This window comes from Leopardus geoffroyi, chromosome A1 (genome assembly GCF_018350155.1).
Source record: "Leopardus geoffroyi isolate Oge1 chromosome A1, O.geoffroyi_Oge1_pat1.0, whole genome shotgun sequence".
In the NCBI taxonomy this organism is placed as follows: Eukaryota; Metazoa; Chordata; class Mammalia; order Carnivora; family Felidae; genus Leopardus; species Leopardus geoffroyi.
In genome coordinates, this window is record NC_059326.1 from 189383903 (window position 1) to 189455991 (window position 72089).

General features: G+C 40.4%; 1 long non-coding RNA gene across 1 annotated transcript; it reads left to right on the forward strand.

The window, feature by feature from the left end:
• The first annotated feature begins 1067 nt into the window (after window positions 1-1067).
• Window positions 1068-23331, forward strand: LOC123611480. The gene is made up of 4 exons (XR_006718688.1): window positions 1068-1160; window positions 4540-4623; window positions 16206-16334; window positions 23046-23331. It is a non-coding gene; the product is annotated as an uncharacterized LOC123611480 (long non-coding RNA).
• The last annotated feature ends 48758 nt before the right edge of the window (window positions 23332-72089 follow it).

A 72089-nucleotide genomic window follows, 5' to 3' on the forward strand; every position in this document is an offset into this window, starting at 1 on the left:
CAGGGCATACCTCTCCCAAGTGGAATCACGCAGACTGCTCTAGAAACCTCAGTTTCAGCCACTCCCCAAGAATATTGTTTATCTTTTGTGGACTTTATTTTATGTAGTCTCAATGACCAGCCAGCCCATCTTAAACTTATTGGCATTTTCGTGTGATGGGCAGCAGATTAACAAGCAGAAAATTCTATTTCCATGATTACTTTGCTGAGTCAGAGCTAACAGAAGGAAAGAACCAGAGGGTAGGTAAAAAGCTTGTACGGACACAGGAATACGGAGAGGAGAGGGGTCCAGAGAAAGATGTTCCTTTGGGAAGGGAGCACTCTGAGCAGTGAGGGTGACAAAACTGGACACTTACCAAAAATGGCCAGGAAATAGGAGGAGGACTTGGAAGGAAGGATGGGCACCAAAAAGAAAGAAAAAAAGGTACAAAACTAAACTACATTTCTTTTCTTTCCCTCCTGTTCATTGTTTCAGACGTCTGTAAAAAGAGAACACTTAACTTCTGGTTCCATTTAGCAGCAATTTGGACATTGTGCAGGCCCCTGAACATCACGTTTGAGAAATGGGGTCCCCCTCCTTGTCCCAGTTCTACCCTGAGATCCTGAAAAGGGGATGCTATGCCTGCATCCTCTAAGGCAGAAAATCCCAGGACATCTCTCATTTCTTTCCTCGCAGGAGGAGGCGCTGACTTAGCTCCAAGGAGAGGGTTATAAACTGTGGCTCCCATAGACCCTGTTCTTTGTCACTCAGATGGAAGGTTCAGACTAGAGGGTCAAGGGAGGAGAGCCCCGAGTAGGACCTCTGTTTAAAATGAACAAAGGCCTAATTTCAAGATACTTGGGGACCTCTCCTCCAGAAACAAGACAACGCCCAGAGGCTGGCAGTTACTGGAGCAGTCTTGAACTATAGACACTGAATGGAGTTACTCACTGGGGCTCCCGCCCCCATTGAAGTCCTGGGAGCCAATTCCACAGCCCAGCCAAAGGCAAGACTTGGCTGCCTGTGTGATTAATTGCCTTTGTTCCCTCACAAAGAGAGTGTACCCGCAACAATGGGCAGTAGTAGGGGAGTGGAGTGGCCTCAACAGAGAGGCCCCTCTTCCTCCCTCAATTCCAGGGTGTGCCTGAGAGAGAGCTTCTGTGCTTCGCTCCAAAAAAAAGGTATCTTTCCAAGAGGAAATTATAGAGCTCAGAAAGTTAGTCATTAATGTAATGGTCTGAATCTACAATGAGAAAAAGATTGAAGCTGACATGATTTTTATCTTTGATATTATAGCTTCTGAAGTTGAGAAGTAATTACGTATGTTAATATTACATCCATTCGATATTCAGTGAATTTTTTTACAACTCTTTCTTAATTAATCTTCCTTTTCTCCCCCTCTCTGCTCACAGTGCTGGCAAACAGTCCTGAAATTGATCAGGGCTGATGTGAAAAGAATGCAGTGAGGAATCAGAAAGATCTAGGTTTGAATTTAGACGGATGCTTGACTTTAGGCATTTAGTAAATAAATAATACAAATAATAACTAATGCCTTTTGAAAATGCGATGTCATACCAGGCACTATGTAAAGATTTAACACACACATCATTTCACTGAATCCTCACAAAACCTTATGGGAGATGAATTATCCTTATGTCCATTTTAGAGATGAGGAAACTGAGGTTTGTCGGTGTACAGGCTGAGCCCCTGGCTGGAACTGCTTGCACACAGCACACGGCCTCTGAGGATGCCACCATTTCAGCTCTACTTTGGGAGATGGTGGTGAAGGTGAAGGTAGGGTGTGGTGAATTGGGGGTAGAAATAGTAACTGTCACTGCCTCAAATCATACTAATTTCTCCATCACACCCCTTGTGTCTTAACAGGCCAGGGCTACTGCATATCCCAGGCTTCTTCCCTACCTCTAACTCCCCAAGGACCCAGTAACAGAAAGCATCAGAAAAGCAATAACAAATCTCTCTCTGCTTTTCCTTCCTCAGTAGAGGCCAGGAGTCCCAGAGAGCGGGAGAGAATTACAAAAGCAAGGAAGCCGCAGCCACTGCCCTTCAGCTTAAAATACAGACACATCAAAGAGACACCATGTGTAAATCACAAAGAACCAGGCCACTGTCCTCACTGTTTCAATTCTCTGGCAAACCTGGGGCTCTGAGATGCCAATTGCTGTATCTCGCATTCCTGGAGGATCTTTGAGTGTCTGCCCTTTGATATTTAATAATAAGAATAGAGTTATGAAGATGGATTAAGATTACATATATACGTGATTCCCACTATTGGGCTCAGAAGTCATTTAATATCATCTGTTATCTCTATCACTGTCATTGGGTCTGGAAGCTGAGGAGGATTTGGATGAATGGAGAAGGCGAGTTTCAGGGGGACGGAGCAGAGGAAGTAAAGATTTAGAAGCATAAACATTTGCTGTAGGATACCTATGGTAATTGACCAATTCACGGATTTAGTTAATTTATCATTTCATCCAACAAATATTAATTGAGCACCTACTGTACTCCAGACCCTGTGCTAAGCAATGAACAGGGAGATAAAACAATTGAGAGCCCCACACTCAAAAGGCGTAATCATCTTGGGAAGACAGATATTCACTAAATCCAACAGACAAATTAGTATATGATTCTGAATTGTGAGTGATAAGTACTGTGAAGGGATCTCACCTGGGTCTATAAGAAAATAAGGGAACAATCTATAATGGGTGTGCATTCAGGTAGGTCAAGGATGATATTCCCGAGCAGGGGTCTTAGGAGCTGAAGCCTGAAGGAAGAGCAGGAGTCCATGAGGCAATTAATTGGGGGAAGAGTGTTCAAGGCCTAGGGAACACCCTGTGCAAAATTGCTAGGTCAGGAAGGATCGGGCCACTGGAGGATGGGGAAGGGACAGGCAGACCTCTGCTTGACCCTCAGCAGGCTCAGACACCAAACAAAACCTATCACCTTTTCCTTACCTTTCCAAGTTCTGCTTCTCACCCCCAGCACCCATCTGTGTCACTCCCCAAGGCTCTGTGGATTTGGTCTTCTCTCTTCTGAAGACAAGCATCTTAAGAGGCTTGTGGTCTTCCACATACTTAGGAGGCCAGACAGAACACAAACTCCCTAAGACATAACGTTGCTTTCTCTACTCACCTTGGATGTATAATTGTAAACTGCAAAAAGCACTATGCAGCGGGAGTTCCCTTCAGATTTCTGCAGACCCACTGCTGGTCCTCACCCACTGGGCTTGGCACTGGAGAAGGCTTATGTGCATTTGGTATTGATCTTTAGTTGCCAGCACTGACCATTACTGCCTTTTGCTCTCCTTTCTGTGGCTTATTAGAAGAAAGCAGACATGTCCGGTGGACAAAGGAGGCAAATAATGAAAATGTTTCAATACGTTCTCAACTGCCGATACACAGACGATAGTCACTTTCCAGATTATCTATGTATAAACCTGGATTTTCTTTATAAACAATTTGAAGACAATCTCTCTCCCTCTCTCTCTCTTACTTTTTGGAAAATGCTTTAAGGGATTAAATAACTCTAAAATCTTTACAATCAATGGGTAGAGGGTCACTTGAGCAACACGGTCTCTTGTGAAAAGGCTAGAGAGAAGGAGTTGTAACAGGTGATAGAATGGTGAAGGGTGACTGTTTTCCTTTGCAAGAGCTGGGTGAAAAGTGGCGCAACGGGGGTGGGGGGAGCATATGGGGAACCACTAGGGCCACAAACAACTGTCACATCATGACCTTTAACTTTTGACCACGAAAATACCTCCTGAGCATTTCTACTTTTATTGCACAAGAAAAGCTTGAATACACCTAATTTTAAAAGATTTGGGGTGCCTGGGTGGCTCAGTCGGTTAAACATCTGACTTTGGCTCAGGTCATGATGTCGCGGTTCATGGGTTCGAGCCCTGCAAATGGGCCGTGTGCTGAGAGCACAGAGCCTGGAGCCCACTTCAAGTTCTGTGTCTCCCGATCCCTCTGCCCCTCAGCTGCTCACGCTCTGTTTCTTTCTCTCTCTCTCTCTCTCAAAAATAAACATTAAAAAAAATATTTTTAAGATTTGGGTAATCCAGGAGTAGTGACAATAAAATGTGAAATTATCTCTCTTCCTGCTTCCCTCCCATTAAGCTCACTGCTCACCTGGGAGAATCATGGTCAGTCCCTTTGATGCATGTTCACACCTACATATGCACATACACATGTATGTCATGAATACAAACGTCCCTTTCTCAGTTGAAATATCTGGGAGAGTTTACCAAGTACATGGAGATCTATCGCATGCTTTGTAACAGCGACCTGGAATAGAGGTGTCCCCATAGTGCTGAGTAGATTGCTGGGATCAGACCTGGACAGAGATAAGGACAGAGCCAGGGGCAGAAGGCAGGGCTTTGCCAGTGAATGACGAGAATTTGTGATCTTTCCATTTATTTCCGTTTTTATTAGACCAAGCTGTATTAGAACAACATCTCCACTTTAGTATTTGCATACGGTATTGTTTAAACATTTACAACCATGCTACAAAGTAGGGACTGTTATTATTCCCATTTTGTAGATGGTGAAATTGAGGTTCATTTCAGGAATTATGGAACTTGCTGGAAGTCATGCAGCTACTAAGTGATAGAGACATTAGTCTGAGGTAAGTCTTTGTATCTCTGATGTCCATGCCTTAACCATGACACTTGATCCCTACTTTATAATCCTTTCCACATCATGGAGGCTTTTTAAAAAGTGAATTTTCATTTCGGTCCCCAAAGACTATTTCAAGTAGGTGAACCAGGTCTGTCTAGAGCCACAAACCTGACTGGTTTATTCCCTTGCCTGCAAGGCCCACAATCCTATGCATTCTGCAAACTCTGAGAACTCACACAGCTGCCCTTATGGCCCCCTGCCCCTGGTGACTCCGCAGGGAGATGTCCAGCCGGCCAACAAGCACCAGACAGGCAGATTCATTGTTGGGAAAGGTGATCTGAGATGAGGTGGTGGCAGTCAGTGTGTGGATGAGGAGGTAATGCACCCACCAAATGCAGTTATTGGAAACTGCACTCATTAGAATGCTGTAATTGGTTCCCGCAGGGCATTCGAGGTTAGTGACACAGGAGAAAAAGAGGAGGGGCTGCGTGTGTGTGTGTGTGTGTGTGTGTGTGTGTGTGTGTGTGTGTACTGTATGGATTTTGTTTTCTTTTTTACCTTTTCTCCTCCGGGAGGGAATTTCAACCTGCCTGCCTCACGTCAGGCTCTGCGTTTGGCAGATGTGAGGTCTTCTGAGACCGGCAATCACCACCTTGCCCAGTTCTGTGTCCCTCTTTCTCTCATCCACCCTTCATCAGGAGCCTGCCTGTGAGTCTCATCCCACTTTTCTGGCCAGATAAGAAAGCTACTGATTAGCAAATTTACAGAAAGGGGTTGGAACTTGGTATGACACTCCTCACAGACTGAATGAGGCAGATAGGATTTTTCAAAGAACCTCACGTGAAAGGCAAGGCTTAGCCCCAAGTCATATGACCCAAATGGGGGATCTGCAGGTATCAGTGAAATGGCAAGCCATCAGCTAGATAATAGATAACACTTTGTGCCACCCACATATAAAGCTAGACATTGCCATCAGGGTGCCAGAATGTTCCCACTTACTTCTGGGGTGAAGAAAGGAGGGGCGGTATCGTCTCACCCTTAGGGTTGGATTCTTTTTTTGAACAACCATACTATTAGTAGGTCAACACAAAAGGTGATCTCCTGATACTAAATTTAGCACTCCCAGTATGTCCAAACCTGCCTTTCTGAAAAACTTGATAGAGGGGATTATGATTTCTGTACTCAGAAGCCAGGAAATTTCTGAGGAGCTGAAAATGTTCTACCTCTTGATCTGAGTGTGGTTCCATGGTTTTAAGCACAGTACAATTCATCAAGTCATACACTTAAGATCAGTGCATGTTACATTTCTTATATGTCTCAACTTACAAAGTAAAAAATAAATATTAGTCCACTGCCAAAAACATGAGTTCTCAAAATGTTATCTGTACACCAAATTTTCCTGAAACCCTCTCTATTCGCCTACATCCTCTCACTACCTAGCCAAATCCTGGGCTTTTATTAAGGGCCAGGTGAAGATAAGCTTTCTAAAGAAAACCTAACCTTGGTTGCCCAAACCACATTGATTCATGTTTTCTCTTTACGGACCTACTATCAGAACTGGGGACAGGTCCAAGCTTATGGGATCTGAGGTTTACACAATATGGGGATTTCTTTATAAAATAAAAATTACAAACTTATGAATACAAATTAAATTACAAAATTTAATTACAAAAAAGGAGACTAGAGATTTCAGGTCCCTTTTCCCCTGTGAGCTCTTTATACAATTTACCATCAGTGTTCATATAATAAAGCTACCTGCTTGCAACTCAGGTTGAGCTCTGCGTCTAGAACTCTCATCACCTCCTGACCACCCCCGGAATGCATACGGGGCAGGCAAGTGAGAGGAATTCTCGGAAGCCCAGGCTTCATCACTTTGCAGTAAATCTGGTCCAGGTCAGCACGTACCTGTGAACATTTCACTTCAGCCTAGTCTGAGTAGAAACTTTGTTTCCTGCACACATGGTCAGCCTCCCTGGGTGGACTATAAAATCCTTCAGGGCAAAACCACAGTTTCACATTGTTTTCAAGACTCTCACACTGCACACGCCAGTGCCTTTTCTAGGAAGGGCTCGCCATACTGTTGAAATATTTTCTAGGAAGGGCTCGCCATACTGTTGAAATATCGTTTGGGAGAGGGGAAAGGGACTCCCAAAGACAGGTGGTAGTGATAATGGGGAATGATAAGTCATTAGTTGGATTAAGTGGATTCTTTCCATGCTCCCACTATCCAGGTCCTGAATATTCGCCCAGCCCTACACTGAGCCAAACATCTTTTAAAAATTGGCTTGACTGAAAATTAACCTCAGGCCATATGGAAAGTAAGAGATGGTCTGGCTTGGCTCAGACAGGTAAAGTCATTTCTCTAGGTTGCCTGCACTTCTGCACGACATGAAGGATTCTACAGAGGAGAAGAAAGAAAAGAGGAAATAATGGAGAGAGAGAGAGAGAGAAAGAGAGAGAGAGAGAGAGAGAGAGAAGGAAGAGAAAGAGGGAGAAAGAAGATGAGAAAGAAAGGAAGGGTCTTGTAAAAACAAAAAAGTAGGAGATTAATGGAAAAAGAATACTTAATAAAGCTCTCTTGGGCTCACACTGTCTTTTTTTCTTTCTCCCCTTTTTTTTTTTTCTTTTTTGAGGCTGCTGTATTAAATTAAAGTCATACATAGGTTTCAAAGGAAATCACATTTCTGCAGTCTGGTGAACCCACCTGACAATGCACGCTAACAGAATTGTAAATGTAAAGGGTAATGCTTGTCAGTGGCTGACAGTTCTAAATGGCCTTTTAGTTCAGTACGCAGAGCTGTCATAAAAAAACATAAAAATGCATATGCAGACAGCTGAAACTGCTATGCACATCATTATCTGCAAATGGTATAAGTATCCTGAACAAAAGGCCTTCCAGTTTAAGGACATGCATAAGACATTTCTCTGCCTCCAGCTTTAAAACAAAGTGCTGTCAAGAAAACAAGATTCCCAGGGCCAGAACTGAGGTTTTTCTGTCAATCAGTGAGGTGCTACATTTGTACATATTTTTCTGACCCTGCATATGAGAAGAGCATTCTTAACAGATGTGTATTTAACTTCTGGCAGCTACATCTGTTTCTTCTCCATCTTCCTTCTTATTTCTTTATCATTGTTCTAACAGACCGTTGCACGGTGCGTCTTATTGTGTACTTGTTCATCCTACCCCTATCTTTGCTTTTTTCTCTTCATTTCCTCCAGCTCTTCTTTTCTCTAAAGAATTTCTTTCTTTCTTCTTTCCTTTGTAATTTGGGAAAGTCAAGGGAGCTCAACTTTGGGACTGTGGTGATCAAATTGGTGGAGATATTTGTCTTTCCTTCCCCAAGCAATGATACCGTCTGCCCCTTTAAGATCGCAAGTTGCTTGAGGGCAAAGAAAATTTTTATAACATAATCATTCTGAAACCTGGTTGCGTGTCAGAATCACATGAAGAACTTTGCAAACTTCTCATTTCCTGAAACCCCCCAAAGTGATCCTCCGAATCAGAGTCTCTAGGGTTGGGTCCAGGACATTTGTGTTTTTAACAGACATCCTGGCGGTTACCATTTTTCATGCATTCAAACGTGCATCAGACCAATATTTATTGGGCATGTACCCTTGTGGCAGTCAGTGTTCTCAGCACCGGGCATGTCTCTGTGGATGGAAAGACAAACTCCCTGACCCCTAACAGCTTGCATTCTATTCAGCGAGACAGGTCAATAAACAAATACATGTATAACTATGTTTGGTGCAGAGAGAGACAAATATTTGAAGAACATAAAACGGGCAATGGAGCGGAGAGGGGCATGAGCCAGGCTAAACGATTTACATGTGGAGGTCAGCAAGCTCTTCCTGAGGAGATGACAGAGGATCTGGGAACTGTATGGTGAGGAGTCAGCCATGAGAAGATCTGAGGAAGAAGTTGCCTCATCTTATTCTTTCAACAGAATAGAAAATATTACTAAAGTAGCCAAACTGAGACTGACACCTCTGTGCCAAGTGAGATGTAGGCGAATCAAGCCCAAGCCTCACCCCTGTTTCCACATCTATCCAAATCCTGCCCAAACTTTGGGGTCACCCTGAAGTATAAACTTCATCTGAGAGGCATCCATCAGCACATCTGTCCACCCAATGTATGTGGAGGATGTATTCTAATACAGGTCTGTGTAGGACTTTCTATAATAAGTTCCCTAATCAAGCTCAATTTGAACGCCATTATTTCTGAATTCTTAGAACGTGGACCACAAAAACCAATTTCCTATCAGGTTGCATGTATGGGTAAGCCTTTTAAAAAGACTTTACATTTCTCAGGCTAGGGGCCATATTTTACAACTTCACTGTTGCTGGCCCACTGAGTCACTGTTTCTGGCCCGCTCATCTTTCATGAGCTTTTAAGTTTTAAGTCGAAGGCTTAAAATCTCCAGATGAATTTCAAAGAGAGATAGTGACCTTTAATAGTGGTTTTCCCCCAGGAGCGCCTGGACAGCTAAGTCAGTTGAGCGTCCGACTCTTGATTTTGACTCAGGTCGTGATACCGGGGTCATGGGATCCAGCCCTGTGTTGGGCTCTGTGCCTGGCATGAAGCCTTCTTGAGATTCTCTCTCTCTCTCTCTCTCTCTCTCTCTCTCTCTCTCTCTCTCCCCACACCCTCTGACCCTCTCTATCGTTCTCTCTCTCTCTCTCAAATAAATTTTAAAAAATAATGATTTCCCCCCAATGAGCAATGACGACTCCATTGTTGGGCATAAACTGAAATGCAGAACTTGGAAGACAATATGGCCAATTGACTGAAAAGATGGGCCCTGGAGTAAGAGATTCACTAGCTGTGAGAATGGACAAACCACGAAGCCTTGGTTCACTCAACTTAAAAACGGTGATAACAATAAGACTTACATGAGCTAGTTATTGTGAAGGTTAACTGAAATAAGTATGCATGATGCTTAATACACTGTCACATACAGTAGACACTTAATAAATGCTATCAATTATATTTATCATGATTATTACTTTCTATTGCACTATGAGTATACGACACTGCCATGTGACAAACCGAACCAGTCTTCCGACCTCTGAACATTGCTGTTTTCCCTTACCTTGAAAGATCTAGAAAGTACAATCTCTCCCAGAGCCAACATGTCCAGTTACCCTCTGGAGCCCCTCTAAGGAAGGCATCATTTTTTATACTATGCTTTCCTACTATATTTTCTTCTAATAGAACTTAGGTCTTCTAGCTTTTATAAAAAATAATGCTGTCCTGCTCCATCTCCTGGGGTTTACTCTTGCTAAGAGCAATCGCTTTTTATTGAATGTGCAGTTTTGTTGCTATGGAAAATATAGTGATTAATGAGACCCTGTGACCAAGGTTAGTTGGGACAGGCTTGGACTGGTTAGCATCACGTCCTTACTTTCCACAATGCCAAAGTTGGCTACAGTAGGAACTGCATTATCAACCCCATTAGTAACTTTTCAGAGAGGATGTAGTTAATAAAAGGAACTACTGTGTTGTGTACAATTGTAAAAAGATTCAGATGTAACCTAAGAGGTCTCAAGTGGTGGAATATATAGTAAATATAACTTTTAGTTGCAGAAAAGGAAGAAAAATTAACAAAATAAATAGGAATTTGTAGAATTTACCATATAGGTGGTAAATATATTACCACATAATTTTCAAAATTATAACAGTGTGAAGAGATGCTTATATTATACATAATTTGAATTATATATATAAAACATATACATATTTGTGTGTATATATAATTATGTATATTATATATGTGTGTATATATGTGTGTATATATAATTATGTATATATATATATATATATATATATATATATATATGATTTTTAGAGTTAAAAAGGACATCAAGAGTCCTCAGTATAATCTTTGTAGGGAGAAATATATCTCACAGTATTCCCATAGATATTCTGAATTAATTACCTCACTATCTTCAGAAGTAGTCCTATTGGAAAAGTTCTACACTTTAATCTGACACCTATGGGGCACCTGTGTGGCACAGCTGGTTAAGCGTACAACTCTCATCTCACTCAGATCTTGATCTCATGGTGGTGAGTTCAAACCCTGCACTGGACTCTGTGCTGGGCCTAAAGCCTACTTAAAAGAAAACTTTTTAAAAAAGACATCTAAATCCACTTTGTGGTAACTTTCACCCTGGCCTGTTTACAAAAATGAAGAACAACACTATCTCATTTTTTAAATAAAATGTTAGAGTTGAAAAGAGCCTTAGAGATCTCATTACTGAGGCTTCCCATTTTGCAGTTAAGAAAACTGAGTGCTTCTTTTTCTATAGGCTTCCTCTCTGATTCTGTGAGGAGTTATCATTTTCCTTATTGCATGAGCTGAGCTTTAAGCATTTGTGAATTCCAAACATCCAGCCCTCAGTTAGAATCCCAAGCTGGAATTTAGGAGAGAGGTTTGGGATATAGCAATAAAGCTAATAGTCATTGTTATGCTTCTTGGTAGCCAAACTCATGGAAATTAAGGAGATTATCCAAGAAAAAGAGGGAAGGTGAGAAAACAAGAGGGCAGGAAGAAATTCTAAGGTCTTTGCATTTTTATATCATGTGAAAGTTTGTAATGATAATTTAAACCAGGTATAACTGAGACCCCACATAGCCCAGTCTGTTCTGTGTGCAAAAAAATAACCATTTAACTCCAAAAATCTTGAGAAAGAATATAAACTTCTTAACTGTGAGTTTCTTCTTTAAAGGGAGTACCATATAAAATGCTTCTCAAAAGTTTGCACAGTTAATCTCTTCCTTTTCGAAGTGTCTGACTCAGGACGGCTGCTAAAATCTGTCCTCCATTCCAACTTCCTATGTTCTTTCCTTCTCCACAGTTCTTTTTCACCACATTGCAGTTTTCTCCCCAAATAGTTCTTTTCCCAGAGTCTTGCGGCTGCTCTTGAACGTGCCTGCTGAGACTTCTGCTTCCAAGACATATTGGGCCACCTAAGGATGCCTGGATGACTTGGCTGCCCCACAGCACCCATCTTCCCTCACTCTACACAGAGGGAAACCATGGGGACTCTCTTGCCCCTTCCCCCAGACTTGTATTTCTTTTCATTTTCTCATTTATAATTCTTATGAATGGTTTCTGATACATTGATTCTCTATAACATCATATCATTAGTCCTCTAGAGTCTTCTGCATCTGAAAACTTCGTAAGCACGTACTTATGCAACTACTTGTCAACATATTCAGTGAAACCGAATCAATGGTGGAATCAGGTGGCATTCCAACAGAGATCCTTCCCTAGGTGGACTGGGATAATTTTCACTTGAATAGTATTGGAATATACTAAGTGGCTGCACATATTGAGCTTTACAGTTGAGGTAGGTGGAGTGACTAGTCCGACGCCCAAAGTAAGATGGAATTCAAATTCATGGTCATTAATTCAAGGCCACTAATTATTCAGCAAGTTTAAATTTTTTTTTTTTTTTCAGCGTTTATTTATTTTTGGGACAGAGAGAGACAGAGCATGAACGGGGGAGGGGCAGAGAGAGAGGGAGACACAGAATCGGAAACAGGCTCCAGGCTCTGAGCCATCAGCCCAGAGCCTGACGCGGGGCTCGAACTCACGGACTGCGAGATCGTGACCTGGCTGAAGTCGGACGCTTAACCGACTGCGCCACCCAGGCGCCCCTATTCAGCAAGTTTAAAATGTATCAGAATTAATAGCTGGTATGCAGTCCACCAATTTTTGCAAAAGGAAATTCTGACCGAATTTTTACTAAAATTCAGGTCAACGTGATCTCTCAACATGGTAATTTTTTTTTTTTTTTTTTTGAAGGAAATAGGTTAGTCTTGTCCATTTCATTCTTAGTGAACCCATGTTTGCTCTTATAATTCACCACATTCTTTGCTCAGGCTCCAAAGCTCCTCTAATCAACAGCCTGTCCTAGAATCTTGGTCAAGTGTGATTAAAATTACGTTCCTATCTATAGTTCCCAGAATTTGCTGTTTAAAAAATCATTAAAATGTTTATTTGCCTTTAGCATTCTGACATGGATCTCATTCCTCAAACAGCCTCAAAGATTACAAACAGCTTTGCTTAACAACAACACCCACACCCATGTTTATATCCTCCCTTCCCTCGCAGTCTGGGGAGAAATACATTTCCCCTCTCACACAGAAAATTTCAACTTATCTTTCATTTTCCTTTTCACCTGCTGAATTGAAGCAGTTCCCTTACTCTTCCTCTCCATGCCCCAAATGTGAGCCTACAACACAAGTCTTTTCTGTTTATTGAAGAGTTTGCAGCCAGATGGACTCCACCACGGGTCCAGCCCCCCATCCAGTTTTGAAATAGTATGAGATGCAGAGATAAGAATTATGTACAGAATTCTGAGTTCTGGTCTCAGATGGAGTATGAATGTTGTACTTGGGAAACTTATTGAACCACTTTCTGTTGCTATTAATTTCAACACTAGAGCCAAGTCTACCTTCCCACTGAATTCACAAGATGGTTGAGACAACACGAAAAAAAAATGCTAAAGAAAAAAATATAAAATGCCTCTTTGATGCATAAGGTTAAAATAATTCAACCTCAGGGTTCAGGCTTGGGCCTGAGCTGCACCCACCGACCTTGTCCGAACTCTGCCTTGATTTTGGCGTCCCTGCCTTCATTTGGCTCTCCCAGTTATTTCCAACCTCAGTCAGCTCCCACTTTCTCAACCCCAGAGCTTCCCCAATTACTGGTCCCTCATCCCAACACACTGCCCTGTGCATTCTCCGCATGATTACTAATTGGGTAAACGATCCAAACTTGTGAGGACATGGGTCATAATGTGTTCCCTCTCCAGGCAACAAAATAGCAATGCCTGGACCACCGTGTAAGTTATGTTCCTGACAAAACCATGCTTAGCAACGTCAGGGTCTTCTGACAAAGAGGAGATTGGAAGGCAGTGGTATTACAAATACATGTGTTAATATATATATTTTTGAAACACAAAAAGGAAAAGATTCTAGAAGGTGTCTACTTCAGACTACATTTACCTATATTTGTAACCTGCTTTCAATATCTTCTTACTTGTGTGTTTAGGAAATACTGCTGTCAAATTCCAAGGCAGATTCGTCCTCTAGTTTTCTATTACTCAAAATTTAGATTTTCTAAAATTAAGGTCACCAGTTGAAAGCCTGTCTGTTGAATCTGGCCCAAGATATTTTTTTCTCATATGGTATTTAAAATTTTTTCAATTTGAATGCACTTAGAGCTAATTGCCATGGTCTGTACCACTTCCTATGGTTTACCAATGCTGACACTTGTATATTAGCAAAAAGAACATAGGCTACGAATCAGAAACCCTAGGTGCTAGTTCAACTAATGCATACATTCAAAGTGCAATGTTGTTTCAGTTCTCCCATGTGCGAGCATTATGAACTTGGCCTTACCCCTTCTCTCTCGGCCTCAGTTTCTTCTGAGTGATGGAGATAACCATCTTCTTCTCTCCAAGACTGATGTAGAGGTCACATAAAATAATGTATATGAATGCATGTAATATATCGTAAACTATACTATAAATATATAGTGTGTTTAGGTAACAGCTCCTGTCCAGTACAAGCCTCTCCCTCCACACACACTTATTCAGATACCCTGCATCCTTCCACCATCTGCCAACCAAACTTTGTAAGTTGAAGAAATACACAAGGAGACAAAGGGTCATTTACCTTGGTAGTTAATGTCCTATATGGATTCTGTTTATATAGGACTGTCTACAATTTTTCAGTCTAAAAATTACTCTGCACAGTTGCTTAATGGCCCTTTTATCTTCTCTTTAATCACATCTAGGACTTCTCACCATTCCCCCATTAAAGTTCCCATTTGTCTCTTTGATCATCCTCCTGAACCTTATTTGTATGCAGAACTCTACATGACACATACTATGTTTCTGGGCTAGCTGGTAGAACTTAAGGCCAAATATACCAAAGAGCTAAGCAAAAGGTAGAAAAGTCTTATTATTCCAACTACATAAAACATACATGGTGTGCATGTACATCCTTACATGTATGTGCTTGAATACTGAATACATATATTTAGGTAGATGTGTTTAGATGCTCACGGATAGAACAACAGCAAACGTGGCACGTTCATAGTTACGTTGAAAGCACTGTCACTGGAGCCATGGCTCCTAGTCTGCCTTAAGGAGCTTCAAAAATATATATAGATACCTGGACTCGAACATCAGAGATTCTGATGTAATTTGTTAGGGCGGCATCTAAAGACTGGTTCATTTCAGAAAGCTCCTCTCCCCCAGGTGAATCTAGTGAGTAGCCGGTACTGAGAACAGTACAATAGGAACACATCTTGGAGGTGGTCTTGTTTTATATCCAGCTGAATCTTGCCACGTGTTGCTCAATGAAAATTCTCTCTTTTTTAAAATAGACATTTTCCCCTGGCATTATAGGTATTAATAGTCTGCTCCATCTAAAAATTCTGCTCCCAGAAATCAGTCTTAAAGAAATACAACCAGAATGTGTAAAGACAAAGATCCAAGGAGACACTGTAAGTAATAATGAGCGACTGGAAGCAATCCAAATGCTCAACAATATAGGATCAGTTAAACACTGATAATAATAATAATAATAATGAAATGTACAGTCAATATGATGAAACTTTATATGGGACGTAAAAAGAATGGCCAAAGTTTAAAAGTCTACTCACAGAAAAAATACCCAGAATACATTTTTTAAATGAAAAAAAAGCAAGTTGTAGGATAATGTGGATATAAGATACATTTTTGTACCAAACTCTCACCCTTAAATGAGAGGGCTAACACAAATTATAGAATCTGAATATGTGGTTCTTGAATTCATAGAGAAAATCCTACTCAGACAAACATCAAACTATTAATGGCTGCATGTAGGAGTGAGATGAGATGGGTAGGGGGAAGAAGGAGATTTCTACTCTTCACTTTATATTCCCCCTTTATTATTTCAATGCTTATAAACAGACTATTGTGTTTATAATTTTTAAAAGAGAGGAAAATTATTTGCTAGTGACACCCACTCCCTCACACACATTGCCTTCCAAATGTTAATCCGGCTGTTTAACAAAAAAAAAAAAAAAAAAAAGAAAGAAAGAAAGAAAATGATGGACACTATACTGGCTGCATTTCCCCACAGATCAAAAACACCCTGCATCTTTTCCATTCAGCATTCCATTAAAGTGTAACAGAGCCAAGTCTTATGTGTGGGAAAGTGTGTCTTTGTGTGTGTGGATCCCGTTGTAGTTACAATGGCCCCTCCCTTTGGTAACAATTTAACACCCACATGCATCCTCAGGAAGGTCAAAAGGGAAAGGCAAGAATAAAAAAACATGTTTTAGAAATGTTAACTAGCTCCCACTTCCAAAATTCTTTCCCCCACATTAAAAAACGACATCATGCATGTTTCCATGAGTGTCTGGTGGCTTTAATAAAATGAGTGGTGATATCGTCCATAGAAAAAATGGGAAGCTGGCAGCATGCTTTTCATCGGAAATGAGGCACTGTGCTGGGAATAACATTGGATTTTACAACATAAATTTAAAAGTCATCATGCTTAATTCTGTATCCTTTTTATAATTCATACAGGAGTCTTGTGGCCATTTTGAAATGTTAGAGTCCTAGGGAAAGAAAAATCATGGAATTTCCATATTCATGGAAAAACAGGACCTTCTCAGATGACTAAAAGAAATCAAAATTCCATTCACAAAAGAAAAAGTAGGTAATTTCCTGTAATTTTATATTTGAAACTTCAATTTGAATCTTCAGCAGACTTAAGTGGCAAAGCACAGATTCTAGTCATCAGCATGTTTTAAGGTGTTTGAAGCAAGAGACACAAACTTGGGGGATTCACTGACGATATTTCAGCGGTATTTCTGAATGTGCTATGGTACCATGCTTTTTGTTAGCCTGTTTTGATCAATCTCTCTCCCTCTGAAGGAATGAATAAGGAAGTAAAATACAAGACAATTGTTTACAATACACAGCCTAGCTTTGGAATCCTTAGACAAGGTAGATTTTAAGACTAGCTTTACCCTCAAATCCTTTTGTGACATCAAGCATGTTACTAAAACTTTCTATGCCACAGTACTATCCTCCCCTAAAACATAAATGAAAATACCTGCTTTTCTGATAGGGTTGAAAAATGAGAGAATCCACAATAAAGTAGGTTTAAAAGTTAAGGGACTATTAATACAGGCAACATAGTGCAAAAGGAAATGATATAAACAAAGAGGAACTGTGTGAGATAGCTTCCACAAGCTTGTTTTATCATCTGTAAAATGGGATGATTAATTCATAACTAACTCAACAAATATTCAGTGTCCTCACATGCCAGGCACTGTTTTACCTGCTAGGAAGGACAATTGTTCCTTTCTACCTACTCACAGGGATATCAATAAAGCAATGTCCACCCAATACCATGAATTTACGAGATTATTCACATATTTTTCTTTTGTTGGAAAAGAAATTTATTGAGCACGTGCGATGTTAAAAGTAATGAATCAGACAAATCCTGTCTCTGAGAGCTTAAAGTCTACTGTGGTTGCTGAATATACTGAGAGAGTCAGAATTACCTTTAAAAGATAAAATGACACAAGCGATATGAGTGACAACCCAGTGTCCTGAGTGACTCTAGAGAATGTATGGCTCGGGGAGGATTCCCATGGGAGACTGGCTTGGGCTGATTTGATGCTGCTGTACAGGTGCTTCTCAGCCCGCTAGTCCTATATCCTTTCAAGGAGTGTTTACTGAGCCCTTTCTATGTGCCAGACCCTACACCAGACCTACATCGTCATGGTATATATTCTCCAAGAAAACACACATGGTTCTTGCTAACGTGGAATTGAGACTTCAAACAGTTTTTCCCAGTGCTTCCAAGCACAGAATTTTTACCAGGATATCCAAAGTATTACTCCTCAAGATAGGCTAGACACAATAGTGTGCTGATAAACCAGCTTTGAGAGGGAAGAGAGGGAAGAGTCCCTGATTTGTAACATTTGCCAATTCCCATAGTGTAAATACTCCCACTGTGGATGATTTTAAGCTACTAATGGTTTGACAAAAGGCTTGAAAAATTCCTGAATACCTAATCATTGGTTTTCATAGGCTGCTATGAGCCTGTTCTAGCATACTTTTGGAGATCAGAGGGATTTTGTTTCCTCTGTAGCCTAAGAAATGGCAGCATTTGTTAGATTCCTGATGAGCATCCACCAAATGGCTCTTCATTCCAGTCTAAATTCTTCCTCAGGAATTTACAAAGTCCTTCCAGGATGTCTTCCAAGACCCACAGGGCAATTGCCAGGGTGATTGCAGACTGGCTCCTCACCTTGGAATCAGAAGTGCCCAACTAGGCTAAAGAGTGTTCTTTGGAATGCTGAAATAGCATCTTATGAAACAAAAGCTTAAGATTCAAACACAAAACAAAAACAAACAAACAAACAAACAAAAAAAAACAAATTTAGGGGTACCTGGATGGTCCAGTCAGTAGAGCATAGAATTCTTGATTTTAGGGTTGTGAGTTCAAGTCCCACATTGGGTGTAGAGCTTACTTAAAAGACAAACAAATTTGTACTTGACCCTTTCAACCTTATGGCATGATTTCTAAGCTGAACAACAACAACAACAAATCTCAATTGGCTGGAAAATAATTGATGTCATAGTAGGAAACAAAAAACAAACAAGGTCAAAAAAGAGAGAGACCCTGTCCACAAAGCCCTTCAGTTTGTAAGTTTGTAAACAGCTCTCACCACACAGAACACATGCTAGTTGAAGGGAACAAACTTTCCATATAAGTGTTGGGTGGGGCCCAGAGGTCCTCACCTACATAGAAAGCTATTTACTATTTTATAAAATACTTCATGCAAAAGTATATGCTCTGTTAAACTTGCCTTAACAGCAAGTGCACTGGACAAGTATTGGTGGAGAAGGCAAGACAGTGCCCCTTGAGAAGTACAAAACAGTGTCCACCCTCCAGGAGCTTGCAGTCTGGTTGGATCGAGGCTATGCATCTTTACCAAAGGGTGACTTGAGGGAGTAAAACCAGGCATGCCACAGACTAATGGTCTTCAAGTGACATGTTGTGGAAGGCCAATGACTTCCAAACACCTCTGTTTTCCAGGCTGTTCACTATCTGGTCCATCTACACTATCTCCAAGTTCCTTCCTCACACTCTCCATGGCAGTCATGGTAAACTTCTCTCACTTGCTCAGCAAGGTGTGTTCTCTCCTCTCTACAAGACTTCACATGTTCTGTGTCTTCTTATTAGGAGAGGCCCAGCTGCACACCATTGCTCTCTCCCCAGACCGTCTGCATGTGGCTATCTTGGAATCATACTTTTGTTTGTTTGTTTGTTTGTTTGTTTGCAGCACCTTTATTCCTAATTGGCCCAAAGAGAAACAACCCAAATGTCATTAACTGGTGAATGAATTCAGAAATTATGGTATATCTATTCAATGGCATTCCATGCAGCAATAAAAAGGGAGGAACACACAATATGGATGTAACTCAGAAAAATCATTCTAAGTGAAAAAATCCAAAAGACACAGAAAACTGTACATACTGTATGGGAATCATACTTTTGATCTCAACTTAAGCACTGCTTTCTTTTGTTTGTTTGTTTCATATCTTCTACAAAGCCTTTTATGACCAAGCTGTGTTTGCTGTTCCTCCTTTGGGCTTCAAAGTTCTGGGTGCATTCTACCATCCCTGGCTATATATCGTACCTAATTCTAACTTCCTATTTACTTGCTCACCCTCTGTGAGAGCTCATTTAGACTATATACTGTGATAAATATTTTGCACACATTATTTCATTTGAGGCAATCCATTTATTTATCTATTTCTTTATTAAATTTTAGAGCTTTAGAGTGCAGTTGGGGTAGGGGCAGAGGGAGGGAGGGAGGGAGAGAGAAAGAGAGAGAGAGAGAGAGAGAGAGAGAGAGAGAGGGAGAGAGACAATCTTAAGTAGGTTCCACACTCAGTGCAGAGCCCGACGCAAGGCTTGATCCCACAACCCTGGGATCATGACCTGAGCTGAAATCAAGAGTCAGACACTTAGCCAACTAAGCCACCGAGGTGCCATGAGGCAATCCTTTTAATATTACTATTTTGCAGAGGAGGAAATTGAGGCTCCAGAAAGTTAAGTAATTAACTGTGATAACACTTCTAGTGTATCAGTCAAGATTCTTGGGTTGCAGAACACAGAAGCGAGTATAGCTGTTTCAAGCAGGAAAATTTGTAAAAAGATACTATGTAGCTTATAGAAACTCCTAGAGGACCAGGGATATGGGTACAGAAGGTACAGAGAATTTGCATCCTACTAACTGTATATAGACACACCCAGGAGAAAGGCCCACTTACACCCTTGCCTGCATTACCCATCAATCAATTCATCTGACCCTAGAGATGGGATACTGGAAATGGTACCATTACAGAAGCTTCTTTCACTATGAAGATCTGCTCTCTCTGAACATAATCACCACCTCCCACTGCTCAGGGCCGCCTCTGAGTCTTGTGTGGATGCCATAACTGCAGTGGAGTTTACGCAATGCCATTTCTAGCTTCTCAGCCTCTATAATAAGAATGTCAAACCAGCAGGGCATTCACATGGGCACTGAGTGTTCCATCTTATAGTAACAGCTATTTGCTCAGCACAGAGGAGCTGGAATTCAAACCTTGCCTTCAAAGTCCATGAATGGAATTGAATTGCTATCTTACTCCATATGGGTAGGTGTCTGTGTGGGACGCAGGGTATCTCAGCCCCCTCCCCCTCAGGAGCCCCCTCTAGAGTCAGACTGCAGGATTCAAATCCCAACTTCATATCTGTATAGCCTTGGTTAATTCATTCAAGCTTGCTGGGCCTAGATTGGCTCATCCATAAAATAAAGATATTTGTATCTACCTGATGGGGTTATTGAGACAATCGAAAGAGAAAATCATCTGTGAAGTGTTTGGCCTATAGTCAGTGCTAAATAAGACATTAGCTGCTGGTATTATTATTGTTGTTATGCTATCATTATTTGTTATTATTATCCTGTGCTATTGTCACTCTGAGGGATGATATCCTAGGAGGGAAAATCGTATGTTGAATAAAAATGCTAGACACGTACATTTGCATGGCACATTCATGGGGCCATGAGATCCTCCCTCTTCCCGGAGTGAAGAGTTCCTGCAAGGGAGTAGTGGGTGATAAGGCTGCGGATGGATGCAGAGCCGCATTGCACTGAAAGCTTTGAATTCCCTGGGAGAGGGACTCAATTGGGCCCTGGCAGAGACCTGCCTTGGAGGTGGTAGTCACAGAACTATTCCCAGCCTCTGTGCTTCACATCCTCACCCCAACACAAAAGGGAAGGATGAGTGACACCTCAAACAACTTTGGAGAGTCTAACAACAATTTTCAACTTCAAACAGGCCACACATAAAAGTTGAAGACTTTTGCTACAAACCCAACCACTGGGAAATCACTGTCTGGCTGACATTAATTCCCCAGTTACTGTGAAGCCGTTACTGAAAAATGCAACTTTTTTTTTATTCCAAGTCCTTTAACATTTCAATCTAGGGCATGGGCAACGTGGAGCAAATCCAGGTCAGCTCCTGCTTTAATCCCCAAACTGAGTATCAGTGTTAACTCCGTAAGGAATTAAGGCCCAGAGGTGAGGGCAGGGGGAGACGAAGGGCAATAAGAGATCATTCAGATCCTAGTAGAATTTGCTTTCTCTATGTCAGCCTCGATATATTAGAATCATCATTGTTATTGTTTGTGTTTAAAAAATTTTTAATCCCACGTTACATTTTTATTGCATTTTGAAGTCTATAAAGCTCATCTCTGTATGTTGTCTTTTTTGATTTCATTTGATTTGTGAGGATTGGACAAGTTCGGTTTCAGAATGACAAAGGTCAGGAGTAGAAGGAACCTCAGAGATCATTCTAGTTTTGTTTCAGGATGAACCATCTCAGGAGAAAGTGTCAATCATGGCCTCACTGCCAGGCAGTGTCAGAATTTGGGATAGCTTCCAGATCACCAGATTTCTAGATTTAAAAATTGGAAACATTCGTTGAGTATTATGGCAATGGTATGTGACATTGGGACTAGGGTAAAGGTAAAACCCTGAGTTTAGAGATTCCAGGCTAGTGGGAAAACAATCAGCGACTTAGGCAATTATACCAGTAGAGCAATGAACAGATGAGGCAGAGTTCAGTACAGATTGAGATAGAAATACCTATTCTCAAGGTTTCAAATTGGCACAGAAATTTTCAGGGGACACATAGTTTTAGTGTTTTGGATAAACATAAGTCCACTGTTTAAAAAAATATATTCATGCAAGATAGAAAAGTACAAAGAAAAAAGAATTTACTTAGATGCCACTACTCAGAGATAACACATTGTTAAAATCCTACTTAGCATCCTTCCAGATATATCTCCGTAGCCATCTGATTCTGCGTAGCTATAAATATGGTTGCAGGTAGGGGCGCCTGGATGTCTCAGTCAGATAAAGGTCTGATTCTTGATTTCGGGTCAGGTCATGATCTCACAGTTGATAGAATCGAGCTCCATATCGAGCTCTGCACTGACAGTGCAAAGCCTGCTTGGGATTCTCGCCTTCTCTGCCCCTTCCCTGACTGATGTGGGCACATGCACGCTTTCTCTCTCTCAAAATAAATAAGTATACTTAAAAAATATATATCATTGGGGCGCCTGGGTGGCGCAGTCGGTTAAGCGTCCGACTTCAGCCAGGTCACGATCTCGCGGTCCGTGAGTTCGAGCCCCGCGTCGGGCTCTGGGCTGATGGCTCAGAGCCTGGAGCCTGTTTGCGATTCTGTGTCTCCCTCTCTCTCTGCCCCTCCCCCGTTCATGCTCTGTCTCTCTCTGTCCCAAAAATAAATAAACGTTGAAAAAAAATTAAAAAAATATATATATATATTATTATAGCTATACATAAATGTATTCATATATGCAATCATACTATGCATGCTAATTTGCAAACTCATATTTTATTTCATAGTGTGACATGAACAAATGTTAATATCAATAAACATAGAATTACCACATCATTTTTAAAAGTTGAATATTATTTCACTATCTGGATGTACCATATTTAACCAGTACCCTATTTTTTTTTAATTTTTTTTTCAACGTTTATTTATTTTTGGGACAGAGAGAGACAGAGCATGAACAGGGAAGGGGCAGAGAGAGAGGGAGACACAGAATCGGAAACAGGCTCCAGGCTCTGAGCCACCAGCCCAGAGCCTGATGCGGGGCTCGAACTCACGGACCGCCAGATCGTGACCTGGCTGAAGTCGGACGCTTAACCGACTGCGCCACCCAGGCGCCCCTAACCAGTACCCTATTGATGGTCATTTAGGTGGTTTGTAATTCTTTGCCATTATAAACAATGATATGATGTGGGATTTTACATGTGTGTTTTGCAGAGTTATGTGAAATGTCTCTTTAGGATAAATTCCCAGAAATGGAATTGCTCTGGATGCCCTGCACTGCTGATTTGATACAGATTGCCAAATGGCCTGAAGAGTTACTTTTCAAATTTTAGGTCCCAGATGTCCAGTTATGGTGGAGCCCTCCCTACCTTTAAGCTCACTGTGAGCTCCCCAGATTCTGCAAGAAAGGCCAGGGTAGAGAAAATATCCGGCGAAAAACACAACTAACCTGTGCCTGGTTCTGGAAGGTTCTTCATGCACATTATCTTGTGCAAGCCACAGATCATTCTTTTCTTTTCTTTTTTTTTTTTCAACGTTTATTTATTTTTGGGACAGAGAGAGACAGAGCATGAACGGGGGAGGGGCAGAGAGAGAGGGAGACACAGAATCGGAAACAGGCTCCAGGCTCTGAGCCATCAGCCCAGAGCCTGACGCGGGGCTCGAACTCACGGACCGCGAGATCGTGACCTGGCTGAAGTCGGACGCTTAACCGACTGCGCCACAGATCATTCTTAAGAAGCTGGTATCATCTGATCTACTTTATATATGAAGACTCAGAAGCTCAGAAGCTGGATAAATTCCTCAAAGAGAGAAGTTTGCTATTGAAACTTGAATTTATGGGGCCACAAAATGCCCTGGGCACTTGGAGGATGAGTAGTAAAAGTAGGGTGAAGAGGCCAAGCTTTGTCTACTTTGAATGCTTACCCTCAATGCCACTGCTCCTTTGTCCTGTTCCTAACACTCTACAGAAACCAGTGCTACGGATGGGTACGGAGCCAACCCTCCCTCCATAAATGTCAGCACCTGCCTGGGGCTCCTAACATTGGCCTTTATCTTCCCCACAGGGCTGACTTTTTTACGAGTTGAAGTCTGAGAAACAAGTCAGTTTCCCACTTCTCTAAAATCTTAAAATAGGAAACATCAGCCATAAGCTATGAGAGCAAGCCAGCCAAGGTGTATGTTTGCTGGAAATAAAACTGGTAGGTCCTTCAGGGCAAGGGGGGATGGACTCAGGGGCATTTCTTCACCATCTGTTTCAGCCTCCAATGTGTCTTGATAGATGGTTTTTGCTTATTACTCATTACTCACCTCATCTTTCTCCCTGAGCTCCGTTCCTTGAAATATGGTTCTCTCATTTGAATAGCAATGACTAAGTGCATTGGAACTTACTTAAATACATTCTAAAAACATTAAATTGAGAACACACAATCCAGCAATGTACCAATTGCCAAACTCTAGTAAAAGTTGAAGTGATTAAAACAATTTAATGCATGAAACACGCGTTCAGGAAGGCAAAGAGAAAGAGTAAGTTTTTCCAGTGCAACGTCAGCCCGGTGATATTTCGGAAGAAGTGGGTGGAGGCCATTGCCAAGAGAAAGTGAAATAATTGATGAAGACCCAAAGGAAAATGCCCTTGATCTCGAAGTTATTACTTCATTTCATGAAATACCTTAAAAGTCAATGACAGACTATAAAGTCAGAAAGTCAATAGTTTTTCCCCCCCTTGGATACAATTCCAATATGTGCATATAAACATGTCAGGCAGTCCTCTAGAAAAGAAAAAAAACTATAGCTTGGGGTCTGGGTCATGTTTTCAAATAGCCTTATTATTCCTGTTATGAAGTGGACACTCAGGTATTTGGCTCGGGACTTTTATCCACACCCAAGTGATTGGGTGATTTATAACTTGCTATCCACATTCTCATAGCCGTTTGGTCAATTTAAAGGCCTAAAACTGGGCTTGATGTTTACTCTATCAGGAAAAGAAACATGTGCGCGTACACACACACACACACACACACACACACACACACACACAGCAAATTCGTATCATAGATTAACCACTATCTCAAGTGCCTTTGCCAGGGAACCAGATTCTATTTATATCTTCCTCCTTCCCCTTCTTTCCATCCTCCCTTCCTTTCTTTCTCCCTCTCTTCCTCCTTCCCTTTCTCCTTCCCTCTTTCTTCCTTTCTTCTTTGCTTTCATCCTTTTCTTATTTTTCTTTTTTTTCCTTCTCTCCCTGCCCCCTGCCATTCCCTTCTCTTTCTCCACCTCTCTCTTTTTTTGATATCCATAATTGAGGAAAGAAATGATAGACTTCATCTTGCCTTATTCCAACTGATTTCATCCTCTTTTATTTTGGAAATAGTGCTTAACATCTTAAGAGAAAATGCTTCTTGTGTGTTGACTGATCCTGATACTTTCTGCTTCTTGTTAAGCTAGAACAAGCAACCAGAGAGCATCAAGAAGTTGAAAAAAAATAAAATTGAAATCTTGGCATTTCTCCAAACAAAAAAAAAAATCCATTTGTTTGTTCATCAGTAAATAAATATTACTAAGCTCCTCTAATAATAGTCCTGGTTACTCACACATGGGCTATAGCAATGGGCAAGAGAGGGATGATGCCTGACTTCACTGAGCTTAGAGTCCCGTTGATCAATATTTACCTTATGAAACAATGCTGTGGATATGGTCTGTTACCATCCCAGGCATTTGTTTCTCCATATATATATATATATATATATATATATATATATATATCACCGTGGGGCTCATGGGAATTAACATCATCTCTAGTTGAAGAGGTAAGCCTTGATTGGCCTAAATCAATTCATATAATCTCATCTATTGTACATCAAGCTATTGTATCAGGAATGGGCACACAAACTGTGTTGTTCCAGTCAAACTGAGGACTCTCTTAATGATTAAAGAAAGAGAACTAACTCCCATCTCTCACTGTCCTCACTGCCTTCTACCCCACCCCTGTTGGACATGAATAAGGAAGCAATCAGCTATTTTGTGGCCAATAAGTGGGCCAGACCTATGGGAGTATGGAAAACAAATTGGAGAACAGAAGGAAATCCATTCTTTGGTAATATCAGTAAGCTAGATCAAACCCTACCTGAAACTTCTTGACTTTCAACTACACCCTTTATTTACCAGTTTTAGTTGGATTTTCTATTACTTAGATATGAAAGAATACTAATGTACACAGCAATGTCTTATTTATTCAACAACTTCAAGAAACAAATTTCTCACACAAATGTTTCACCTAACTGAATGAAGCTTGACACATTATATATCAAATCTATTTGACTTAAACTGTTTGGGATGGGATTTATTATAAATTATGTTATACACTTCAGCACCTTAAGAATTATGCTGAATAGAGGATGTGCAAAGTGCTCTTATAATCCTAAATACCTCCTCCATCTTCTTGAAGAACTCCAACACTTCTCAAACTATTAACATGGGTTGGGTCATTGTCCACACGCCAAATTTATTTGAATATTGTCCTTTTTTAAAGGCTGCTTTTTGTAGTTTTACAGTTATAATTCTAGCTTCCAGCTTCCTCTCTTTGTAAAGATTCCCATGCCAGCTTTTAATAACTATTCCCTTCATGTAATTTGTTGCTTATAAATCTGTTGTAAGCCAGGAAACCAAATAGCCAAATCTGCTAGAATTGTGTCTCAAATAAGAGAGAAAGGACACTAATAAATGCCTTGGTGGGTTCAGAGAAGCAAGTCTCCTGTGAACCACAGGTTCTTAATCTTGTGGGAACTCTAGGGTTCCATATAAAAACCTCAGAAGGCCTGCAGAGGGGATAAGGAGTCAATATAGCTGTGGGGTCCTGGAACCCCCAAACCATGTTTTGTCTCCACTCTTGTCTCCATTTTGTCCATTTTTCCCTATCATAAAACAGATAATTCTGTTCTGGAAAATACTTTATGTGAAAACAAAGGATTCAATTCTTTAAGAACAAAAATGAAAACTGTTCTTCTTTGCCACTTTAAATAACGGGATACCATTTTACCAGTCTACTTGTTCTTCCCAGGTAAAATATTCTCCACTAGTGATAAACTCTTGGATGTGGAAAATTGTCTGTACAGTTCCAATGATCGCAAGAGATACAAGAATTGCAGTCAGTGCCTTATCGACTCCAATGGCTCCATTTAGTTTTACAAATGTTGTTTATTCAAATCCTACTTCAACAAAGTTCATCTTTGCAAGGTCAATATTCTACCATGTTCCATTAAATCTAAGATGGCATCAATTTTAAGATACTCTATTATCATATGTAGCACTAAGAAAGAAAGAACTGCGATTAGACTGTAAACTACATAGGCCTTTTATGCATCCCTTCACATGCAACAGCTCTGTGCAGTCTTTGGCCCACTTGTATCTTGCTTTATGCCCCAGAATTTCTCTGACACCACAGTATGGGGTGCCTACACTTTGTACTGGCATACCTGCAACAAAAGACTTGGACAAGTCATGCCCTATGGGGCCACTGCAACCAACTGCCCACAATATCCTCAGGCAGATGCTGCAGAGCCAAATTTTATAAGGCTCTCCACAAAAGGTCCAAGATGAATTGCTAGTTGCCTACAGTCATGGCCATTCAATAGTACTGACTTGCATTGACATCCCCTCCTTCCCTGTTCACACACTCACTGTTGGCCCCAAATTAAACTACCTGCATGAAGGTGCTACAAACAGTCTCAGGCAGGCCCTATGAATAGTAAGACACATCCCAATTTAAGTTGTGAAAATATTTGCATCTTAGAATCCTGAAATATGGAAATATGATAATTTATGAGACTAAGACACAAATTTGTTAAGTAAACAAATTGATATCAAAAACAAGCACCTCACTCCAAAATAAATAAATAAATTTAATAAGCCTACAATTTTTTTTTTTTTTTTTTTTTTTTGGCATATGGCTCTGTTTTAGTGCCTACTGCTTTGCATCTCTATCTATTGCCCTGGGCAATACTCCCTGCTGAGCCCAAAAAGGATGCTTTGCTCCTGTAAACTCCTCAGCCAGAGAAGAAAGACTGAATTATGTTTATTTCACTCACTGCAGAAAGGCAGAAAAGTCCATTAGGGACTCTCACAATATTTCTTCAAACCTACTCTTACTGGTTTAATAAATGGCACCTCCATATATCCAGGAGTTCATAGCAGAAACTGGAAATCATCGTTGATAACCTCTTTCCAAGCCATGATACTCAATTCATTAACAAGTTATGTTTAACCTGTCTCCTTAAAATTTCTCAAATCTGTACACTTTATCTTTGCTGTCACCACCTACCTCTCCTATTCTATGCCACCATTATGTTTTGCCTGGACATTCATTGTATCTGAACTGGTCCCCACTTCCACTGTATCTGCTTAAACACATTTCCCACACTATTCCTTCCTTCCTTCCTTCCTTCCTTCCTTCCTTCCTTCCTTCCTTCCTTCCCTTCCCCTCCCTTCCATCCATCAATCCATCCATCCATCCATCCATCCATCCATCCATCCATCCCATCCATCCAACCTCCACCTTTTATCAGGTATTTATTGAAAGTCTATGTGCTAGGCACTGTGTTTTAGGGTTTGAGAATTCAATGTTATATTAAAAAAATATCATCTTTGTCTTCATGAAATGTAAGTTTGAAAATCAGATTATTTAAAAAATCATGAATCTGAACATTTTTTCTCCCTTTCTTTGGTGATATCTAATTGCTCTCTAAATATGGTCCAAAATCCTTAGCAAGCTTTATAAGGTTCCTCAGGATCAGACCTGTAATCTCAAGTCTTGCTATACCTCCCACACTGACTCTCTTCCCACATGCACACATTCTCTGGACTCTAGTTACACTGGCTTTCTATCAGATCCAATGGCACCAAACCCCTTCCTATCACAGGTCATTATACTTCCTCCTCTCCCCCTGGAATATTCTTCCCTTTCCCTAGTTGACTTTCCCTAGTTAACTCTAATTCCCTTCATTGAGAAAGTCTTCCATGAAAAGTACACTAGGCTGAATCTCACTCTTGAGATTTTACTACATGTGATTGCACTCATTAAATATTTAATAAAAGAATAATTTTTAAAATGTAATGTTATGTTCTTTTTTCGGCTGTAAGCCTATGGATAGCAGGGCCTTGCCCTTTATTGTATTTCCAATGATTAGATCAGGGTTTTTCATATAGAAAATACTCCAAAATACTTGTTAAATGAGTTTTAGGAAGGCCTTCAGGATACTGAAGTAAAAAGAATATCAGACAATGATTCAGGATGCCAAGGATATACCCCTTTATCCTTACCTTTGTGGGCTACATTTCTTTCACTTGCAAAATAAGTGGATGCCTGCAAAGACCTACACTCTTTAGATTTTTAGGGGGCACCTGGGCGGCTCAGTAGGTTAAGTGTCTGACTTCGGCTCAGGTCATGGTCTCACAGTTCGTGAGGTCAAGCCTCACTTTGGACTGTGTGCTGGCAGCTGAGAGCCTGGGGCCTGCTTTGGTTTCTGTGTCTCCCTCTCTCTGCCCCTCTCCCTCTAGTGCTCTGTCTGTCTCTTTCTCAAAAATAAATAAACATTAAAAAAAATAAACACTTTATATTTTTAAGTTTCAATGTCTGTAACATAGAGGATTTAGCAATTTAAGGATTGAACCTCCAAATTCTGATTTTTCATGGCTACCTGAATTTCAAGCATGCTGGCATATCATAGCCCTCCCCTTAAAATGTACCTGATGTATTTTAGAGAAACCAAATTGAAAATATTTAATGTACAAATAGAGTCTTGCTTTAACTGTGGTGACATGTCAACAAATATATAATCAGTTGAAAAATATACCTGGGCAAATAAAACCAAAGTTTTATGGCAGATTCTGAAAAGTAGCTTGGAAGAAATATAATACAAAATTTTTAAGATCATCCCTAAGTTATATTATAGAATTCCAAATCATTCGATTTCAGATTTTTTATAACATATTTTCTTTTAATAACTTGAGCTAACAATTTATTGAACAATTGCTATGTTCCACTAAAATATTCTATTCAATATAAATATGGTGACAGTAACTTTGCTTTGTTAGTGTTTCATGATGCATATTTTTACCATCTGTTTATTTGCAACCCAGCTGCAATTTTACATTTAACTTATATCTCCTATAAATGGCATATAGTTAAGGTTTTGCCAAACATTCAATTTTTAAGGAGTGTTTAATTCATTTACCTGGATTGTAATAACTGACACTCACTGGCTTTTCATTTCTCTGTTTCACATACATCCTTTATTTCTTTACTCTGCTTTCCTGCCTCTTTTGGGTTCCTCAAGTGTTTTATTTAATATATTCTCCTCTATTAGCTTTCTAGATATATATTCTTGTAATTTTTTTTAGCAATTATCCTACAAGTTTAAATATGCAACCCTGACTTTAAAAGTCTATGTTAATATTTTAACACCTCCTAAATAACAAAAGAAACATTTCAGCTTTACAACTGTTTTTTACTCTTCTATCCTTTGTGCTATTGTTAACCTATTTTCTTTCTTTCTTTCTTTCTTTCTTTCTTTCTTTCTTTCTTTCTTTCTTTCTTTCTTTCTTTCTTTCTTTCTTTCTTTCTTCTGTGATGTTACAAACTCCACAGGACTGTTTCATTACTGCTTTAGACAGTTAATATCTGTTTACATTCACTCATCTATTTACCCTATCTGGTGTTTTTTTATTTCTTCCTGCTTCCATTAGGGATCATTTTCCTTCAGCTTGAAGAATTTCCTACCGTATTTCTTGGAATGGCTATTTGCTTGAATGGGATTCATTAATTCTCTCATATTCAGTTTGTCTAAAAAGGTCTTTCTTTCTCATACTGTTGAAGAATATTTTTGTTGGGTATAGAGCTACAGATTGGCAATTTTTACCCCTCTTATTACTTTGATGGTGTGATTTCATTGTCTTCAGACTCCAATAATTTATAATTACAAGTTAGTTATTAGTCTTATTGTTTCTTCTTTGAACGTAATGTGTCTTTTTTTTTTTTCTGACTGTTAAGACTTTTTCATTGTCTTTTAATTTTTAATAGCTTAAATAAAATGTGACTATGGGGGCACCTGGGTGGCTCAGTCGGTTAAGTGTTCGACTTCGGCTCAGATCATGATCTCACGTCTAGTGGCTTCAAGCCCCACATCGGGCTCTGCTGACAGCTCAGAGCCTGGAGCCTGCTTCGGATTCTTTGTCTCCCTCTCTCTGCCCCTCCCCACCTCGTGCTGTGTATGTGTGTGTGTGTGTCTCAAAAATAAATAAATATTTAAAAAAATTTTTTTAAATGTGACTATGTAGTTCATTCTGCTTTTATGTATCGTTGAAGTTTACTGGGCTTCTTGAATCTGTGGGATAATGGTTTTTATAAATTTTAGAAATTCTTGACCATTATCTATTCAAACATTTTCTTCTGTCTCATCTCCTTCTGTAACTCTAACTACAGGTTTTATACTTTTTGATTTTTTTCATATTCCTCTTGTTCATTCTATTCTTTTTTTCTCTTTATACTTTAATTTGGATATTTTCCACTGACCAGTTGTGAATTTACTAATCATATCCTCTGCCATCCTAGACAGCTGTTTGAATATTTGTGTTTTGTAGTTCTAGGATGTCCACTTGATTCTTTTTCTCTACTATCATTATTAGTTAAAATTCTAAAATTTCTCATGTTTTATCTATTTTGTCAATTTTCCCCACTATTTTCCATAGCATGTTAATTATAGTTATTTTAAACTCCTTATACATACACTCCAATACCTACATTTCTGCAGGTCTGTTTCTACCCTTTTTTTTTTTTTTCTTGATTATTGCTCACATTTTCCTGCTCCTTTTGTGTCCAAGGATTCTATACTGAACATTGACATAAAAGAACCATAGGATCTCCATATAATACTCTCTACCAGTCGGAGTTTCTCCTTTCCTCTGTTACACAGTGAGGAGCTGATCATTATAATCCCATCAAGGATTGGTTGACTTGTAATTGGATTTCAGTTTTAGTAAGATTTACTGCATCCTGGTTCTTAAGCATGGCCCTGACAAGCTTTTGATTGTCTCAATTTCCTCAACTTTTAAAGTGTAACCTTTGCATATTTTGAATTTAGTTCTTTAGCCCCAGACTTTATGCAAGTTAAATATTTGGCAAGTGTCTTGAGGAGGAGATTGGTTGTGTATTTAGGCTCCATCACTCTACTTGGACTTTTTTCTCTAAACACTTAGTGGTGACCAATTCATTCTGGAACTCTCTTGGTTTTAATACTTAAAGGTTCACATTTTGGGAGCCCCCTGAGTCCCAGATAAACTAAGACAACAGGCCACACTTACACATACTGCAAGAGTGTGGGAATTTCCACTTTTCCTTTCTCACCCAGGCACTCCTGGGTCTCCTAAACCCTCTTAGAACTCAGCAAAGTTCCCTTATGTTTGGGACTCTTCTATTTTCCAGTTTATCATGCCAGCTCTAGACTGCCAAAACCTCTGCTGATTTATCTTTCCTCCATAAAATCCCTCAATTTGGTTAAAGTCCAATCCTGAGGCCAATCCTAGAATTTGCAAATGTCTCCAATTAAGAAAACTACCAGAGACCATTCAATTTCCTATTTAGGGATCTTCCTTCTCTGAAATTTTAGTTTAGTTCCCATTACTTTGTTCCTATAGCTCCCTTTTGTTTTTAAAAGTTTATTTTTGTAATTTATCATTTTTCCTGGTTATTACAATGGAAGTATTTGCCTGCCATACCCTATTATGGCCAACCTTGAAGCAGGAATCCATAGATTATGCCTCTTAATATGTAAACTTGTGGTGCTGTTATTATCTCTGCTTTATAAACAGATCAGGGAAGTTAAATGACTTTCACAGGATCATAGAGCTTGTAAGAGTCTATCCAGAATCCAAACTAAGACTGCAAAGCTCCAGTGTTTTTATTCTATAAATTACAATAATACCATTTTAAAAACTAGGAAACCGAGGTTTAAAAAACTTAAACTTATTTTCCCAAGGCCTCAGAAAAAGTTTGAGACAGAGCCAGGATTAAACCTCAGAGCACCTGACTCTTGGTCCAGAGCTCATTTCAGAGCCACATAAGAGGACATCGAGACATAAAGAAACTGGTACTGTTCTAGAGATAGGTATTATACAAAGGAAAAATACATGCAGTGAAATTCATACATCATTAATTTCCATCTTTTATGTGCAGAACTTCACTCATTTATACTGTGTACACACTGTCACATTTTATCCAAGGGTTGATATCACCTAAAAATAACTTCAACAAAAATTCTGTTAAAAATGTATGTTTTTTTTTTGAGAAATGTCAATAAATAAAATATAGTTTTCAAATACGCTAGCTGCAATGGCTTTTTAACAAGTTGAGTCGCTTTCCTCACAAAAAAACACAGGGGAGGTGGAGCACTTCTAAAGGGAAGTTACTAAGAATGCTGATTTGAAATCGTGGTAGGAAGTAGGGGAGAATCTAAAGGTATTCTTTAAGAGTCTTATTTCTTTCAATTAGGCCTGTCTGGTTCCTTTCCTGAGAGTCTCTTTCTCCCTCCAATAAAAGAAATATCACCATAGTGACTGAGGAAATGACTCCCTTTTTGTGGAGGTAGAGAAAGACGATGTCAGAATGATGGAATTTAAATAAGAACAGAAAATAGTCACTTGCTTCCAAACATCTCTCCTGTTTTGGCTTGTTATGTTCTCTGAAGAGTCCACTATTAGGGCTTCTCCTTTAGACTAATGTCCAATATTGGTAAAGTTCCTGTTTAAATGGAAATATTTCCTAGAGTGGGTACATGAATAGGAATTTACTACACAGCATAAGGTAAGTTAAGGAGTCCTAGGGAGGAGATCCTGATGAACCAAAGGACAGTGTTGCCAACCAAGGCAATATTAGGATCCTAAAGAGCAAGGGTAACTGATTCTTCCTCCCACTCCTTCCCAGCATCCATTGCCCTAGTGTGATCCCCAGAGAAACCCTTAGCCTCAGATAACTCCTCCATATGATTTACAGTCCATATACCCAGGAATTGCAGGAGTATCTCACAATAGTTGTTTAGATTAGCCATAACCATGCACTGTGTTAGGAACTCAAGGCTGGGATATGATAAGGCCACCTCGTTAGTGATACAAATTCACATTTGTCCATCTATTCATTTCTTCAACAAGTTTCTATGGAATACCAATCACATGGCAGGCATTGCTTTAGGGACTTAGAATATAGTGATGAAAATGACAGGCATGAGTAATTTCCAGAAGCTCCAATAACTAGGAATGGTAGAGAATTACATGTTGGCCAGAAAAAAAAATACATATAAACAAACAAAATATTATAAACAAAACAAACATATCTACTAGCATCCAATCTGTCACAGATATTCTCTGAATTCTAAGATATCCTCAGACCATATCTAAAATCTCAGCAGAGAAGTGAACAGTGCAGAGTACCTGGATGGCTCAGTTGGTTAAGCATCTGACTCTTGATTTTGGCTCAGGTCATGATCTCATGGTTTGTGAGTTTGAGCCTCGCATCGGGCTCTGTGCTGACAGCATAGAGCCTGCTTGGGATTCTGTCTCCCTCTCTCTTTGCCCCTCCCCTGCTTGTTCTCTATCTCTCTCTCAAAATAAAAAGTAAAATAAACTTTAAAAAAGTGAACAGGGGCGCCTGGGTGGCGCAGTCGGTTGGGCGTCCGACTTCAGCCAGGTCACGATCTCGCGGTCCGTGAGTTCGAGCCCCGCGTCAGGCTCTGGGCTGATGGCTCAGAGCCTGGAGCCTGTTTCCGATTCTGTGTCTCCCTCTCTCTCTGCCCCTCCCCCGTTCATGCTCTGTCTCTCTCTGTCCCCCCCCAAAAAAAATAAACGTTGAAAAAAAAAAAAGTGAACAGCACCTTGCACGCCTAAGGAAGGAAGGCTATTAGCATTCATCCAAATCAGTGTGTTAAAATGTCCCTGTTTCTCCAAGGAAGCCCCAACTACCTCAGCAGCTGTATTCAGACAGCAGAAACCTGGCTGCCTAATCATAGGTGTGTGCCATTCAGTCTCTATCTTAACATGGTTCCATAACATGGTTCCAATGCAGTTCTCATTAGTAAGTAAAAAGAAAAGGGTGGGGGGACAATACACAGGGATGAGGAAGTTGCAGGCGTTCTAGAGAAGAAAGATAATGTAAGCAACTGAGGCAGAACAGTGTGTAGTACTTAATGAATTATTGGGCATTCAGAAGCCGCTGTGACCTTTGAGAAAATTCACCAAATTTCTAATCTTCAGAGATATGCAATATACTGACTTCCTTTCACAAGAAATCTGTAAAAGTCAAGACGTTCTCCAAACTCATAACAGAAGGGACCCTTCCTCCTTGCTGCTTACTTCTCATGAGAACTAACCAGTCACCATTAGAGATCAGCTCCAGCCTGTCCTTCCACATTACTATGACCACTAGGAGGTGCTGAATTTCATTTTCTTCTGTTCTTGTGCCTTCTGAGTGTGCATCTCCATTTGTGTAGAGCGACTGAGTGGTAAATATCAAGTCCTTGACTTTCTCAGACCTACGGGGCTAGTGTAGAAAAAATAAAAGGGCTCTCAATAGTTTTATGCTCCTTTCTTAAGCTGACCGTTCTTTTCTGTTTGGAGTTCTATTGCCTGGTGTACAGAGAAGTAATAAAACATGGCAGAGCACAGTACAAGGTTAATATATCATACATCCACATTGGTGTGTATTTTGAAATGGTTCCATGAGACTCAGAATTAGCCTCAAACTTCAAACCTGAGTTCCCTGCTCTTTTGCTGCAGCTTAAATTATCACCCTTGCATTTTGTAAACAGACTCAATTTTCCCTAGGAATATACACAAAGTGTGGCAGTTTATACTACAGTGCCCAGCATCAAACTGTTTCAGTTAAAGTCCTAGCTTAAGAATTTACTAAGTGTGTGATCTTGGGGAAATCACTTCCCATAGTATGTCTCAGTTTCTTCATCTATAAAATGGAAATCAGTAATAATCCCTATCGCATACAATTGCTTTAAAGATTAAATGGGAATGAGCTTTAAAACTCTTTTCACAGAGCCTAGCAAATAGTAAATACTAAGGCATGTTTGTGGCTATATTTATATATGTACCTATGCACATACAGAGCTATATTCTGCATAAGTGAAACTCAAGAATTTTGATCACGAACTTGAGTCATACACATACACACAAGTATGTGTGCATATATGTGCATGTGTGTAGGAATAGAAACATACATATATTTTTTTTAACTCAAGTACTCAACTTCATTCCTTACCCAACATTATGAGACATGTTTACCATGCCTCACCACTATGCACCAAGCACAGCATGGCCCTAGGGAAAGTTAAACCACTGGCATCTCAGTCAAGGAAAGCCAGGTGAACTTGGATGGAACAAGTTTATGAATTTCTCTTCTGCTTCTAAATCTCTGAGTCTTTTGCCCATTGGGTTATCCCTTATTTTATCTAATGTATTTAATTTGCCCCTACCTGGGGCATTTCTTTCTTTCTTCCAGAACTTGTTATGGTATCACCTTTAATGATAACACACATTCTTTCCTGCTGATTCTCCATATACCCTCTCTATATGTAGCATCCAATCATACATTCCTATTAAGAACCCTCCCACAAGTCCATTGGGATCCTGTGTCTGCTAAGTCTCTGGAAAAATGGACCCCAGTGGGCTCTCAGCTTTGCCCGAGCTCTGTTCTCCTCCACATTCCTTTTGCTTCCTCCCTTGGTGTTCTTCCCACAGTATCCCAGGCCTCTCTCCATGTGTACATCTGTCATCAACTTTTTTGGTCTTACAATTGTTCTGTCTTCCCAGTAAACTTGTGGCTCATTATAAAATTAGCATTTCCTAAACCCACAAGCATGAATGTCCATGTGAACACCCACATATTCATGCACACACAGAACTTTATTTTAGAAGCCAACTGGATACAGAATACTTTAAACAAGGAAAGAATCACAAATTGTTTGTTTCTTCTTTGTGTGCTGTAGGATCCACACATAGGTGAAGCCAAATCAGAAAGTGGTGACTTTAACAGTTACTTTGATCATAGACTCTTTTAAGAATATTATGAAATTCATGAACCCTTGTCTTCAGAAAAATGCACATATGCGTGAGACTTTGTATATAATTTCAGTGGAGGTGGGTGAGTTTAGGTCTCATATGTCTTTGGACCCCAGATTAATAATCTCTGCTATAAAAGGATGCATTAGGTGCTATAGCAAATAAACAAATAAATAAATAAATAAATAAATAAATAAATAAATAAATAAATAATAGTGCCATTTATTGAGTCACCACTATATAATGCAAGTTTCTGATTTTCTCAATACCCCTGCAAGTTAACTATTACTGTTTCCATCTTGTAAATAAAGAAACTAGGGCTCAAAGAAATCAAACAATCGATGTAAAGCAATTTATCTGACAAATAACAGACCTGGAATTGGTCTAATGCCTGGCCTTTCCTCCTGGTCCATTCTGCTCTCTGGTGTTTGGCCCTCATACAGGCTTCAAGTTGGCACTATCAGCTATCCAAGCCCACTGTGTACTGAGTGGCATCACAGTGAGGTCTCTGAGCTTTTATAGGGTTGATTCAAATTACAAGTCTTAGTTTAATGCCATGAGGATGACTAAAATTAGCTGCAGATGGTTCCATACTAGCTGTAGTCATTAGCTCTGACATGCCACTCAGATCAGGGTTGTATGTTGTCTCCAGAGCATCTTAGACAATGCAATTCCCATGCATCGAACCCTCCACATAATTTACGCAGGAACAGCCTTGCATCTTGGTTTGAGTTTTCCATAGACTTGTCTCAATAGAGTTGGGAGGCTTTGATGCAGTGCTTAATTTTCAATGCCTATTGTCTTTTTAAAAAAGAGCACGCCAAATGTAGCCCGACACGCCTTTGAAGTTGTCATCATGTCAGCATTCTGACATGTAATGACCATAGGATTTGCCTTCTAATTTTAACTATTTCTACTTGAGGAAGGAAATTTACACAGTGGGAAAATATGTTGCCCTTTGCTTTGTTTCCTTTTCTTCTGGGGGAGAGTTATTCATGTGTGTCTTGAATACAATAAGAAATAGCACACGCTACTATCAGGATGTTCTCGGAAACATTATTTTGAGCTTTTATTCTCATAGCTGGATTCCACTGTAATTCTCACGTGGCAGGAGTAAACTATTAATAGGATTCCAACTTTTTTTTTTACCAGTAGACCCCGGAGAAGTCTCCTTTGCCATGTGAGTGAAGGGCAGATTGGATCTTGACATGACACATCGACTTAGTTTCCAAAACAGTAACTTTACTAAATAAATCATTTCAGCGCTTGATTGTTATTTATACATGCAAATCTGGTTTTCATTTGTTGGAACCGGACAGGAGGAAAGCTAATAATCTCATCAAAAACTGAATATTTTCCATTTTGGAAATGGCACAAAGTTCATAATCACATGACCTGAACTCTGCCACAGGCGGGTAAATCAAACACCTCCCTAGTATGTCCTACAGACACGCAGAACTGAGATAGGAGGACTCTGGGGGAGTTTGCAAGCCAGAGCCTCAACTGAGGCCAATGACTATTTGGCCTTCCTCCTAGCATCATATTATTTGTCTCCAGGGGTGATATCCCGAGAGTAAGAAAGTGGGCAAAGGTGAGAAGAAAAACAGATAATTTAAACTCTTGAGCATTTAGTTAATAGCATGAGCTTCAAAATAAATTAAAGGAATTGAATTTGTAAATTGGGTTCCTCTCATGGTAAAAAATCTGATTATATCTGGAAAAGGTTCCAACTTCATAAGCAGGGATATAAAGGCTCTGGGAAGAGACGTCTATCTTCAATAGTTCCCACACTGTCATGAAAGTCCACCAATAATCCCTTGTTGTAAGCATTGCCCTCTTTTTGATAATTCTCTATGAATGTGCAGATAAAACACCCAGTTCCACACACCTTGGGTGGGTTCTCTGTCCATTTCATTCCCTTTGATTCGCCTTATCTTAATTTTGGTGGGGAGGAGGTCTTCTAATAATGCATCATTTGTGCTATGAGGAAGCAAGAGAGAAAAGTTCATGAGTTTATTGGTACCAGTTGTTACTCGGATACTCTGAAGGTCCAGAGCAAATGAGGATTGTTGGCTCAAAGAACAAAGATACTAATCTGAAATGGGACTGTCTCTATGACAAAGGGTACTGGGACATGGTTGGGAACCTGGGAGAGTGTAAAAAGGATGGAGAGATAGAGAGAGAACAAAGGAAAACATCAAAGGGCCCATGAAGGGCAACTTGAAAAAAGTAGAAAAGTTACTTTTGCACCCTTCTCTGAATTCCAAGTGTATGTGTCATTGACTATAAGTAATATCTTTGTATCTTTCCTGTTGGTGGACCTACCCTACATGCCTTCCAGCTGCTACAGGGTGTGAAAGCACTGTTACTTATTGTAGTATGTGGCTTCTCTTCCCAGACAGTTCTCATCTCATGGGCGAAAGCTCAGAAAAGAGAGAAAAAAAGAAAAGCCATAAAGAGGGGTGTGAAGGAAGCAGACATTCCTTGTCTAACTCAAACTTTGGCCCAAGGCTGGCCTCATTTAGAAATCTGAGCAAAGATCCTTCTTTTCCAAAACAGAAGAATAATTTTCTCTCCTCTTGGAGAAGTCTTTGGTGGGTTGATTCCAGGATTTTGGGGGAACTTTCCACCTTTAGAAAACCCATTAGATATCAGACTATAATTGTAGTTTCCAGGTGTTCACAAACCCAGATTTGTGAGGAGATGGTTACATGGCCCCTGCATGGAGAGCTTTTGGTTTTTATAGGGAACTGAAGTAGGCAGGGTAGCTTTTGTATGAATACCAAAGATCGTGGATGCTTGGGGACCCCTTTGGCAGTGAGATTTGGGACTTCAGAGCAGTGTCCTCTCATCTTCCTTGCATTTGTGTGTGTGTGTGTGTGTGTGTGTGTGTGTGTGTGTGTGTGTGTTTGCTTGATTTTATATTGCTACTTTCAGTTTAATTTGTTCCAGTTCTAAGAGGATTATGCTTTTAGTACCATCCTTGTGATGATTAATGTGTACTAATTGTTCTACCTTTGAATCAGGACTCTTTGGAGCTGTCTAGGCAAAATCTCCCTTTTGTAGGAGGCAGGGCTGATGAGCAGGAATCCCAAGGGGGCCTCTGCACTGCTTCAGGTTGATGTAAGGAGAGAGATTAAACAAAGTGCGGAAAGTAGCTTCCTTTTTGATTGTGCCCCAATGGAAATCGTGTTGTCCCACACATTGTATTAACTATTCTGGTGGCTTAAAAAATAGAATCAGTCTGAGCAGTTAAAGAGGCCCTAATGAGAACTTTTACAGCTATGGGGCTTGCTTTTGTCATATTACAGAAAGTAAGGCTGTGATTTGTCACTAATTTTCATTCCTGTTGCCTGGCTCAGCCAAGAGACTGGTGGCCTAATGAGCAATGTAAATCAAATCTTCTCTGCCCATGCAGTCTCAGGTGGGTGAGGACAATGAAGGCGCGAGAAGGAAAAGACCCGAGGAACGATGACAGTGGAGGAATAAGGCAGTGTGAGATGTCCCTTGCTAGGGATAAATCTGGAGATCAATTTCTTTCAAGCTTTTGTTCAAGCTTCATATCCCTACAGACATTAGGTAGAAAATAGCTTGAATTTTTAGAAGACATATTTAAATTTACTTCAAAGATCTTTAAGTGTCATTCCACAAACATTTCCTAAATTTGCTCCCAACATTCATGTAAACTGCTACCATTGAAGAAAAGGAAGAAAAGGAAGAAGAAAGGAAGATTAGGGGAAAGAAAGGAAGAAAGGAAAAACTGAACAACTTTACAATTTCATAAGGTTTTCTTTTAACAGAATAATTACAATTTTAGTTGTCACTCAGACAGGTTGAATGACATATTCTAGCCAGGTTTTTGAAGCTGGCAGCATGTCAGGAATACCTCAGGAACTTTGTGAAAGGTAAAGGTCCCTGGGCTCCAAGCCCATCCCCCATTTCCTACCTATTCTCAGCTTCCAATACAGGCATAGTGTAGGGCTCGGGAATTTTTTAATTTACTTTTATTTTTTAAAGGGCCCTAGGTAATTTCTAATGAAAATTAGTGACAAATCACAGCCTTGCTTTCTGTAATATGACAAAAGCAAGCCTCATAGCTGTTCTCATTAAGGCCTCTTTAACTGCTCAGACTGATTTTGTTTTTTAAGCCACCAGAATAGTTAATACAATGTGTGGAACAACATGATTTCCAAGTTGTAGATAAACAGAGAAAAGGTTGAAGCACCTTTAAATACATTCAGCTCAATGAGTGGGTTCTAGGGCCTTCTGCCATGTGTCTGTGTTGGCCTCGGTAGCAGATATAAAAGAAGCAGAAAAGATGTTGACAAGGTCTTCCTGTATGTCTCTCTTCACAATCAAGGAAAAATATTTCCAAAATATTCCCATAGAAATCATGGATGTTGTGGAAGAAGTAAAGAATATCTCAGATGTATCTGTGGTTCCCCGAATTTAGGTATTTTAATTGTGGGGGGAATGTCATTCACAAGACGAAACTAGATTCATTGTTTATTGATTTGCAAGGAAAACTAGGGGCCTATGAATTTAATATGGCAAAGACAGGGGTCAGAAACAAGGGTGACCATATTGTCCTGGTTTTCCTGGAACTTCCTCTGTTTTAAAATGAAAAACTGTGGCTATCTTGTTTTGTTTTGTTTTTTTTTTTTCAACGTTTATTTTTATTTTTGGGACAGAGAGAGACAGAGCATGAACGGGGGAAGGGCAGAGAGAGAGGGAGACACAGAATCGGAAACAGGCTCCAGGCTCTGAGCCATCAGCCCAGAGTCTGACGCGGGGCTCGAACTCACGGACCACGAGATCGTGACCTGGCTGAAGTCAGACGCTTAACCGACTGTGCCACCCAGGCGCCCCGGCTATCTTGGTTTTAAAACTGAAAGTCTCACATCTTGGGAAGTCCCTCAGTCCAAAGTAAATCAAGACAGTTGGTCACCCTACACAAGACCATCCAGATCAACATGGTCAAAAATGGGTCTTTTCTATGACACAACCAGTGAATTCACACTAACAATTGTCTGTGTGACTTTTTGCCTGGATTAGTTGGCTGTGGTTTTGATTCTACTGACAGATCAGCACAGAACATATGGTCAAATACTTTGAGAAGAACTCACTGAAGAGTGTCAGAAGCCCTAGGCAAGAGCTCTGATGTTGCCTCTTCTTGCTGTATGATCTCAAGCATGATTGGTGGGCTTAAATTCCATCCTTTGATACAACATCCATACAAACACGTAAGCATGGACACTGAAATTTTATAATATACATGGAAGCACATTATAATCTTTAAAGCTTCCTACAGGGGCGCCTGGATGGCGCAGTCGGTTAAGCGTCCGACTTCAGCCAGGTCACGATCTCGCGGTCCGTGAGTTCGAGCCCCGCGTCGGCTCTGGGCTGATGGCTCAGAGCCTGGAGCCTGTTTCCGATTCTGTGTCTCCCTCTCTCTCTGCCCCTCCCCCGTTCATGCGCTGTCTCTCTCTGTCCCAAAAATAAATAAACGTTGAAAAAAAAAATAATAAAGCTTCCTACAAATGATTAATTGGACACAGATCATAAAGCCAGAACCAGAGCAGAAGGAGAATGCTCTCACTGGAACAGACTACCAGAGCACAAGGAACACCGTTTGTAAGTTAAATAGGTCAGGACTGCAGGCCCAGGATAAAACAAATAGCAAGGTTTCCTTAAACACATTCCTGGAGCTGGCATCCTCCTTGGTTTAAAAAGTCCTACTTTTGTCAGGTGGCTCTGGTTCCAGCCTGAGGGGACAAATCACAATTGGACTAAGCCAACCATGGAATCCCTATTACTCTTTCCTAGAGACTGATGTAGTTATTTCATGTTATCCGTAGGCAGTGAAACACAGGAATAGACTGCTGCTTGGGGCAAGTTTGCCTTGCCCAATAAAAGAGATAGTAAAGCAAGTGGAAGCCCTCCTTTCCTCACCTTCTTGCTTTGGAAGTGAGAATGCAGTGATGACTGTGGTCACCATCTTGAACAAAGAAGAGAGACAATGCTGAGCATCATATCACTGAGGGGTAGAAAGAGCCTGGGTCCTTGAGAACATGGTTAGGCAGTTGACCCTGATCATCTCTAGATTTATTGCTAGGTGAGATAATAAATATCCTAATCTTTAAAGCACAGCTACTCAAAATGTCAATCATAAAATAGTGCCAATCTATGGACTATTTATTACTGATTCATGCTAAATGCAGAATTTGGGAGCATTTATAAATTTCGCAACAGTTTGATGGAGTAATTTTATGTCTATTGAATCTAAACAAAAGAATTTTGAACATAAGTATCTTCTTATTTCATTTTCTGTTAATTCATTTTATCACATTTTACAAAAGTATCAATCCATGATATACTGGAAATTAGAGGGAAAAAATGAACTAGTTGTTTGTCCCAGATAGTTTGAGAAGCATTGCTTGAAGCCAGTTTTCTGCAAACTCTGAGAGCCACTTTAGCCCAATGCCTTCTTTTATATATAAAGTTTTGTTGGAACACAGCCACACCTTTGTTTTCATATTATCTATAGATATATTTATCCTATAATGGCAGAGCTAGTCAATCCTGACAGACATCTTATAGCCTACAGAGTTTAAAATATTTACTATCTGGCTCTTTACAGAAAGAGTTTGCAAATCCTTGAGTTAACCATTCTCAGGTATACATTCTCTTACTTTCAGTTGAAGTAATTCTAACTTACATATTCAGTTGACCTTGAACAATATGGGGTTATCGTGCTGATCCCCCACAAGGTCAAAAAAATCTGGGTATAACTTTTGATTCCCCCCAAACTTTACTAACAGCCTACTGTGAACCGGAACCCTTATCAGGAACAGAAATACTTGATTAAGATGTAGTTTGTATGTTATATGTATTGCATACTGTATTCTTACTCTAAAGCTAGCTAGAGAAAATAACATTTTATTAAGAAAATCATAAGGAAGAGAAAACATTTATAGTACTGTACTGTATTTATTGAAAAAAATATTCGCATGTAAGTGAACTCATGCAGTTCAAATCCATATTGTTTGTCAACCATAGTAAATTAACTTCTCTAGGTCCCATTGTGCTCATCAATAAAATGGGATAAAAGATCACATTGGTTTGTTGAGAGTATTGAATAAAATAATACATACAAGGTTCTCAGGAACGTTATATGTCATACGTGTGTATGTTATAGTAAGCATATAACATGTAAAAAGTTCTCTTGTTTCCCTGCAATCACCCTTTGATTAAGAGGCTACTGTGTCAAAGGTCAAGAGTTTCTATACACAAATCATGGGATATAGTAGCTCACTGATATTGTGTTATCATTTACTGCAGTCGGTTGGGAAAACTTCATCAACAGCTAGGAAGTTTGACCCAGTGGTTAAGAATAACACATGGACAATAACCATTGACTAGATTTTAGGGATAAAGTACAAGTCGTTTTAGTATTGCCTGGTTCAAGGTACTTAGGACTTAACGTAATAAAAAAAACCCTTCTAAGCAAAGAGGAAAATGGGCTGAGAACTCCACTTTTACTTTTTAATATTTAATGGAGGATGATTCCCTGTGTTCCCATGTGCTGTATTTCAAGGCTGCACATTCTTGAACTGTTACTGGTAACAGGAAACTAATGTGATTTTTTTTTTTTTTCTTTTTAGGAAAGCTAACAATGATTTCAGAAGTGTGTGTTTGTTATCAGATTTAGGGCACTTGTCACATTTTGGCCTGAAGGCAAGCCAAGGGAGGGTTTGAAAAAATATCCAAGAAACGTCTTCATTGCTCTTTCTCTCTTCTAATTAAAATGCAGTTCGTCTTACAGATTCCAGAGCATTTTGGATTTGTGGTTGCAAGCATGAGGTCATTTTTCCTGCCTATATGACCACAGTACATTTTTAAAGTCTTTAGTGTTTGGTAACAACAGACAAATAACTGGAAACCTGAGAGCTGAGCTCAAGTTCTTTGCAGAGTGTTCCCATCACTCCTCTGCATGGGGTAAAAACGAGTCCACCTCACTGGGCTAGTGCCAGGATCCCTGGACCCTGCACTGTGAGGCTAAAGTATTGCTACCATGCCAAAGAGGCCAGCCAACTAGGCAATACAAAGGTGAAGAACATGGCTCTGGGGTCACTCAGGCCAGAGCCTGCATTCTGGTCTGTCAACCTTGCCAGCGATATCGAGCAAGTGATTTTAACCTCTGTGAGTTTCTTCTTCCTCAACTGTGAAAAGAGTAACTTCATAGGGTGGTTGTGAAGATGAAATAAGAATAAATATAAAATGTTTGGCACAGTCCCTGGGATGTAGAAGAGCGTAGTGAACATATCTGGCTCTCCTTTTCTTTATTTCTAGCTATTCATCCTTTTTTCAAAACTTGGCGCAAGAACCTTAGGGGAAGCTGGTACTATCCCCCAAGTTTCAGACAGGGTTCTGGTTTGACTAACTAATCATTATAACTGGATGCCAGCGATTGGATCAGAGCCCCAGACTTCTGAAACATAGCCAATCAGTGCATGTCTTTATTCGAAGGAAAAGCATATGACCCATGTTGGTCCAATAAGACTGGTCAGAAAAGACATTTTTCCCTCCCTTGCTGGATGTGAGTAGGGAAGCCCCTAAACGTCAGCTATTGCAGTCATCTTGTGACCACAAAGGAGGCCAGTCTCAGAAAGCCGAGATACAGAGTAGGTACAACCAAGAACATGAGGGCTGGAGCTCTGATTGCATCATCCAACCCCTCCTTTCTTTGGATTTCCTGTTATATGATGTAATAATTTCTTGTCATTACACCACTTTGAGTCAGACTTTGGTTACATGCAGTAAAATCATCTAACTGATAAGAATTCAGTAAGTATTGGCTATTATCTGTCAGATCGTGCCCAGTAAACTACCCTTCTGTGGATCCCAAGAGACTTGGGAAAGAATTAGAGAATAACACAAATTTATGACATCTCTATATTGAGCAACTAATGTAAGTTTGGCATTTCATATGCACACACTGTCTTTTTGGACCCTCCCAATAACTTTATGAAATTGTTATATTACTATGAGTAAACTGAGGCACAGAGAGCTCACGTGACTTCCCTGGGCTGAACAGCTAACATTTAGCAAAGTCAAGAAAACCCAGGTCTGTCTGGATCCATAGACTGTGCTTCGGCCACGACTCCTCTCCTGCTGCTTCCTGTGCTGCCTCCCTTTGCCAAGGTCTTTGTTCCTCTGTTGCAAAATCACCCTCTTTCCCAGAACGAATCCACAGCTGCATGAATGTTGGGGAGAGAGAAGCTGCAGGCTTTTTTTCCAACGTCAGGCAAGAGTTGAGTGCCTCATTAGGCAATGGGGTAGTACAGAGGGGCCCTCGCTTTAAAACCAAACCAAACAAACAAAAGAACCCTAGGAGATGTTCATAAAATTATCTACCACATCATATAAACTAGGAGAAATTCCCCCAGAAGTCTCTACCTAAAAGGGAGAAAAAAAAAAAAAAAGGATAAATGCTAACAATGATTTAATGAGAGAGCCTTCTAATTACCTGTTGCAACTGTGAGGCTTATTTGTGTGCACGAAGAGAGGAGCGGGCCAAAGTGACTGCTGAAGTGTGAGAAGCCACTACCAACTGAAGAGAGGTCAGAACAGAAGCTGGACAGTGTCCTGACTGGTGTCCTGAGCAGAGACACCCATGTGTCCCTGCCAGGAAGGCAACCCTGTTGTCCTCTAGCTGTGCACACTTAGACTCACCTCGTTCCCCTGGACCAGTCGTTCTCAAACTGTAGCATGTACCAGAATCATCTAGAAGACGTATTCAACACAGATTGCTGAGCCCCACCCCAGAGTTTCTGGTACATGCAGTAGGAGGTGGGGTCAGAGAATAAGCTTCTCTAACAAGTTCCCAGCTGATACTGCTGCTGGTGATCGGAGGACTGCACTTTGGGAACTGTTGGCCAAGGCTAGCTATGTTGTATTTGTAGAAACTAACACCTGGTCAGCCTCTCCTCTGCACTGACCTTCAAGGGCTGTAGAACTCCTTCCTCATGGGGGCCAAATGCCTAGTTTTGATGATTGACTCTTCCTGTTCATTCCCTTAATGCCTTAGGCTCTGACTGAATAACAGCCTAATAGGCCATTCCCTCTGAAACCTGGATCTTCCTTGGCTCTCATGAGTTCTAATCAGGTCAGAGATGGTGTCCTTGATTCCCAGTCTCTGTTGCCAACATTTTGACTCTGCTGATGCCAGTAACAGGCTGGCACCTTTACTTAAAATGATAACATCAGCATCAACAATTTTAAGAGCTTCTGCTTACAGAATATGCATTAAGAGTCTTCTGTGGCTGCTTGTCAGGCTTCACTTGACCTCTGTTAGTGGTCACCCAACACCCCATCCACCCCCTCTCCATGACCCTTGGTTGGCCTGACTCCACGGCAAGGTCCTCTCTGAGGTGACTTCCTCTGGCCGATCCCTTTAGTCTCAAGGTCCACCTGCACCGAGACCTGGTCCATATAAAGCATCTCTGAGATTTTTATCTATAAAAAAACTTCCTAACTTATCAAAGTGTCTATTTCATTTCCAAAAAGCAGAGGACACATTCACTGCCATGGCAAGGATTGGCCTGCCTTCCTTCAATGAATTGAGACTGTACACTTTTGGCTTACATTTATCTAGGAAATAACTTTGTTTCCCAAACGTGCCACCAGTGGTTTGTGGATGTTTTTATGTGGCACTCTGACATGACATTACTTACACTGTATTACTCAGTGAGAAAATTGCTTCCTTTTCAATTCTCTTTGAAACCAACTAACAGAGTTGGGGGAAAAGTCTCAGTTTTGTGTTTATACATCTCTTTTATTCCATCTCTTTCTAATTTCTCTTTTTATATAATGGAGAGGAGACCATAGGCTAAGAACTCCAGTAGACAATGATGATTTTCGAGTATATAGTAATACTGTTTTGATACAACTCTATTTTTGTGTATACTTCCAACTTATGGCAGGTAATATTGACATGGCATTTACAGTGGTGACTTAAAGTTCCATTTACAAATAAATGTGCTTAAGAAAAAGAGGATTTTGTTTAAACAAAAATATTATATAAACTAGGATATGGGTGTCACATGAGTGTGACAAAAATCATTAGGGTAGGGGCGCCTGGGTGGCGCAGTCGGTTGAGCGTCCGACTTCAGCCAGGTCACGATCTCGCGGTCCGTGAGTTCGAGCCCCGCGTCGGGCTCTGGGCTGATGGCTCGGAGCCTGGAGCCTGTTTCCAATTCTGTGTCTCCCTCTCTCTCTGCCCCTCCCCCGTTCATGCTCTGTCTCTCTCTGTCCCAAAAATAAATAAACGTTGAAAAAAAAAATTAAAAAAAAAAATCATTAGGGTTGTGTGACAGTGATTTTTACCTGTCAACTTGCTGGGCCACAAGGTACCCACACAGTTGGTTAAGCATTATTGTGGTTGTGTCCATGAGGATGTTTCTGGATTAGATTAACATCTGAATTGGTGGACTTAGTAAGTAGATTTCTTTCCCAAATGTGGGCGGGTCTCGTCTAGTCAACTGAAGGCCTAAAGAGAATGAAAGTAAGAGGGAACTCCTCCGGTGTGACTGTTGAGCTAGACATAGGCTTTTTCTGACCTTTAGACTCAGACTGAGTCATCGACTCTTCCTGGGTCTCAAGCCTGCCAGCTTTCAGACTCGAACTTACGTGTTGGTAATCTTGGTTGTCAGGCTTCGGACTGGGACTGGACCCACACACTGCCTCTCCTGCATCTCCAGCTTGGCAACTGTAGATGCTGGGACTTCCTAGTCTCCATATTCACCCCTAATTTTTCTTAAGTCCTAGATATATGCACTGTCCCTTTGGAGAATCCTGACTAACCCATGAATGGCAGAAATTCAGGAAACATTGGTAACAGAAATGTGTTGTGCTTTGTACCGACCCACAATGAGTAGGATTGATATTGAATTGTTTCTTTTTCCTTTCACCAGTGGTGGGAACAAATTGCAAGGAGTAATTATACATTAGATAAATATTTTTTGAGAGCCTAATCAACAAAATTTACTTTGGAGAAGCAGCTGCTTCTCTATTAGATGGTACCTTTGCAAATAAGATTGTTGTCCTCAGCATGGGCCCTGCCTACCTCCTCCCTCTCATCTCCTGCCAAGCTCCCCTGTAACTCTCATACTCCCGCCATATTGGCCTTCCTCTAGTTCCTCAATATATCTTATCCCTTCTGCCTCTAGGCTTTTGCAACTCTAGACTGCACTTCTCCTCTCCTACCTCTTCCCTTTTCCCTTGACCAACACAGCCATTGATTTAGATGTCTTAAGTGTTGTTTTTATCAGAGAAGCCTTGCTGACCTCCAGACCAAGTGAGCATCCATCCTTATGGCACCTCATCCTTCTCCTCTGAATCATTCTTCACAACTGTAATCAAATAATCATCTAGGTGTTGATTTATCTAATGTCTGTCTCCTCTGCTGGATTGTAAGTTTGTGAGAGCAGGGAACTTGTGTCATCATTGGTTCTCAATAAATATTTTTGTAAATGACTTAATCATGACCCATCATGAAGCATTATGTAGGTAACAGGGACCTAAAATATCCTTAAATGACTAACTGGAAAGACTATAACCATTTTTACTTTTAGGGATTCAAGTCAGGTACCTATGACTACTAGCTATAACAAGTGGCCAAAATTATCTGTGCATCAAGTGAATCAAATCACCCAAGCATGCAAACCTGGCTCTCCCAATTTATTGCTTATAAAAACAAGAGATTGGGAACAGTGGTTGAAGCCAGATGTTCTGTGGGCTGGAGCTCATTGTCCTAATACTGCAGATTCCCATAACTAGAACTGTGTGTATTTGAGATGCTGGGACATAAGATACAACCCAGAAAATATTTTGAAATAATGTTGTTCAATTACATAATCCTTGTTATGTTATTGAATAGAACACTGTCTTATATACACTATTATAAAAACATTATGCCTGGGTCTCAAGTTCTGGAATATCCAATTACAATAGCTTTTTTCCACATTTGTATTCTCTTTATTTTATTTAATTGCCTTAACATTTTCAGCAGATTTATTGTATATGACAGTGAGCAACCTGAGCCTGTGTAAGAGCTAGTCATGCTATTTCCTGAACCCCACCCACCATCTCCCTAATATTACTCTGTCCTCCCTTGAAAACTCCTTGTTAGCATAGGCCCTGTCCCCTGCTTAGAGTGTGAACGATCAGAGAGGCACTGGGTTAGAGGAAACTGGCCACTTGTGGACCCCATTTCTCCATCTCTGAGCTGACTTGAACTTTGGCTGATATCAGTTTGTCATCCCAACCTAAATCAATCTAAAATGTGGAATATACAAAATGATCTCCATTTCCAAGATGTTCCATCAACAGATACGTGGATAGTCACTGAGTGTTTAGCTTTGAGAACATGTGTCTGTGGAACAGGATGACTCTGGTTTAATGTGTGTATGTGTGTGTCTGTGTTTCCTGCTCCATTTTTGTCATCTGACTAGTAACTTGAAGTCACATAGGATAAAGAACATTGATAAATAAATGAGGTTTTGAGTCATCTGCAGCTCCCCATATCCCATTGTGGACATCTTCCCCAAGGTAGGAGATTCAGGACTGAAGGCATGATTATATCAAAATGTAAGTGGTAGAAACAAAGTGACAAAGAGATCTGGGTAATATGGAGACACACAGACCATCAGAAGTCCTATGCTAATGCATGGTGAGCATATCATAAGGGTTCCAGAGCTCTAGACACTCCTTCCTCCTTGCCCACTTTGACTGGTCACCTGCTTGGGAATTCTGTCCAAGGTGCAAATTATTCAGTAATAACTCTCACCATTTATTGAGCACTTTCTATGTGACAAATACTATGCCCAGTACTTTAACCCTCATTTCAATGAACCCTCCCAATAACCATATGAGGTAGGCATTATTATACTTTTCATTTTATGGATTTGGAAACTGACACCCAGAGATGAATTAATTAGTGATTTCAGAATTGAAATGAAAATCTTTTTAACCCCAGAGTCAAGGCACTTAACCATTCCTTTATATGAAACATTTAGCTACATTCTATTCTCATTTATGATACTGTACCTGTGCAGTGACCCTGAGATTGGTCTGCCCTTCTACAATTGAGTGCAGGGATGTTCTTAGAAACTTTTCAATGTGCACAGTTGTTTTGAGAAGAAAATTTTTTGATAGAGAAACTTAGAAGTTTATTTTGGGGAGAAAACATCAGAGTCATCAAACACTGAATGGAAAAGTTTGTACTAAAAGACAAAGGCACCTAAAGTTGCCTCTTCAAGGGAAAAGGGACATTAAGAGGAGTGCCGGCCTAGACCTTTCTGCCGGAGGCTAATTGGCAGTCTCTCTGGAAGGATGCCAGAAATGTCATCTTGTTTCCGGCCAGGGGTATTGATTTTAATACTAATGGAGATTTCAACTGGACCTTGAGAAGTTCACAAAAGTTCCTCTCTCTGGTTGGGAAGCCATGGACTTGGCATTCAAGAGAGTTTAGGATATGCTCAGTAGTCATGGAGCAAGCCCCTGTTCTGCTAGCCTGTCACCATGGTGCTTCTCAACATCTTTTCTCTCTCCACTCTTACACATGGAAGCATCATCCCGTTATAGAGAAGTACATTTACAGCTGAAATTACCCAAGTGGTCCATTATGTTCATCAAGACAGAAAAATAATAATTTAAAAAAAAATGCTGCTCTTTGTCTCAGCTGCCTGAAGAACAACTTTCCTGCAAATGGATCCATACTGAGCCATGTATTTTTTCTTCTCCCTCTCCTCTTAAAAATTAAATTCATGTAGGAATACCCTTCACGACATGATTGCAGAAAAAAAGAATGGCACTTGGCAGGACAAAAGGTCAGAGCATTCCAGAACACTGAGATTTCCACATAGCTGCATCTTGAGGTTGCATTTCAAAGCTCCCGCCACATGTGTTCCTTTCTCACAGCTGAGGGTATGGGGGGAGACCAATCACCCCAAGGGAAGGTTTTTCAGAGATGAATTCACACCAAACAGGAACGGGATCGGAAAAAGGGAAAGGCAGGCTGATTCCACTGACAACAGCTAATTGTAGTGACTGATTCAGCTTTTGGAAGGTGGAACTGCATGGAGAGTGTGAGCTGCAACATGGTTCCTGTTTTAATTAGTGGCACCACAGGGAGAAGATGGGCTTATAATTGAGTAGTTTGCTGATCGGTCAACTTCAACCCGTAATCAGACACGCTGAGAAGTGGACATTAACCGGGAGCTCTGACTAGCAGGAAGTCTACCCCATTAGCATGGCTGGTGTCAAATCAGGTTGTTTTTAACAACCTTTTTTCTAAATTCTTTCAGATGCCAAACAAAATATTTTCTAGATTCTTCTTCACTCACTCCCCATCTACCTAACCTTTCTGTTCCAATTTTCCTTAGCAAATCTCTGCTCAGGCATATGGACGTATGTCAGTTGATCGACACTTCCACTATTCAACGTTCCCTCCAGGCTACAATGCTGAACATTAGTCATTGACTCTCTCTTCCAAGCCAACACCTCAACTATCACAATCCTCAGTCTCCTCCCTTCCTGAGTGCACTTTAGGATTTGTTTTGAGAAAGGATCTCTCTCCCACTCTATGGAATCTTGATGAGACTCTAAGTTAAGAGCTACACTTTCCCTTCTTTCCCTCTCATGTCTGTTCCAAGAGAGAGAACTGGGTTTCTGATTCCAATTAGGCAATTCAGACTCTTTTTCCCAAGATTTTGAATCTCGAGAAAATGACAGAAGAGTAAAGCAGTTGAAGCTAAAAATTCTAGGGACAAACTATGATCAAACTGCTCATTTTGTTGTTGTTGCTACTTAGAATCCTAAGCTGTTAGGTTCCTGTTTCCTATTTTGATTCTCAAGCCTTTCCCAAAATCCATGAGCCCTCCACTCTCCTATGATACGTTCCTTTCTGCTTAAATTAAGCAAACTGAGTTTCTGTTGCCTGCAATTGAGTAACCTCAAATGAGAGGGTATCCAAGAGAAAGCCTCCTAATAGACAGCTTGGTGTTCATTCTCCACCTTGCTTTCCTGGCTCCCACTAGGAAAAGTTGTAGAAGGAACGTAAATCATACTCACAGTATATGAGAGGATAAATAAATACATGAGAAAAAATGAGGCATTATTACTAACGAGTCTGGGTTTAGGGCCTGGCGTGAGTATCCTCATCCCAGATGTTCTCATGGGATCTACTTGGAAGCTGCGTTCCCATGGGATTCTCACTGAAGTTTGGAACATGAGAGTGATTTGTCTGGCCCCTCTTCCTGCTCAATTTTCTGACAGGGGCCCCCACACTCACTCATGCCCTCAAACATTTGGGGTTGACGGCTGATACATACATAAACGTCATACAGCATCTAGTGCAGAAAGGAGACGTGCTACCTACCTTCTGTTTCCTGGCCATGTTTGGGGCATGGTTTGTATTAGCTTGCCTTAAAGAAGGCGAGTCTTGGCACGCCTTCAGATGGGTGTGTTGTACATGTGTGTGTACTCGGTTGCCAAGCTACCCCAGGAAAAACACATCCTTGCTGCACTAATCTCCTCCCCACTGTGTTCCTGTTGGGGGGGAATATCCACCTGGCCTTGTGGACACTCAATGTTTTTCACCTTTATGGACAAATCAGGCCTCCATCTTCAGTGCTAGTCCAAGGTCTAGAAGTTCTGGCAGCCATAATTCCCACCCTATAGATTCCAAACTGTGCACTCAGAATTCTAAGCAATGAGCTGAAGCATTTCCCTAGCTGAGTAGGATTTATGCCTCTCACCGGCTAGGAACATAAAAGTGCGAAAAATATACATAAAGAGGGAGTTCACCATAGCTAGATAGGGGCCAGGGGAAGGAAATCCGCAAAATCAGGTCAGCTTAAACTGGACCAGCTTGGCCAACGCACTCTCATAACCACATCAATTCAGGGCTTTCACGGGTTTGATTTTTCTTTCAGCCCAATCCACTAAGGAGTTGCTTGTGAGTTCTGTGGATTTTCTGCACAATTACAGATTATTGCCATGGCAACAACAGAAACATGTGACAATTTTGCTACCTCAGAGACCAGGAACAGCCACTTACAGGCACCACACATCATCTTGTAATGGGACTCTGTGCCGTTGGCCTCACATTGTTTTAAGGCTAATCACTGCTTTTTCACAGATGTAGTTTTTCCCCCACCCACTCTATTTTCATGATCTTTTAAAACAGTTTGGATTTGCTCTAAAGCAGTTCCACATTTGCCTGTGTTTATTTGGTCATAAAAAAGGTATTATTTAGGGGGTTGGCGGAAGGAAAAAGAGGGGTAAAACTTGATGAGTGGAGGCAGATGGGAGGCAATAGGCAGAGGAGAAACGACTTTGCTAGCAGATGGTTTTCTTGCCACTGTGTCACTGAGTTGAAACCCATGACAGTACTGAGATCCTGGGTCGGCCACATACAAGGCCACCCTGGGAATGAACAAAACTTGCTTTCTTTCAAATGAGCTCAAGTCTCCTGTCCACTTTGCAGGCACAATGAGAAATGGGGCCACTGATAATTAAGTTAGAGATGTGATTGAGAAGGGGGACCAGGTAATATTTTCTTTCTGGCAAAACAATCAATTTATGTTTCAGAAACTGGTGCACATAGCCAAACCCCAGCCTTTTTCTGCCAAGCATTCCCCCTTTAATTTTTTAACCTCTGGGCATTTCAAGGAAAATTGAATCCACATGTTTTCAGATTCATTTGCAAATGCAGTTTGCTCAGAGCTGTTTGATGACCAGTATGCCCTTTGAGTGTTTTTATGAGCTTAAACTTATTTTCCCCCAAGCCTCTTGCTCCTGAACCAGGAAGTGGCATATGGAGTTTGAGGCAGAATTCAGAAATGATCATTTTCGAAAACAGTCACCAGGCTCTTGTGTCTCTTTCTGGACCTTGATAAAGCTAAGAAAAGGTTTTCACATAGTGCATAAGAATAATTGAGGGTAACTTAACTGTTTTTACAACTGAAAAGCAGATCTGATATGGATGTGATCCAATTCCTCAATCACATGGCTCCCCCATCTTTCTTTATTACTGATGACATTTGTATGGAAGCAGATGGTTTCTTTCCCAGGGACATGTCTCCACCTGCAGCATAATTCCCTGATTGGAATAATGCTTCAGAGGCAGAATTGGAAGTTTAGACTCATCATCCCTGCCTTTGACCAAACTGCAGAAAACAATGTTTGTTTATTATCTGTGAGTCCTGTCTGCTAAGCAGAAGGGTCCCTTTTACTATGGACCCTGGAATTTGGAAATGATAGGGTGTTCTTTTCTGACTCAGACATATGACCCAAAGCAAAATTCTGACTTCCAGAAAGGTGGGAGTGTTATACGTGTGTGTTCTAGATATTCTGAAAAAAATACTTAGTGAGGGATAAGAGTAGTTGGGAAAAATCTACAGAACAGGGAAAATGTCTCTAAGCCTGGGATTTTTCTGAGCTATCAAGTTTCCTTTGAGGATGTTCAGATGGATTCCACCTACATTCCAGGACACTTTTGTTAATGAGGAATTAGTCTGAGGAGTTCTCTGGATAAATATTTGTGAGCAAATAACATTCTTCCAGGAAGCTCACTTAATATAGTGTCTATTTTTTCTTCCTTCTTTATTTCCTTTCACCAGACTTATGATCCCAGAGAAAGTTGCATTAAATTCACATGCCCTATTTTTAACTTTCATCTGGACTTCCTTTTTTTTTTTTTTTTTTTTTTTTTTTTCCTTTAAGCATGAGAATCTAGCAAATAACAACCCTTTGTATTGCATCCAGTGGAAGGTCACAAGCTCAGGGAATTTTCTTAAGTTCCCGGGAGAAGTAAGGCCATAAAAAATTCGTGTGCATGGCCTTCATACTGTGCCATTTTGGCTGTCAGTTCTGCTAAGTATTTTCACTCCCATTCTACAGACAAAAGCGGATACAGCAATTGTTTCAGTTTTTGTAAAGAAACTGCCCGTAAATTCACAGCCTTGCTTCATCCTTGGCCCACCCAAATCAAAAGGCTTTTTTTTTTTTTTTTTTTTTAACGTTTATTTATTTTTGAGACAGAGCATGAACGGGGGAGGGGCAGAGAGAGAGGGAGACACAGAATCGGAAACAGGCTCCAGGCTCTGAGCCATCAGCCCAGAGCCCGACGCGGGTCTCGAACTCACGGACCGCGAGATCGTGACCTGGCTGAAGTCGGACGCTTAACCGACTGCGCCACCCAGGCGCCCCTCAAAAGGCTTTTAAGTGAACAATAGAGAGTGCTGGCCTTGCGTGGTCAGCCACAGCCTATAGCAGAGAGCATCAGTAGACAGGACATCAGATGGCTCTTTGTTTTTAAATTATTGCATTCCCCACCCCCCCCCACCCCCCCCACCCCCCCCCCCCCCCCCCCCCCGCCTCCACCAACATGATCCTTGGAGTTTATTGCAGAATAGAGGAGAAGGAGAGAGAAAAGTAAGCTTATTGGTAGCTTGTCATCAGTTATAGCAGGAGCCTCAAACTCCAATGTACACAGGGGAGGACACCTGTCCTTTCTCAACTCAACTCATGGACAGTGGCTACTCAACTCAAGTTCATTTTTGCCATATTAGATGATAGGCCCAGGGTAGATAGAACTTTTTTGTTCTTTTTTAATGGAAAGTCATAAATTTATATTTTAGATAAAAAATTTTTATTATTTTATTTTTTAAAATGCATTTAATGTTTTTTTTTTTTTTTTTTTTTTTTTGAGAGAGAGAGAGAGAGAGAGAGTGTGAGTAGGGGAGGGGAGAGAGAGGGAGACACAGAATCCGAAGCAGGCTCCAGGCTCTGAGCTGTCAGCACAGAGCCGGATGCAGGGCTCGAACTCATGACCTGTGAGATCATGACCTAAGCCGAAGTTGGACACTTAACCGACCCAGCCATCCAGGTGCCCCAAATTTTTTTATTTTAAAATATTAGAACTATCTTCAAAACTACAAAAATGTTGGGGGGGGGCACCTGGGTGGCTCAGTGGCTTGAGTGTCTGAGTCTGGATTTTGGCTCAGGTCATGATCCCAGGCTCCTGAGGTTGAGTCTGGCATCAGTCTCCATGCTGAGCATGGAGCCTGCTGAAGATTTTCCATCTCTTTCTCTCTCTCTCTCTCTCTCTCTCTAACTCCCTCTGCTCTCTCCCACTTGTGCTCTCTTTCTCTCTTAAAATAAAATAAAATAAAATAAAATAAAATAAAATAAAATATAGAAATGTGTAGTGGACTAAAGATACTAGATGTGTGTGAGGGGTCTAGGTACCAAACAAGCTCAAGGGAGCAGCCAAATAGGTTGAAATGCAGTAATTACCATTGATTTCCTGGCCATTTTTGAAACTCCTAGTCTCAGTGTCCAACTGTGAGGTAAGATTGTAAGTCAGAGGAAACTGTAGCTGTGTCCAAGATATGGGGAGAAAAGTGTGAAATGGGTAAGGATAAGGGGCAGGATGTAACCAGCATCCTTTCATGACCTCCATCTTAACTTGGACAATTCATCCCTATATTCAGTCAATAATATTTACTGAGTACCCTCCATGAATCAACACCATACTGGACATTAGCCATGTGGCAGTGTGCAAGTTAGTCATCACTGCTATCTTCACAGAGCAATGTCTAGGGATAACATAGACATCAATCAAATAATCATACAAATGAATATAATCTGTCTAATGCAATGCATCTTCCAAAGAAGAGGTGTGGGCTATGATAATATATAATTAGAGGATTTGATCTGGTCAGGGTAGTGGAGAAAAGAATAGGTTGACTAATGGCCATAAGTAGGAGTTACCCAGGCCCAGGAGGAGGGAACAAGCTGTCAAGCAGAAGCAACAGTTCTGTTGCAACTGGCCAACAAAGACCATATGGCAGAAGGGATGGATACAAGATACTGAATGGCTAGTGTGGCTGGAATGCACAAAACATAGAGAAGCCTGCAGAAATTGGAAGAATCCAACATTTCAGGGCTTCTTCCATGGTGCTAAGAAGTGGTGACTGATCCTAGATCCAGGCAAATGCAATTGAGTGATTTTAAGCAGAGGGCTACAGGATCAGATTTACATGTTGAAAAGATTATTCTGTTGCAGAGTGGAGGGAAAAGTGTAGCCAGGGAGACAAATTAAGAAGTTGTATTGCTTCAGGAGAGATGACAACAGTTTGGATTAGGGTGGTGAGTGGGATTATAGAGGGAAGTGAATGAATTAGAGAGAGTCATTAAATATAAATGAAAGGACTTGGTGGTGCATGTGATGATTAATTTTATGTGTCGAGTTTGCTAGGCTTAGAACCCAGTGAAATAATCAAGCACTAATCTAGGTGTTGCTGTGAAGGAATTTTGTAGGTGTGATTGCCATCTATAATCAGTTGACTTTAAGTAAAGAAGATTAGTGTTAGATCCTATGGTTGAGCCTTAAGAGGAAAATTGAGATTTCCCAGAGAAGAAAAACATGTGTCCTAAGACTGTACCATCAATTCCTGCCCGAGTATCTAGTCTCCTGACCTGCCTTATAGATTTCAGACTTGCCAGTCCCATCATCATGTGAGCCAGCTCCTGGTTCTATTTCTCTGGAGAACCTTGATGTGGTGCCTATTAGAGACTCTCTATGCCATTGTTGACATATTCTTCTTCCTTCCAGAAAAGGATCTGATGCATTTTATATCAAATCCACCTCTACAAAGAAATGTGACATGCTATTGACACACATTTCTGCAATATGTACAATGGTAGGATAAGGACATATTTCTTTAGAAGAAGCCCAGGAGTTTGAGAGAAGAGGGAGAACCAAAATCTTTAAAAGGAAACCTAGAAAGTCTAAAAATACCACAAAATATGAAAAAAAAAAGTTTTTCTTTGACAAGTATTTTCTTTCATCCCAAAGCTTTCTGGGTCTTTAAGGAGAAGGGTAAACACTGGTAAACGCAAATGCTGTTTCATATGGACAACCACTTGAACCTTCAATTGGCTGAGGCTGGCAATGGCTACAGCTGAACTGACTTTTCCCAGGTCCTGGACAGAGGGAGTTCATAGGGCTGGATGAGGCAGAGGTCCTGGGTGAGAAAAACTGACGAAGCTGATACTCAGCACCAAGTAAACCAGTCCTGAGAGTCCAGAGGAAGAGTAATAAAGTGGTGGCCTCCAGTTTCCATTACTGTGAGCCCTTTAACCCCTGGAGCCAAACAAAAAAAGTAAATAAAGTCCCAGAATAGAACTGGCTTTAAAAATAAAAAAGGAAAAGCTTTCGTTTCTTCTTCTGCCTTCCCTTCCTCCTCCTCCCTTTGCTTCTGTGGCTCAGGTTCTGACCCAGGCCTCTCAGGAGGGAGGCAAGTTTGCTGCCTGCATGAGCTGGCAATGTTGGCAAAGACTGAATTCTTTGGTGCTCCTGCTAAGCAGCTCTTTCGACATGGTCGCCTGGCGATCCTCTCGCTTGATCCCTGTATCTTGGTAATAATCTAGCAGGTTGTTAAGGGAGAGGGAAGAGGTAAAAAGGCAGGGATGGGTTCAGTATGAAGCCACTTCCCTCAGAGAGTATCAAGGGAGCGAGGGGCAAGAAACTGGTGCATAAGGCTTGGCCTGTGTTTGCTAGATTTTTTTTTTCCTTTTGGATCAATAATATAGACCAGAGATCAGAGAGGCAGAAGACCTCATCCAGAATCTGAATCCCCCTAAGGTCTATTAAATAGATGGGAAAGCATGCTCAGTCCCTTAATATAGCATGCAGGATATGAGACAAGTCAATTAAACTCAGTGTCTCAGTTTCTCCCTCAATAAAAACAAACAAACAACAACAAAAAAGAATGATAATTTTCATACATTGAGGCCATAGGAGGGAATAGAATTATAAGGTTGGAAGTGACTTCAGCTAATGGAGGAATCCTCTCTCCCTCCTCACCCTGACCATTGGTCACTGGTGCAGGATGGATGGAAGGAACTTAATCCAGAGTTCACCTATTCCACTGTCATACAGTTCTGAGTTTTGCAAACTTATTTTCTCTATAGAGCCCAAAGTTCTCTTCACTAAGCTCCACTGAGAGGGCGGAAGAACTCTCGGTGGTACTTAGCTCCAATGTGGTTCATTACAAGAGCTGCCAATATACTAGACATCCTCTGTTATCAAAAATTCTGCCTTCTAATACAACCTGCCAAGAAATAATCCATCAAGTACAACTATATAGCGAGATATATGTACATATGTATGCCATAAACACACACATAAAGTATCTCAGGAGCAAAGTGAAAGCATAAAATCAGCTGGCAGAATGGTCCAACTTAAATAGGGCATTAAGTGGTATTAACAGACTAGTTCTAGAAATGATCAGAAATTCCCAGTCGGATCAAAGATTGATATCAAAGACTCAGAGATACCTCAAGGCCAGCATCTCTGGAGAGGATTGGAGCTGATTGGAACTGAAGCTCTATCTCTGCCCTGTGCATTTGAGTGAACACTTTAAATCTCCAAAGATTGAACTATAAAGAGAAATTAGTTTATTAATAATTCACAGACTTCAAGGAAAAAAAATGTCAAAAGCATATGCTCAGGAACAAAGCTGATTTTATTTTTACTGTTTAGAATAGAGCTATCTGTGGAGAACTTGAAGTGCCAGGCTCGAAAATTGAATTTGGTCTTTTTTTTTCCCCCTTGTCTTCATGTTTTTAAAGAAATGTTTCTAATAAAATATATGTGAGCGTTTAGTCTGATTTCCCTCTGCATACTTCAAGTTTTTCAAATCCTATGAGGTTTGTGGGGAGTGTCAAGCACAGAATACTTTATTCAAGACTTTAATAGTTTGAGATATTTTCATGGCAAAGTTATTAGCCAAGAATACCTAATTGGAGTTTATGAATTCATGGCAAGATACTCAAGAATGGGTGTAAAAGAAAGAAAGGTTAATAAAAATCTGGATTTAAAATGACTCAACAAAATCAATTAAATGATCAAGTCATTCTCTGGGAGAAAACCTCTCTTTAATATGAGGAGAGGGGTGTATTTTTCCAGAAGTCTACTAGACTGAGATGTCCTTGAAGGCAAGAATTCTGCTTCATTTCTCTTGGCATCCCCAGGTTCAGTCGTGAGCCAGCTACTAAACTGCCTCAGTTTCTCCAATATGGCTGACGGTAGGCTGGCATGAAGAAACACAGATGGGGATGAGAGTAAGGTAATTTTATCTCTTCCTGGATGAGTTAGCACTCAAGTATAGAATGGCATTAACCTTCCTCAAAATAAAAGCTATGTGCTTATACTATTTCCGGCCCCCTCATATCTCCTCCAAGACACTGTTCCTGCAATTATCCCCTCTCTTTTTTGTGACATTCCCCCATCCAGTGGGTCATTGCCAGCAGCTCTGAAACAATCTCTCACCTTAATAAAATCCTTGCCCCTAATACTCTTACTCCTTCAACCATTTTTTTTGGCTTCCCTATAAAACAAAACCCATTTTTAAAAATTGTCCTATATCACTATTTTATGTCCTAACATCTCATTCTTTTTTGAACCCATTCTAATCAAGTTCCTGTTTCCACTACTCGACTGAAACAAGTTTTCTGTCATTACTGAGATTGTATTATATATTTATGCTTTGATTTGTTAACTGCCTATTTTCCTTATTAAGATATAATCTACATGAAAAAGATTTTGGTTTTTCTTATTATTGATCATTATTTTTCATTACTGTATCCCCAGCACAGGCCTGACACATAGTAGGTTCTCAAAAAATATTGATTGTATAAATGAATGAATTAAAAAGAGATCATGTTCTTAATTATGAGACCCATGTACGATTTCAGCTATAGCCTCTGTGATGGATAAACAGTATGTTAATAGATAAAATCACTGCCAGACAAATCTCTTTTTGAACAGTGACTTTTTGAGAAATGTTTGCTGGAGAAATTCTCCTCTCTGGAAGTAGAAATTTAGGCTCAAAAATCTCATCATGAAGGACAATATAAGTGTATAGTAGGCAATAAATAAATGTTGAACGGACGTCCTTGCAGTATGACAATAACCTGATATACTGCTATCACATTTTTTTGCTAAGTAGTATAATTTGGCACAAAGAGAATGCATCTTGGATCTTAGCTGAGTTGCTTCAAATTTATAGCAAACTGAAGGAACAACTCCAGGCTTTGTACTTTAGGGAGATGGTGAGGCAGGTGCCTATTCTCAGCATGGAAACACTTCTCAGAATGACCAGATTAGTTGCTACTCTTTTATGATAACACTTCTCTGAATCCAATTTTAATTCCTTATCTTTTTTGCTTTAGGTCAGGGATGGCAAATAAAATGTATCTCATTTGTCAAGTCTGATTGAGTCACTCATCAAATATTTAATTCAACAAATATTTATTGCATTTCTACAAGTAAAAGACACTGTTCTAGGAGCAGAGAATAAAACAGTGAATAGACAAAAGTCCTGCCCAAATGGAGTTTACATTCTAGTGGTGGGTGGTTGCTAGATTGGCAATAAAGATTCTGTCATCTATTAGCGATGTCTGCCATCTGTGCAGAGAGGGATGTGGTAGCACCAATACCAGTCTGGGATTTGCTGATCTGGTTTCCGATTTTGTTTGTAATGTCCACTTGGTTTTCTAGCTCAAGGCACGCAACTCTAAAAATGACTTAACCCTCATGCAGGCTCAGCCATACTACAGGCTGTAAGTCTAAAAGTGACTGCTAATTAGAACAAACTTAAGGACCTATGTCAGTGGCTTTTCATCAGGTAAGTATTTATTACTAAGCTGAGTTTGACATTTTACTTGGTCCCAATAACTATTTTGTTGCTTAATTCTTTGTTATTTTTTCATGGCCTTATACCCCAAAGCTTTCTTTTTCTCTACCTCTCAGTTCCTATGTTGGCTCCCCTGTTTGTCCACTTATTTATTTATCCACGCAAGAAATATTTACTCAGCAGTTACTATATGGCAGGTACCATTCTAGGCATCTGGAAGACAGTGTGAAAAGAACAGAAACACTCCCTGCTCTCAAAGAAATTTATATTCTAGAAATAATCTAGAAATAAACAAATTTATGGGATAATTCTAGATAATCCATGTGACTAAAGTAATATTAGGGTAATTTAGGGAGAGTGATTGGGGGAGCATGATCTTAGGAGGTGATATAGAAGATGAAACTGAAGGAAGACAATGAGCCAAACACAGGATGGAGGTTCATCTTGTATGGTAAGTCTGAATGTCCTGAGGTAGAAACCAACTGGTGGCCTGTTCCAAAATCATTAGGGCTGGATAATAATAAATGAGGGGAGGGTAGTGAGAGATGGGGTGGATAATCAGGCAAGAGCTAGATCCAGGAAGTCTCTAGAATATGGTAAGGATGGTGTTTACCTACCTTCCTGGATTTTTTGCTCATTTTCTACTGCCAGACTTAACAGGTACCACCATCAGCTATCTCCCAAAGTAGCCAGTGGCGTCTGGGGTCAATGACAATGGCCCATAACAACTCAGCACTGAGAACTCTCAGTGTCTCCAGCCACATCCTTGTGAGTCTGGTCAGGAGCCTGTGCCTCGCATGCTCTGGTCTAACCACTTCTAACTAAACTCTGGTGCAGATGCCATCACAGCTCTAAGCAAGGGAATCTCACTTTTATCAGGCTTCCAGGTTTCACCAGATTAAAACCATCAGCTGCAAGGAAAAGGATGCATAAAGAGGATTTGTTTCTGACAGTCACCTGAAGCACTATGTGACAAAGCAGCCTCAGTTCTAAAGTGGTCCCAAAGCATAGGCCCCAGAGGCAGTTCCACAGCAAGGCACTAATTACTCTTTCTGAGAAATTGCCTTATTTCAAAGATTTAGTGCCCAAAGGCATTGCCTATCAAAACTCAGCTTAAAGAGGCATTTTAAGAGGGATAGCTTATTCAGTGACTTACGGGCTCTGTGCTAAAATCCTTGACCCCAAATTATCCTCACCACTTGTCATTTGGCCTGATAGTCCACTGTAATAGAGTCAGTCCTTTGGTTCTTGAAGATTTTCTGGTTTATTAAATAGAAATATTCTCAAAAGACTCAATACCTTAAGCCATTATTAATTTTGCCTCAGTTTCCTCTCTCATTCCAAATTGTCCTGTGAAGCTACCTACTCCACCTCATCAATTCCTGCCATCATCTGAACTCCTGATACCCTATCCATCTAGTCATTTTTAACCTACAGTTTTGCCAGTACCTGGTGCTATGTGTTCAAATCTTATTCCCAAAGTACAGATGAGAAAAATCTAAGCTATGAATTTCATTCTTTAACTCTTTGGTGATATCTAAGACAGGACTCCCAGAGTTTAGTTTCAATATCAACTTTACCTTGCAAACGTGATGAGGTAAATGAAGAAGATTACCATAGATTGCCAAGGATTTTTAAACAGAGCTGTTCTGTTTTTCTGATACCATGGATGTGCTAAAATTATAAATAGCAAGCTAGATACAGATGCATTATATATTAGGTACAGTACCTCCAATGATTGCTTTCAGCACTGCCTTCAGTGCAGGAGATAGAAAGATCTGCCATAGTACCATAACAGACTAAACCTTTACAAGAGTGTTTTTTGCATTGGTCCTCATTGGGTAAGTGATCTGGACACAGTGTGTTACAAGAATACCCTATGGTTTCTACAATGTTCCAAAGTTGCCGTACCACTGAAGAAAGAACAATATAAATGTATTAACACAGAGATGGAAAGAATGTAAGTCCCATCCTTCAAGGTAGCTGACCAATAGAGTGGCTCTTAAAACAATGGAATGTTATGTAATTCCAACATGAAAATTGATTCTGGTATTTTTAAATTAAAAAAATTTTTTAAAGACAAATATAAAAGCATGGACGTAAAAGAAGATAGGAGGAAAACATGAAAAACAAGAATCTGTGCAGATGATGACAAGATTGTGAAGGTCTCCTCAGCAGCTAAAAGGTCAGATATTTACGAATTTTTATATATTAAAAATTGATACCAGCATGACCTCATTAAAGAGCTAATATTAGTAGAGAAGGATAGGTCAGTGTCAAAAACAATGCCCAATTCCTAGCACAATGTACCCGGCTTAGTCAACTTTTGTCAACCTCAACAAAACACTAGCACAGACAGGATACATGCTGTCATTCCCAATTAACACAACCTCTGGTTTGTCCATGTTTAGTGTCGAGAAATTAGGCCCCATCCACGAAGAGACAGCCATTAGGCACTGGTGTCCCATTCACACCTGTCTCGCATACACCTTGGCCTGATTACTTATTAACGTTACCATCCCAGTGTTGGTCACATTTTCCCCATTATTTCATTTTTCATGTAATGCCAGAACGGCCACCTTTGTAAGCAAAGCAGGGGGATGACATGCTGCCTCCTTTCCCTAACCAAAAAGCATAAAGCTAGCCAGAGAAAATACACCAAAAAGCACGTGTTCTCTGGTGATCCAAAAACATGATCCTGGCCAAAAACCAACACTGAAGGGATCTTAAGGGATGAACTCGGCTTTCCATATGGATCTGCGTTGACTCCCAAAGAACTCTGCCCACTGAAAGAGGGTGTCAGCCAGCGCGTGTTTACTTAGCAGTGGGATGTTCAGGACACATGGCGAGTGCCCCCCAAGACCATTGTTTGTTAATCTCCCTTACAAATAAACTGAGGCAGAATAGTCCCAGGGCTTCACATATGAAGACTGGCAAGCACTGAAATGAGGCTTATCCTCTGACAAACTCCTTTTTTTTTCTATTTTTTATCTGTTTAGCAACCAGAACTGGATCAATTCCCAAAGTTCAGTGCAGTTTTCAGGGTTTATAGGCATTCCATAGTTCCTAAGGAACAGAGTATAAAAATCTGGTAGAGTGAACCAAACTAATAAAATTGAGAATGCATAATACCACCCCCCCCCCACACACACACCGATTCTAGCTATTGGGGGTTTTCCAGGTCCATTAACAGAAGTGTGTTATCATTTTTTACCAGAGGTCAGTGTTAAAAGTCCCCTTGCTGCTTCAGACCTACGCTCAGAAATTTGAAAGATGGGGAGATTTGGCTTGGCTCATCCTATTTAATTTGCACTATGCCTGGATCTGTCAGGTTCTAAAGAAAGATACAGCCCAGGAGATTTGGGAACTTCCTAATGTGAGTCAAGTTGGCAGCCCGCACACTTGGCTTCCACTGATTACAGCTTCAGTTTCTGACCCCCAGGAGGCCAAACCAGCAAGAGGAAAATGTGTATAGTAAATGTTGAGACCTAGGTCCATAATGAAAGTGCCCCCCTTTCATTATGCTGGTGCCTGTCTTCTGGCAAAGTCCACTTTTTAGAGCCGATGCCTTCCCTATGGCATGGAATTGAAGAGAAATATAAAAACCTCACATCAACCCAAATGCCCAACAATAGAAGAATTGTCTAAAACAATGTGGCCTCCGTAAGACTGAGTACTGGCAGCACCTATAAATAATTTTTTATATTATTTAATTACATGGGAAAACGCTCAAAATGCTAAGTTAAAAAGTGGAATACAATACTGTAATTTATAGTATCATCACAAAAAAATTACAAACTGGTTATGTGTATATGGTGAGATTTAATTTAAATTGAATTTTCTAATAAGTTTTGCCTGAGATAGGATGATAATTCTTAACGTGTGTGTGACAGGAGAAATCCACCCTTTCATTCTCCCTGATCTCTAAGAAAGAACTGAAGTTGCTTAGACAGATTATCTCTAGAAAATGTACTGAGAGCCACAGCAGAACTAGCCTCCCATGGTGGGAAAAGCGAGGGGACTGGGAAGCTGATGGGTGGAGCCATCATGCAGGGCAAGAGTGTTCTATTGGGGAGGGCGTGGGAGGGAGAGGGAGAGGTTGAAAGAGGAGAGAGGGATAGGGAGAGAAATGGAAACTCTGGATGTTTTCTGGTACCAGAGAAGAAATAGGGGGAAGAAGAGATTTAAATAAGAGTTCACGTGTTGGAAGTTCTTCAGTGGCTTTCCACATATGACAGAAATGTAGGTAAAGATGGTTATTTCTGGCTGGATCACTCATGCTTCTTTAAATAAGACCCTGCTCTATGGCAGGAGATATCACAACTTCATCAGAATTATGTATGTTTTCCAAAATTTCCACAACGCATAAATTTTACTCATATACTCGTAAAACAAGTAAATCAATAAATAGAAGCTGGATCCTTCCAACAACTTATTTGGCTGATGAACTATGGCTACTCTCCTTGGCTACAGAAAGTTATAACATGTCTTTACCTTACAAGGCAAAAGTGACAACTAGTTGTTTTTTTGAATCAGTTAATGAACTCAATAAATATTCATTGAGCATCACCTCTGTGCTAGACACAGTGGAACATACTTGACATCTAGTATTGAGCAAACCAGCCATAGCCCCTGACCTTAAGAGGGGCAAGAATGGAAGAAAGAGGCTAAAAGCGTATCTCTAGGACCATCTGGGTAGTGCTCCAAACCAGCCCTTGATAATGCAAATACCCTCCCTGAATGTTCCTTGAAAAGTAAGAGACAAAGCCAAGGTATAAAGTCCGTTCTTAATTAAGCATCATTAAGAATCAATTTTAGTCTGGAACTAGTGGCAGATTAAAATAAATAAATAAATAAATAAATAAATAAATAAATAAATAAGCAAAAGTGTAAGACAGTTCTCTTAAGAAGGATAAAGTTCTTGTTATTCATTGTAATGCAATGCCAGGAAGTGAAGGGTTGGTGAGGTGAATTCGGGGTGGAGAAAGAATCCCAGCCTTCTAGGCTCTGTAATTTGGAGGCTATTAAAATCCTCTCACCCTTTCTTTTAATGCATTTGTTACAGAGGAGCAGTTGCCCAGAGTTTGTCAGTAACAGCTCAGCATATGCAGAAAATCAATCCCAAACAAAGTTCAAAGAAATCTTTTCAAAGCTCTGTTTGAGGTGACAAATGGATGCTAATGAATGACGGAGGCCCAGTCCTCATTTGACTGACAGGTGAAAGGATAGCTGACTGGGGAAGGACCACCTGCTCACTCCTGGCCCAATTAAGACCTCCAACTGTTTACAGTAACATGAGATTCACATTAATTGATTCCCCTTCTTAATCTGCCCCAGAAAAAAATCCAATGTGAGATGGAAACTCTGAGGAATGATCATAAAATAAACTGACATGGATTGTTTCCACATTTTCATGACCTTAAGCTGCCAATGGCTCCTCCTTTCTTTTCAAACCACAGTCCTCCCTACTTGCCTTTGAACCATGCCCTCTTTCACCTACCCAACCACCTTTGAGAGAGAGAGACATGCCAGAGTTTGATTCAATTCCTGCCAGAGTTTTCTGTCCTAACTGATATGGGTCAGCAAGTGCACTTGATGGGTCTTTGCAGCCCCTACAGAGAACCAAAGTTTTTGTCCCAGACAAAATCACAGCCATGAAATTGACTGTGAACTTCTCAGACATTCTTCCACTGGATCTGAGCTAACCTCCTTAACTTGGGTAAGAACATTCCCTCCTGTTTTCTGTTTATAAAACTCCACATCTAGGTCTGGATTCAATTTGTTATTTGTTACATTGTATTTAAAAGTGAAATTGGCTTTTCATTTCCCTATTTTTCCTCCATTATGATGGACTTCCTTGGTTGTTGGGAATGACTGCTTATATCCAACAAAGGACATGCACAAAAATATTCATGACAGCTTCATTCATGATAGCCCATATTGTAAATAACCCAAATATCTATTAAAAATAGGATGGCTAAATATATAATGGCATATTCACACAGTGAAAAAAATAATAAACTTCTGGTTTTTGCAAAAACTCAAAGGAATCTCAAGGACAAATTTTTGAATGAAAAAACCGCCATCCAGACAGGACCATTAAGTACCTGGGGGAAGTGATTGGGAAGAGGCCTGAGGAAACCTTACTAAGGTACTAGGAATTTTCTATATCTTGATCTGGATCTGTTTACTTGAAGGTGAACATACATGAAAATTCATTAAGCTAAAATTTGCGTGCTTTACTGAATGTAAGTTGCACCTTAAGAAATGTAATAAACAGATTTTGCAGTTTCACAGTTTATTGGGATCTGGGTAGGGATGGGAGAATTCACTAAAAGAATCCTGTTTGAGGATCATGAACCTTCTTTGACTGGCAAATGTAGTGGGGTTCTTCAGTAGAGTAGTGGTAATGACAATAACAACAACAGCAATAAACTGTCTGTTTTAATGGTCTTTACAGTACAAGAGTGATATAAAACACCATGTAACTATTTATTTTTATTCCATAATTTATATACATAGTTTCAGCAAGACTGAAGGGCTTACGGTAGACTGAATAATGACCCTTCCCCCAAAGACACGCACCTCCTAATCCCTGGAACCTGTGAATGTTACTTGACATAACAAAAAAGACATTTCAGGTGTGATTATAGATCATGAGATGAGGAGATTATCCTGGATTATCTGAGGGGCCCAATGTGATCACACAGGTTTTTGTGAGAGGGAAGCAGAAGGCTATTTGACCACAGTAGAGGAGAAAGCAATGTGACTGCAAAAGCAGAGATTGGGATGATGCAGCCAGAAGCCAAGAAATGCCAGCAGCCGCTAGAAGCAAAAGAGGCAAGGAATGAACTCACCCAGGAGCCTCCAGAAGGAACTAACCCTGTTGACACTCTGCTTTATCCTCATAAGACTCATTTTTTACTTCTTTCCTTAAGAACAGTAAGAGAATATATTTGCATTGTTTTAAGCCACTAAATTTGTGGTTACGTGTTATAGCAGCAACAGGAAACTAATACAGGACTCAAGATCACACTGCCTATCTCCCAACTGCTCTTAGATCCTTTAAGTTAGAATTTAATCTTCTTCTACCACTTCACCACACCAAGCACATGACATAGAGCAAACCAGGATCCTAAGTCCTAAAGGTATAGCAATAGGGCATGAGATTAGCATGGACAGGAAGCACAGTGGACTCCACCAAGTCATCTCCAGGCTCCCTTTGGGCATCATTAGAACCTTCCAGGTAAGAGTTGGTAAAATATTCTTGCTACTAAAACTTAGCTTTCAAGTAGTGAAAGAAGTTGACAAAAGAGCTGCCAAAATATTTTCAGTGAGTGTCATTCCTAGATGGGTCTAGAAACCTCCTGGGCAAGAGAGCCACATATTTTTATTGAGTTATGTCTATGGCATACAACTCAAAACACCAAAGTAAATTTTCCAACTGTGGTTTGAGTTATCTGGTTTGGCCACCAATAAAGATCCAATTTTCCAGTGGGATGTTAAGTCTCCCAGCCACTCTGTGGTAATTGGGATATTTTATTTATTCATTCACTCACTCATTCAACACTTATTGAGCTGTTACTCTGTACCAGATAAACAGAAAGTAGAAGAGAATTGGAATGAGTTCCTACTCTCAGAAACTGCTTATGGTCTGCTGCTGAGATATTTCTAGAGAGTGTGGCTGACGGGGTAAAAAAATAAAGAAAAAAACCCCCAGTAATTTGAGAGCCACTGGTCCCCTTAAGTAAACCACTTCTCACTAAGACATTGGCTAATACTAAAAAGTCAGTGTGTTGAGGGTAACAACTTGGTCTTATGTGCTATTTGTCAACTGGTAATCGCTATGGTTAAATGATCAATAATATGTAATGAAGAGGGGAGTGGGACAGAAGGCAGAAGGGACAGTGGGAGAGAGGAAAGTAGGGAGAGAGCAAAGGAGGGAGGGAGGGAGGGAGGGAGGAAGGAAGGAAGGAAAGAAGGAAGGAAGGGGGGGCAAACTTCTGGGTAGGCCACTAACCACCCACACTACTGTCACATTAGTCTTCTATTTTCATATTCTGCTTCTACCAATTTGTGATCTCCTTGAGATTGAGGGTCACATTTTATTCATTTCTGTAACCCCAACACAGCACATTTCAGCACTTAATACAAATAATTTTGGATCAATGAATAATTCACAAGACACTGTGAGACAATTTCAAAACTAAAAAGCCATTCAACCTACTTGACCTTCTTGTAGCCCCTTGGTCCAGGTCAGCTCCTACAACTTTTACCAAGCGCTGCATCCCCTGGGACTAGGGAATATGAGTATTATCTTTAGATCAGCAGACAAGTGTGTCCTGTGGCCAAAGCAGATAGGATGTACAAGAAAAACAATGAATGAATGAGGATAAGCTTGCCCCAGGTAAATGGAGCATCACTTGGTCATTTTAAATTGCCAGCATAAATATTTATGGGGGAGAGGTCATATAACAAAACCAACCAGAAGGTAGTGAGATGGCATCTGTCTCTTTCTAGTCTCAGAGCAGAGCAAAGAAGCCCTGGATCTCTATGATGCCCTACATCATTTAAAAGAATTAATCATTTCACACCAGACGGAGACCAACAGTGAAGTTAGTTGAGGGAAGTTTGGAAACCTGAGGAAAACAAGGTTTTCCAGCTGCCACTGCGTTTCTGAGTTTCTCAGAGGAGCTCTCAGCTCTGTTTATCGGTTTCACATCTCCTTGTGTGTGATTTTTCAAGCTCTTCACTGTGAACTGGGGACTGACTGGGAGGTGCGACTTTCCCATCAGTTTCTCCTCTCAGGAGAAATTGGAAATATGTATCTTGAAGCTGCCTGAAAATTTCTTTAGATGGAAGATTAACTGTCTAGCTGCTGCAGTGTGTGTTCGGTGGGCAAGTGGCATGCTTCTCTTCCCTGCCCTAGCTCTTCTGTTATTTGTCAGTGAAGGATTCCTGGGTTTGAGGGTGGAGAGGGGGGCTGGCATCTGCCTTGGTTGGCTCCCAAAAGCTATTCCTGGCCAGTAGCCTCCCAGAGCGAAGGAGTCATGGCCAGGCCCTGCGGCAACCTGGGTAACGTAAATAGGTGTTTGGCCTTCAGGTAGTGTGGGAATCATATCTGCAGGTTTGCATTTTCCATCATTAAAACCTTTGTAAGAATATTGGCCAAGATATAAAACAAAGCCACAATTGTTTCCCTAGCCCAAAGACAAGAATGGTCACCTGCGTTTGCTTGAAAGAGGAGCCAGGATTGCCCTAAGCAAACTCTGAGAAGCATAATATTTTCTTTGCAACCACCATACTGGCTCCCGTAGCTTTCCCTTAGTCCTATGGCTTCCAATCTCCATCAGAGGAAAAGCCAATCATGACTGTC